Source organism: Lampris incognitus, chromosome 1 (genome assembly GCF_029633865.1).
Source record: "Lampris incognitus isolate fLamInc1 chromosome 1, fLamInc1.hap2, whole genome shotgun sequence".
Lineage (NCBI taxonomy): Eukaryota > Metazoa > Chordata > Actinopteri > Lampriformes > Lampridae > Lampris > Lampris incognitus.
Genome location: NC_079211.1, coordinates 50,836,619 through 50,908,707, shown reverse-complemented (window position 1 = coordinate 50,908,707; position 72,089 = coordinate 50,836,619). Strand labels below are relative to the sequence as shown.

Below are 72,089 nucleotides of genomic sequence, written 5' to 3'. Positions count from 1 at the left end.
AACAAATACCAAGATGTCTTGATTCACTTCCCTGAGAAACACCTTCCTGCTGCAGTCGGCTTACCTGCTGCCCACCGCACGGACCGGAAATGGGACACAACTCACTTGTGAGTTGAAAAACGATGTTTTTTACTGATTGACTTGATCCAAAATAAGTTTCTGTTGCACTTAACTGAACCGAATCTAAATCTATTTCTTGAGTTTGCAGTTTCGTCATTCTGACCACATAGCTTTCCGTTTTCTAGAAAATGCAGCAAATGGGCTATTTAATCCCCCTCGAGCTGCCAAATCATCTCAGGGAGGAGAACTGAACAAGACAAGAGAGGGCCAACTTTCTGTTGTCCACGAGCCCTTTCTCTCTCTCTCTCTGTTTTGGAGAGGAGGAAATGTAGTATTGAGCTGCACGGTGAGGGATGCAGTTTGTATTTTGAGAGGGCAACCCATCACCACACATCCTACTGTATCCACCACCAGTCAGGTTCATCACCAGACCAGTTCATACTGGTGCCTGAGACTCGGAAACCAAGCTACACTGGACTACTGTAGAAACCTAGCCAGTATCCACAGCCAGTATCCACAGCCAGTATTCACAGCCAAAATACAAACTAAGGGGGCATCAGGCTAGCGTAGCTGTGTATTCCGTTGCCTACCAACACGGTGTTGTCAATGGTGATGGCCAGGTCTCGGTGTGGGCAATCTTTCCCCGGGAGGAACATCAGCTCTGTCTTGTCCAGACTGAGGTTCAGGTGGTGTGTCGCCATCCACTCCAAGATGTCAGTCAAGCATGCAGCAATGCGCGTCTCTACTTGTGTGTCAAAGGGAGGAAAGGACAAGATCAGCTGCGGGTCACTGGCATAACAATGGTAAGAGAAGTCATGCGAGCAAATAACAGAACTCAGGGATGTTGTGTACAGGGAGAGAAGGAGAGGACCCAGAAACGAGCCCTGTGGTACGCCTGTAGTCAGCCTGTAGTCAGTCTCTGACACAGATCCCCTCAATGTCACCTGGTAGAAGTGACCCGTCAGGTAGGTTGCAAACATTGAGAGTGCAGAGCCTGTAACACTCAGCCCCTCGAGGGTAGAGAGGAGGAACTGGTGGTTCACTGTGTCGAACGCAGCTGACAGGTCAAGGAGTATCAGGAGAGAGGAGAGAGAGTTTGCTCTCGCAGAATGCAGCGATTCTGTCACTGCAAGGAGGGCCGTCTCTGTCGAGTGACCCACCCTGAACCCAGACTGGTTGGGGTCCAGGAGGTTGTTCTGGTGGAGGTATAAAGAAAGTTGGTTAAAGACAGCACGTTAGAAAGTTTTGGATAGAAAGGGTAGAAGGGAAACTGGTCTGTAGTTTTTGACATCAGAGGGGTTAAGTGATGGTTTCTTGAGAAGGGGGGTGACTGTAGCAGTCTTGAAGGCAGATGGAAAGCATCGTCACCGGAGGGAGGTGTTGATGAGGTGGGTTAGATAGGGAAGGAGTTCAGCTGCTATAGACTGAAGAAGAGGGGAGGGGACCGGGTCAAGGGAGCATGTGGTGGGGCGACTGGATGTGATGAGGTTTAGAACCTCGTCGGGGGAGAGGGGAGCGAGGTGGGATAGGGTGGGACATGGAGAGGTGAAGGACGATGCAGAGGGTGGGATAGTGCAAGCAGCACTAACCGGGTAAAGGGCTTCCTTTGTCCCCACTGCCACCCAGTTGTTAAATAGTAGCTAGTATGCATCTGTTGTCTGCAGTTTGCTTGTGTCCTTGGTCTGTATATTTCATATTTTAACTACTTTGGTTCTCCTTGTCCACTATGTCCAGTTGTCAATTCCGCCTTGGTGTTTGTATGTTTTGTCTTTCTGTGAGAGTTTTTATACTGGCTGCAAACGGATTTCCCCTGCTAGGGACAATAAAGATACGTTGGCTTTGACCTCCTCATGTCAGCGGGGATTGCATTAAACTTGTAGTACCTGAGTATGAGCAAATGGCGCGAAAGATGGCAGACCACAGGAACCACCTGGGAGTCTACCTCAGGTGCAGACAAAGCAGGGTTACGCCTAAGAGCCTGCAAATGAAATATCCGGCCAAGGGCCACCGAGCTGACAAGATCCTGCAGAAGGCACAGAGCCAGCAAACGGGTTGCAAGTTTTAAACTCTCCACCCGTTTGCTGGTAGGTGCAGGTGAATGTGTGTCGACAGTTCTGAGCATGTCGTTGACATTTATCCATAGTAAATCTTGCAGGCATCGCGAAAAATATGCCATTGACAATAGCACATGCCAACAAACAGGAAACTGGTATGACCGATGCAGTAGAGACCGGAAGTCAGTGGACTACAGTTATGCACAGAGTCGATAGTATCCGGCCAATTACCCCACTCTTCCGACCCGTCCCAATCTCTTCTCCAAGCCCCTCTGCTGATCCGGGGAGGGTTGCAGACTACCACATACTTCCTCCGATCCTGCATCTTTTCACCCGACAGTGAGGAGGACGTAGCGCGTGGGAGGATCACGCTATTAACCCCAGTCCCCACCCCCCCTCCCCGAACAGGCGCCCCCAGTCCCCACTGACCAGAGGAGGCGCTAGTGCACCGACTAGGACACAAAGCTTCTTAAAAGTCAGTTATTGAGACTTTGTGTAAGATCACCAAGTGCTCATGGTAGCTTAATTGTTTTGACTCAAACATATTTATCAAAAACTGCCCCTGCAAAATATATCATTCATTGATCAATTTATTCATCCCAATCATCCATCCTTCCGAATGAATAGATAAACATGGATATAAATAAATGATTAGACGTATCAATATACGGATGTGCCAATCCATTAATAAACATGCATTTTTGAATTCGTATTTGCCTGTTTATTTCACTATTTTTTAAATTAACACCAGTGGCGGCTGGCCAGTACAGGGTGCTGGGGCGCCGCCCCCTTCACATACCAAGAGATGAAAATCTACTTAAACATGTTAAATATGATTTAGTCGTATAATGCAAATAATGATGAAATAAAAGTGTTTTCAGTCTGTGAGTGCCTGTCAGCAGCCATTAAATATTGGTTCAAATGGTATTTGGTTGGTTCCTGTCTGAATACATATACTTCCTGGGTGAGGGGCGCCGGCCAAACGATACCTTAGGTAAGCCACTCTGTCACGTTTAGCCACTCTTGCAGGCATTTCATATACACCCTTTTACAGTTGGTAAACTGTGATCACGTGATTTTGCTGCCAAAATGTGCGCGCATTCTATGCGAGACGTAGGTCATAACATGGCCTATTGGACTTTATTATTTGTAACCCCCCTGTGATGGCCTGGCGGCCTGTCCAGGGTGTCTCCCCGCCTGCCGCCCAATGACTGCTGGGATAGGCTCCAGCATCCCCGCGACCCTGAGAGCAGGATAAGCGGATTGGATGATGGATGGATGGATGAAGTGGTTTGAAATACATGTTTATTGATGACTACATTCTGTCCCGATGATGCCTCTTAAAGTGCATCTTGGTAACAGCAATGCGCCGTATCTGCGCCAGCCAATCACAAAGGGGGAAATTATCCATCGTTTGTGATTGGCCGAGCAGTCGCCTCGAGACGAACTGTTGCATGTTTTTTTTAAATAAATCTTTATTTCAAACTGTTAACATGCATAATAACAAAAGCAGACATATGAATAATGGATATAATACAACTATGAGCAGTGTCAAACACAAAGAAATAAAATACACATCTAGGACAGAGGAGGAGGAAAACCCGCGAGTTATGCGTTTGGTTTCTGCGCGCCGCCGCACATTCAGAGGGTAAATTGGCGCAGTTTATTTTCGTGGCGTTAACGTGGACCGACTCCGCTAATCTGACTCCCAGCAGGTCGCTGCGCTGTTACCAATCCTCCAGACAGGTGTAAGAAGCCTCTCCACACGCCTTGCCCGACCCATTTGGTGCTCCCAACAAAGACCCCCTATACATATGTGTGTGTGTGTGTGTGTGTGAGAGAGAGAGAGAGAGAGAGGTGTGTGTCTGTGTGTGTGTGTGTGAGAGAGGTGTGTGTGTGTGTGAGAGAGGTGTGTGTGTGTGTGTGTGTGTGTGTGAGAGAGAGAGGTGTGTGTGTGTGTGTGAGACGGTAAATTAACTTAAAAACATTAAAGCCATGGCAAGCATCCCTTGCTTTGACAGCTGTTGGTTGGCACATATTGCTCCATGTGCTTCACAACGCAAAGGAAGGAGGTGTTCCGTTTGGAAAGTCACGTGTGTGAACTGGCAGAAACCCGTCTTTCTTGTTCACTACATTTTGTCCCAATGGCGCCTTCATACCCCACACGCTCGTAACAGCCCCGGCCCGTATCCGCGCCAGCCAATCACAAGCGGCCGAGCCGTCGTCTCGAGACGAAGCGTGGCAAGTCGGCGGCTTGTTGCCGGGAGTGGCGCGCGGGAGAGATGTCTGCCGGAAGCGCAGCGCCGCTCTTGGCGGCGTTATGCGTTTGGTTTCTGCGCGCCGCCGCACATTCAGAGGGCAAGTTGGCGCAGTTTATTTTCGTGGCGTTAACGTGGACCGACTCCGCTAATCAGACTCCCAGCAGGTCGCTGCGCTGTTACCAATCCTCTAGACAGGTGTAAGAAGCCTCTCCACAACGCCTTGCCCGACCCATTTGGTGCTCCCAACAAAGACCCCCTATTCCGTTTCGTGGTAACGGCAACCTGCCCACCGAACCCCCCTCTAGTCTCACCTTTCTAGCTGCTGAACGCTAGATTTCCATACGTTTAATCCGCAGATATGCAAATCTCTCGTTTAAAGGCTTGTTTGCTCGTTACGATAAAAACACACACACACCTTTTGGATCAGCGCGGAAGCCATGGCAACCCACTCCCTTCCTAAGGGCTGGTCGTTTGTGTCGCCTCAGCTAAAATAACCCGTTTCCTTCTGCCAGCGTCCTGTAAGCTGCTGAAGCCCCAGTAAAACCATGACGTCACCCCGTCCTGAACCCACGTGTGCGGTCATCGGAATCTGTGTTTCGTGTTTGCTGATAGAAAACGTGACTGTTTCTGTTGCCCTTTGGGTTATAAAACAGCGAGCAAGGGGCAAAGCTGTGCTGCCATGTCCGCTCAGGAACCGGAAAGACCCGTTCCACCTGTCCTGGTCTGGCTGCGCTCATCCCCATATCACTTTTCACCGACTTCATTCAAACGGTGCTTTTCTATTGCACAACCCCTCTTACGTCACATCCGCTGAAACCACCTCTACCCCAAGTGACTGATTAATCTTAAGCGTTAACCTCCGCTTCCAAATTCTTTCAATATGAAGGCAATGCATGCAGGATCTGTATCTTCAGCACACGGCGTTTAAACTGTATGCCGCTGGTCTCTACACCGCTTAGGTTTTTTAATGAGCATTATCAAAGAAGTGCACGGACTATATTTTGCGGAAGAATTTTTCTACACGACCCCCCCACACACACACACACATACACACACCCACCCACTGTTGTTGTTAGCCTAAAGGCGTGTTACACGACCCCGACCCCTAACCCGCTCACTCCGCATGCCTATACCTAACCAGGCGAGTGTGGCCATGTAGTACATTTGTCCAGACTCCAGTGCAGCCTTAATTAGTTTCAAAAACACATCTTCAAACTGTCGACAAGATGTTTTGTGTGAAATATTAGTTATTGTACAGGATTGCTAGGTTGGGAATAGATGTCCAGTGTTTGTGGATACCGGCTCATGTAGGTATTAGGGGAAATGAAACAGCGGCTCAACTGGCCAAAACCAGCTTAACAGCAAGTCATGCAGAACTGTCAGTATCAATCAGTAAAGCGGAAACAACATCATTTATTAGACACAAAATCAAGGCCCAATGGCAGAACTCATGGGACAACAATGTACCGGGTCCAACAGGAAGTAGGAGTAGAAAGGACTTGGGGAAGAGCAGGAGAGAACAGAACATCATCAGCAGGTTAAGATTAGGGCATACTAAACTCTTCATTGCAACTCATCAGGAAACATCAAACTGGGAACTGTGATGTCTGCCACCAAGCAGACAGTGGAACGTGTATTTTTTATTTGCCCAACATATCAATCAATCAATCAATCAATCAATCAATCAATCAATCAAGTTGCATTTTATATAGCACTTTTCTAGCTGCAACAGCCACACAAAGCACTTTACATTTCTGGTCAAATCTGAATTTCATATGCAATAGAGAGACTCATACTGAAAGCTATGTTGGAACAAAAAGGAATTGTGCGCATGGTCCTGAAATCAGTATTCGCGGGGAACGCTAGAAATTATGTCCTTGGGTGTATCTCCACCTTTCTCAGGGGTGCTGGACTGGTGGAGAGGCTATAAGGACTCTTTAATGCAACAGTAGGTGGAGATAATGCTCCATCTGGTTAAGATTCGCCATTAATACAGAAGAAGAAGATGAAGATGATGATCATCGTGCTGCGGCTGCAGCTGGGTATACTTGGTCCGTGGATCCGTTGTAAAAACACGGAAGCTCCGGCAGTACAGACTCGTGTCTTAGTCTGGGTTCTTGTTCGGTTGGAATTTAGAAAGTAGGCACTAGAAGGAGGAAGGAGCAGTCTATTGACAATTATCTGACTTGTTTAAGGGGGGATCCATGAACTAATAGAGAATGGAAAGGTAACGGACATAAGTATTTGCCGGACATGCGGGGGGGGGGTACAGAGATGCTGCAAATTATATTGGCTCTCTGAGAACATGAACAAACAAACAAAAAAGAAAATAATGACCAACACTGAAAAAAGAAGGTGGAAAAAAGAACAAAAGAGTGCCAATGTAACGACACATTTCTCTTGGAAATTCTTCAAGATATCTGAGGGTTGTCTTTTGAAAGAACAAGCTATATTTCCTTCTCGAACTTATCGTCCCCTTGCATTTTTTTAAATCACAGATTAAAATCACCAATTGATTTTGTCAGCAGAACCGGATATGACTTCTTCACTGGATATGATATGACAAGATATGACAACAAAAAAACCACAAAAACACATATCCAACATATCCAAACAATTTTTTTTTTACTATCCAAGAGAGCGAACGACAGCCAGCATGACTGTCGGAACTGCCGGTCTGCATGGGCTAGCAGTTAGCTTAGCCTGCCCCGCTTCCGCGTCTTGTCAGACCGCCCTTGGTGCTTCCTCTTCAGGCGCAGCTCCGGGCAGGGCCGTGGTCCTTGGGCCCACCGGACGCAGCAGACCAGGCTCCCCTAGCCAATCCAACGCCAGCTCTCCAAGCCAGACACCCTCGACACACCTCCTTGCACTCCACAAAACGACGCCAAAAACAGTCAACACCAGGCAAGGCCACCACCAAACCGCCCTCTGTGTTATCGGAACTGCCCATTTGCATGGGCTAGCACTGGTTTATCCTGCCCCGCTTCCGCGTCCTGTCAGACCGCCCTCGATGCTTCCTCTTTGGGCGATGCTCCGGGCAGGGCCGTTGTCCCTGGGCCCACAGGACCCAGCAGACCAAGCTCTCCGAGCTGATCCAGCGCCAGCTCCCCCTGCCATCAAACGAAAACAACTTAGACACAGAGGTGGACAAACACATTGCATTTACGCAGGTGCAGGAAATGACAAATTAAACGTTCCTGATTCCTGATTTCCTCTATTTTGCTTCCCCATTGAAATATAGCGACGGCTGGCATGGCGGGATCACGTGATGCACTCGCTTCCTGTTGGGGCAGAGGTGCTGGCCAGTGTTACGTAACGTCCAACCCTGTGGGACAGGAGTGTTTCATATTATGCCTTCAAACACCCACTGGGAAACAACTGCAAGGCAATGTAGTCTGGGTTTATCTCTGATGAAACAGCATTTGCATGGAGCAAAGTGCGCAGGGATTACAACCCTTCAAACTGAAGTCCTTATCAACCGTCGGACTGATAAGGGTTACTACAGTCAAACATTTATCAACTATCCATCCATCCATTATCCAAACCGCTTATCCTGCTCTCAGGGTCGCGGGGATGCTGGTGCCTATCCCAGCAGTCATTGGCCGGCAGGTGGGCAGACACCCTGGACGGGCCGCCAGTCCTTATCAACTGCTAGACTAATAAATATTTGAATGTGCAAAAACAAGGCGAAAATTATGGAAGTGAGTTGATTGTGCTGCAGTGACTCAACTGCACTGGTAAAATAAATCTAAATTCGGACTGAAATTGAAACACAAATATTTCTTCAATCACCTGTTTCTTCCAGATACATGTTCTACTATCGCTCTCCACTGGGGGGAAAGGTGTTAAAGGTAGAATTCAGTCTTTTCTTTCCCCCTTGTTCAGCGTATTTGTTCTGGTACTCTAAATGTCCTCAGACACATTCATTACTTTGCACACAGCCTATAAAATCATCGACGTATGAAACACCGCAGGTCATCGTCATGACCCGCTGCAGATCCCAGGTCACGCTGTGTGTTTTTCATATTTCCCAGTGTTTCCGGTTTTATTTTCCTATTCATGTTTGTCTCTCGTTTTAGACGTCTCTTCCTGTCAAGTTTCCGCCCTGTGTGATTACCGGTCCCGCCCTCATGTGTTCCACCTGTGTGTCATTGTCTCCCCCATGTGTTGTGTTTAAGCCATGTGTTGTCTCCCTCATGTTGCCAGTTCGTCTTTACTCCCGTGGGAGCGTTCCAGCTGTAGTTTCTTGTCTTCCCAGTGACGGTTTTCACCACTGCCTGTTTTTCGTTACTTTGCCGTTTTGTTTTTGTTTTGTGACCCCCCCCTTTTTTTCTCCCCAGTTGTAATTGGCCAATTACCCCACCCTTCCGACCCTTCCGAGCTGTCTCGGTCGCTGATCCACCCCCTCTGTTGATCCGGGGAGGGCTGCAGACTACCACATGCCTCCTCCGATACATGTGGAGTCGCCAGCCACTTCTTTTCACCTGACAGCGAGGAGTTTCACCAGGAGGATGTAGCACATGGCAGGATCACACTATTCCCCCCAGTTCCCCCTCCCACCTGAACAGGGGCCCCGACTGACCAGAGGAGGCGCTAGTGCAGTGACCAGAACACATACCCACATCCGGCTTCCCACCCGCAGACACGGTCAGTTGTGTCTGTAGGGACACCCGACCAAGCCGGAGGTAACACGGGGATTCGAACCGGCGATCCCTGTGTTGGTAGGCACTGGAATAGACCACCACGCTACCCGGACGCCCTGTTACTCTGCCTTTTGCCTGCATTTTTTGATACCTCTGCCTGATCTGATTGATTCCCGTGTACCGACCCTTTTGCCTGATTAAACCTTTTTGGAACTTTTACTGCCTGTGTCAGTCTGCTTTGTGTGTCCATCGTCATTGTCAGCCTGATACTCATGAACATCAATAAGGACTAGACCACTCCCACAGCCTTTAAAACTTGTAGCCGAACATTTTATTATGCCATATTCAAAGTTTTTAGATATGAAAATGAATACTGATTTCGATTCAGCTTTAAATTACTACAAACATCTTCGGAGAATAACTTCCGGTTTGGCCATTTGCATTATTCCATTAACTCAGTCTTAATGTGTTAACACCACCTGTGGTCCACACAAAGCAAGGAAGTCTGAGAGGTCAGTATTTAAGCGTAAAGGGGAAGGAGATTGGGGTCCATGCCTTCCTTGGAGTACCTTTTGCCGAGCCACCTGTAGGTCCCCTGAGACTGGCCCCACCCAGACCCTCTGAGGGATGGGAAGGTGTGAGGGATGCTACCCAGCAACCACATATGTAAGGCGTTTATGCACTACTACTACTACTACTTTCAGCTGCTCTCGTTAGGGGTCGCCACAGCAGATCATCCGTTTCCATTTCTTCCTGTCCCCTGTCCTCTGCGTCTTCCTATGTCACACCAGCCACTTGCATGTCCTCCCTCACCACATCCATAAACCTCCTCTTTGGCCTTCCTCTTTTTCTCTTCCCTGGCAGCTCCATATTCAGCGTCCTTCTCCCAATATACCCAGAATCTCTCCTCCACACATGTCCAAACCATCTCAATCTTGTCTCTCTTGCTTTGTCTCCAAACCGTCCGACCTGAGCTGTCCCTCTAATGCACTCATTCCTAATCCTGTCCTTCTTCGTCACTCTCAATGAAAATCTTAACATATTCAAGCTAAGATCTTAAATAAGGCGTTAATGCACTGCAGGTGTTTACTTGGTCCTCTCCTATGCCTTACATTAACCATTATACATGATCTTTTCCTTTACAGGTGCACTCAGTATAAACAGCTACTTGTGGATCTGATGGATGCATTTGGCCTAACTGTTGCTATGCCTGACATTTCAGAAGACTGCCTTTATCTCAACATTTACAAACCTGCAAAAGCTTCCAAAGATGCCAAACTCCCAGTAAGAGTCCCATGTCATGTAGGGATTTTGATGATTTATTGAGTTTCAGACTCTTCTCAAGATTATTGTTAATGATTAGCTATATGTAATGACCACGGATGACTAGACTTGCTAGCCCTTGGCTAACGCGTCGGACCCTTTAGTCGACTAGTTAACGTAGTCGCCCATGGTGTGGGAGACACGGGTTCGCGTCCCGGCTGCCCCCCGATTTCGCTACATATACACTTATTCATTTCTTTGATACCTGGAAAGGGTGCCTATTTCCTATAGGAATGTTAGTGGCTACATTTTACCACTAAGGGCCAGCACTCACGGCACAGAAGCAGAGCAGCGAGTTGAATGACTTGAGTCAAGCGCCACAAGCATCAGCAGATTCCCATCCAGTATGAAAGGCACCATGTTTACCACTGCTCTGTAAAATCAGCAAACCTCTTTTTTTCCGCCATAGGAAATATGTAGGCGCATAGGAAGGAGCAGGTCAACGCCCTGGAATAAACACCGTTCTTCGAATTTGCACCCAAGCAGAGATAAACCACCTCGAGTCTCGATGCTGCCGGTGGGGGCGTTTTCATATTGAAATGAATCTGGGTGTTCTTTAGGGTTGGGCATCGTTTGGATTTTAACGATTCTGATTCCGACTCTTAACGATTCTCCATTCCGGTTCTTTGAGAGACGGGGTCAAAACAGGTCAAATGCTTCTTTCACAGAAGGAAATGTATTTTAAAACAACTTCATACAAGCCATTCTGTTTTAAGAACGGATCATTCCTGTGAATGTCTCGTTCTTATATTTACATTTACAACAACTGTCTTCATACATGAAGATGAAGAAATAAAGACATAGTCACAACCTGGTCCGGACTACCAGGTATTGAACTCCTTAATTCAGAAACAGTTCTTGTTCAGAAAACTGAGCATATCTGCTGTGAAGTCTGTCTGACATCTAACTAATAAGAAGAACACACACACCCCAAAGTCTGAGCTCTCGGGAGCCTTTAATGAGCCGCTTGACCACCATATATATATAACACGCCAACAGACTTTCTGTTGACGTCACGGACCACAAATCCCGCGACAACTGCACTTACGCGCACGCGGTACCGTCACAGCAGGAGAGTCCATACATTACACCTGCCTTCTCGCGCTGGATACGCGATCGCTCAGCAACGAAAACACACGTCAGTATTTGCATACAGTTCATAGCAAGTCGCTCGTGTATAAGTTGTTTGCTGTTGCGAACAAGACGAACGTTATTAATTATTATTATTAATTAATTATAATCATTATTAATGTTCACCTACGCAGTCGCGACGAGGTGCTGCTCTCTGTCTGCTCAGGGTTGCTGAAGAGGACGCCGAGACTGGAGATGGAGACCGGCGCAACGTGTCCAACCCGGTACACTGGTTCCTCTGTACACCGTGTGGCGGAGGTGTTCGGCCATATTTGTTGTGCAGCCACAGGCGCGTTGCCCCGTGGCGACCCTTCATTTCTCAAGGGAAAATGAAGCCACGCTTTCGACCGACGCTCGCTGTGGTCCACGATGGCGCGCGGTTAACTTGCGGAAGCGGAAACTACGGAAGCTGCGTGCCGCCGCCACGGAACCGGAAAGTAACTTTAGCGCGAGTCAGATGTAGGTAGGAACTGATAGGCTGAATCGACGTTTGAAATTGTTCGCAGGTCCTTTGGAATCAGAATTTTGAAAGCGGTTCTCGATGCCCAACCCTGCTGCTCTTATTGACGCCCGTCAGCCTGGCACTGGCCCTACATTGAAGTCACTATGTCACAATGGATGGCAGGTTAGGAGGATGACAGAACCACAATTATTATTATTTTTAATTCTTAATCAGACCAGGGCCTTGTCAGGTTAGTCAAGTCCGCTTTGCTGGTTTTAGGGCAAGTCATCTTATTAAGAATGATCATTCATTTTTCTTTTTAAATGTGCTTCATGGAAAATCGTTCTTTTGAAGGTCAATGGTTTGGATTCATGGTGGGGGACTAACAAGTGGTGCAGCATCACTGTATGATGGCTCTGCCTTGGCTGCTTACCAGGATGCCGTCGTGGTTCTGCTCCAGTACCGTTTAGGACCACTTGGGTTTCTCAGGTTGATAGGCTCGAGTCATTACATGCAGTTGTAAATGATATTTAATGATGTTTCAGTAGTTTTGAAACAGACCCCAGTTTATTGGTGTCTATTTGCTACACTGTTGGCTTGTTTTAAGACTGTTGTGTTTTCTATCCAGTACTGGAGATGAGCACATACCGGGGAACCTTGGCCTGCTGGACCAGGTGGAAGCCCTGCGGTGGGTCCAGAAGCACAGTCACAACTTCGGAGGAGACCAAGATTCCGTCACCATATTCGGGGAGTCTGCAGGAGGAACGAGCGTATCCATCCTGGTGAGAATCAGTCCACACACAAACTGTGTTTGAATACTCACAGGCAAGTTACAAAAACACATTTTGGCAATAGTTTACAATAATGTGAAGTTACTACACAGAATCTTTTATTTATTTTTGCTTGAATTACCAGCTCCTCTCACCGTTGTCTGTTGGTCTATTTCACAAAGCAATTGCTGAGAGTGGCACTGCTGCAATGGACTTACTCTACACAAAGGATCCTCTGCCTATGGCTCAGGTTATTATCAACAACTTAGTTTTGTATAGCAACTGTCAAGGAACCCATTAGTGATTCATTTTTTGGTGTAAAAATTTAAAATTTGTGTGTGTGTGTGTGTGTGTGTCTGTATGTGTATATATATATATATATATATATATATATATATATGAAATCCAGTGATGTTATGTTGATGCACAGAGGCAGTTGCACTTAGTTAGCCTGCGAACAGCAAGGTGGCGCAGTGATTAGCGCGGTTGCCTCACAGCGAGAAGGTCCTGGGTTCGTGCCCCAGAGTACTCCAACCTTGGAGGTCGTCCTCTGTGTGGAGTTTGCATGTTCTCCCCATGTCTGCGTGGGTTTCCTCCAGGTGCTCTGGTTTCCTCCCACAGTCCAAAGACATGTAGGTCAGGTGAATCGGCCGTACTAAATTGTCCCTAGATGTGTGTGATGGACTGGTGGCCTGTCCAGAGTGTCTCCCCGCCTGCCGCCCAGTGACTCCTGGGATAAGCTCCAGTATCCCCACGACCCTGAGAGCAGGATAAGCGGTTGGGATAATGGATGAATGGTCGGATAATCCAGTGATTCAAGTAAATAAATTTAATGGACAGTACAAGCCTGTTTCAGGCCATAAGCAATCATCAGCTGATTGACAGCCAAGTTGGAAGCTGATGAGTGCGCGACGCAGGAAACAGACTTGTACTGCTATGAGTGAAAGTTTTTTTTTCGCTACATCTACCTTAATATATTACAAATGGGACGCAAACCCGTATCTCCTGCACCACGGGCGACAACGTTTAACCAGTCGACTAAAGGGTCTGGGTCGTAGCTTAGTAGATAACTCCTTTCGTCTGGCATTTTATGAGTCGTTCACATGGCAGTTGCAGTTGGGGGTGTCCGGTTTTGATGGTGTTATTGATTTGTTGATGATTCTTGTGTTGTGGGACGATATTATGTGTTGAATGTTAGGCATGCAGCTGTAACTAATTTTGATGGTGTTCTTATTGAATATCTTCCTCAGTTGATGGTCCGGGGTAAAGAAAAGTTTAAAAAAACTGCTTACCAATATTTGTGGCCACGGTGTCACTGTAGGGCGGGTTGTACCAGGTGACGTTTCGTGTTCTGCTACGTTTGTTGGTTTGCTGGCAGTCAGTGTCTAATGGTGGGTTGTACTTGGGCTTAAAATTGTAGCCGCTCTTTTGTAATGCATCTTCGTATGGGGGTGCAGCTTCACTGAAATGGACTCACTAGATGACAATTTTGAGAGTCTTCTATTAATGCTCTCTGGGATGGTCTTCAAAATGGAGGGTGGGTGGTTGCTTTCTCTGTGGACATACTGCAGCGTGTTGTTGGGCTTCATGTATGGCTTGTACGTGCCGTTCCTAAGGTCCATTGAGATGTCCAGAAGTCCATTTGTTTTTTGTTTGCTTCAATTGTGATTTTTAGCCCATTGTTTGAGGATATTTTGCGAATCCGCCGACCTTCTCAATACATCATATGTGGGTCTAACAGAGGGAACATTCAAAAAGGGGTTTAATGCACATGTGCAGTTTAGAAACAACCGTTTAAAGAATGTCACATTTAAGCCCTTATATTTGGTCATTGGCAGACAGAAACAATAATTATTCAACCATCAGGAAAATCCTCTCAAAGAACAAAACATACTCAACCAGTAGTAAAATGTGCAATCTATGTCTAACTGACACATATTTTATCCTCTGCAAACCAGAAATGTCCAAATTGAATAACAGGAATGAATTGGCCAGCAGGTGCAGACATAAATATAAGCACCTATTTTGTAATTATAAATAAATCATGCCAATAAACAAATACCAACCCCCCCCCCCCAAAAAAAAATTAAGACGGTTAGCGATCACGTTTTTGAATTTTTGAACGTCACACCTCTCCCTTCCCCATCGGACGTTGTGCATGTGATGTGCACGATGAGGCAGTAAACGGTATGCTCTTTCCCGTGTAGCTTTATTGACAGCTGATGATTGCTTATGGCATGAAACAGGCTTGTACTTGACTCACTGGATTTTATATATATATATATATATATATATATATATATATATATATATATATATATATATATATATATATATATGCACGTGTTACAAAAATTGTATACAATATGTGGTCCATTACATTTGAACAAATTTCTATCGTTTCTTCTTTAAACTGTTGATTATTCTCAAATATCTATTCTCAGATGGCAGCCAATAAGTCTGGCTGTGGTATCACAAGCACAAAAGAGATTGCTGACTGCATGAGACAGTTGGATAATGATGCTGTGCTGACTCTAGTGCAGGTGAGATGTGCACAAACAGCCAGGCTGTGCTCGTAAACTGACAAGACTGGTTGAAAACATTTCGTCCGTGATGAGATTCCATTGAAATATCAACTTTCGTGGCTTTATTTTCAGGAATATTTTTGTTGTGCTGCACGTTGCTATCAGGATTTGTCAGTAAAGATTTTTGCCCAACTCTTTCTTCATGAAAGGTTTCCATGCATGACAGATTGTGTATTTCTTTGTCCCCCCTGTAAGGACCCAACGCTGAGATTTCAGGTTAGTGCTGATGGACAGCTGCTGAAAAAACCCGTGGATGAGCTCCTCAAAAACCATGAGATTCTCAACATTCCTTTCATAACAGGGGTTAATAACGACGAAGGGGGTTGGTTACTCCCTAGTGTAAGTATGAAAGTGAAATTCTGTCACTCTCACTGTGGTTTGTCTTAAATTTACCAAAACAAAAACCTGAACAAAACGGATAATTCGGTGTCCTTTTTCCTTAGTTCTTTGCTCCTCCAAACTGGACAGAAGGAATGGACCGGAACGATGCGATGACAAGTCTAGCCATATTTTTCCCTGACGTAAGAAAAACACTCTCACACGTTTCATGGATTTATGATACTTTAGTTAGTCTGTGGGGCATGGTGGTGGCACGGTGCCGCAGTGGTTAGCGCGGTCGCGTCACAGCAAGAAGGTCCTGGGTTCAAGCCCCTGGGTAGTCCAACCTTGAGGGTCATCCCGGGTCATTTCCTCCGCGCGCTCTGGTTTCCTCCCACCGTCCAAAGACATGTAGGTCAGGTGAATCGGCATTACTAAATTGTTCCTAGGTGTGTGTGTGTGGGCCCTGTGTGATGGCCTGGTGGCCTGTACAGGGGATCTCCCCGCCTGCTGCCCAATGACTGCTGGGATAGGCTCCAGCATCCCCACGACCCTGAGAGCAGGATAAGTGATTCGGATAATGGATAGATGGATGGATGGTTACTCTGTTTCGTAGAGATTTGATATCTTCTTTCTATCCTTCAGCCTAAAGATGAAGATGTCAAAGAGGTGGTTGCAGATGTATATCTGGGAACCTCTGGAGATCGTGTGGAGGTTAGAAATGGGTTCACTGAGCTGATTGGAGACATAATGTTCACCATTCCAGCCATTAGAATTGCAAATATCCACAGAGGTAATCTTAGAGGAAAACTTTCAAGTGCTTTAACAAGATTATAGTCACATCTTTGCACCCATATACGTACATAAATTGAGACCCGTTACATGCATTTGTCTGACTAGACGCAGGTGCCGCTATGTTTCTATATGAGTACCAACACTCGGTGAAATTCCTGCAGGAGAAAAGGCCGAGCTTTGTTAAGTCTGACCATGGAGATGAACTCCTTGCAGTATTAGGATTCTGCTTCACCACTAACCATGTCAAAATCACAGGTAAGTAAGTAACTTTGATAATAACTTTGATAACAATGGAGGAGTGTGTGATTTTCAGCTGCTTGTATCCAATCTCACCCTTTCAGTCTCTACCCAAAGCTCATGAGCATAGTTGAGGGTTGGAACGAAGATTGACTGGTAAACTGAGAGCTTTGCCTTCCGGTTCAGCTCCCTCTTCACCACAATGGTCTGGCTGAAATTATTTTCCTCCGTAGGATGTCCGGGCTCAGTCTTAGGGTGAGGAGCTTGTTCATCCAGAGGGAGCTCGGAGTAGAGCTGCTGCTCCTTCGCATCGAAAGGAGCCAGCTGCAGTGGTTCGGGCATCTGATTAGGATGCCTCCTGGGCGCCTTCCTTTGGAGGTTTTCCGGGCATGTCCAACGGGGAGAAGACCCCAGGGTAGAACCAGAAATCGCTGGAGGAACTGCATGTCCAATCTGGCCTGGGAACGCCTTGGGATCCCCCAGGAGGAGCTGGAGGGCGTTGCTGGGGAGAGGGGCATCTAGAGTGCCCTACTTAGCTTGCTGCCACTGTGACCTAACCCCGGAGAAGCTGCTGAAGATGAATGAATGAGTGTGTGATTTAAGCACTCCTCCAATCAAAACCTGACCTCAATTTATCACCATTTTAGGTTTGTGCACAGAAGAGGAGGAACACCATAGCAGAATCGTGATGAGCTATTGGGGCAACTTCGCTCGCACAGGGTAGGAATTTACCCTCATTACAGTCGCTTTAGAAGAGAGATGAATTAATAGGTGAATAACAGTGTGCCCGTAGGTCTCCTAACGGGGCTGGCTTGGTCCACTGGCCACAGTATGGAGCAGAAGAAGACTACCTGTCCATTGGGTTGAAGCAAGTCCCTGGTCAACACCTGAAGAAGGATCGTTTCATCTTCCTGACTCAAACCATCCCCGAAATGATTCGTCAGCGTCAACAGAAGAAGAAGCACAATGAGCTATAAGTGACTCCTCACTCGAAAGCATTTCCATTTTGAATACTTCACAATTAACCCACCAGTTAAGCCATAATGTCAAATGGAGACTTGCAGCCAATCAGAAAACGTTGTGAGATATAATACTGTTTACAAGTTCCTGTTGCTTTCACCGTACACTTGCACATTTTTAAATCCACAAAAATCATTCACAATCAATACAACAAATATGATACATACAACAACAAGAAAAGCTTATGCAATGCAGCCAGTGTGTGTGGTTCATCTACTAACGGGGAGCGTGGGCTGGGTTAAGACCATCATTAAATGTTAATCTGTGTATGTGTGTGTAAGGGAGAGAGAGTAACCCGAAACCACGTACCATGTGGGGACCTTTTATGGGTCCCCATGAGGGAAACGGTCTATTTTAGTGTTAGGACTTGGGTTTAGGGTTATGATTTGGGTTTAGGGTTAGGTCTTGAGTTTAGGGTTAGGACTTGGGTTGCACGGGTGGGTAATCTTATCCAGAAAGGGCCATTGAAGGTTTTTGTTCCAACCAACCAATTACACACCTGTGTCTCTTAAGTTCCTCAGCAAAGACCATACTAATTGATTAGTGGGATCAGGTGTGTAACTGCTTGGTTGGAACAAAAACCTGCACCCACACCAGCCCTTTCTGGATAAGATTGCTCACCCATGGTTTAGGGTTATGATTAGGGTAAGGGTTAAGGTTAGGCATGTAGTTATGATGGTTAAGTTTAAGGACTAGGGAATGATTGTAGTCAGTGAGGTTCCCCTCAAGTATTGACTAATCCGGCGAAGTACCGGAAGTTAACAAGTCGCCATTACTGCGGTGGCCCTTCCCTACAATACGCACGCATTTGAATGCAAGCTGTGCTAAGAAGTGTACAATTTTCTACTTTTATCTTTTTAACATTATTCAACGTTACATTAGACAACGGTGTCTAGGAAGTCGGGAAGAAGCTGTGCAGTTATCGGCTGCTCCAACAGTAGTGGCAAACTTCAAGTTTGGAAAAAGACTGAATGCGAAATACACAAGCCTCTCATGAAGATTGCCCCTGTCTGAGACCATACAGTTCACATAGATTCCCTGGCCGTGCAGAAGACCAAGACATTCGTCAGAAGTGGATTAAGAATACTAACAGAAAGGACTTTGTTCAATTAAAAACAGCACAGTCGTTTTTGGTTAACAGTTGACCATCTATCTTCATCTCACAATGACTAACTTTGCCATCCTTTGTCTGCAGCATTAATTCAACATTATGATGGTTGTTAATGGTCTGTGAGTATTGGACAGGTCCTTTTAGAATGATGTGTTCATTATCTGGCAGAGTGTGCAATATTTGGCCAACCCATCCAGAGCTCAGGTAATTTTGACCCTCTATTAGAGACCTGTAGCTGGTATTTTTTTGCTCATCACAAGCCAGGCGATTAATGATATAATCTTGAATACCTACAAAAAACACATTCATATTTTTGAAACGTTTTACTAATATAACTGGTCTGGGATTAAATGCAATCCTTGAACGTTTACTAGCTATCTAGTACAGTCACGTTAGCATACACAAATGTTAGTTACTTCATCACTTGAAATGCGGCGGATGGTTAAGTGGTAATTTTTTTCTCTCTATCTGGCTATTGACATAACCGATGTCTAACTAGTATGTACAATTTGAATAACGTTAAGATCGGCATCCATAAGGTACCTTCATCAGTAACTGGGGGCCACTGTCTGGCGTCGTCAATCCAACTACCCATGCTGCTGTCACTGCTGTCACTTAGCAGGCAGTAGCAAACACTGCTACTTGCCACCGCAGTAATGGCGGCATCGCTAGATGGCGGAACACACAAGTTGGTCGGCGGACGAGTCTATAGGGTGCCATGGACACAAGACAGCCTTACACACACAAACAAAAGGAAATTGGGTAGTCAGTTATGTGCCCTTTTGAACATTTGTGTCTCCAAGCAATAAATGAATTTTAACTTTCCGTCATTTCTTGATAGAAGTGGGTTTGTTTTTTTAGAGTTGGATAAGTGCTTATAATAAACAATCCTGCTTTTACAAAATCAAGCTAGAGAAACTTGTCAGAAATAAAACACTGGCATGATTGAATAAATGTTCCTTACAAAATCTAAAAGAATGGTTACGATATTTTTATTTTTGTAAAATATCCAAATAATAAAGGGAACCTTTTTGTCCCCAACATCAAATGTCATTAAGTCATGTCACATGTGACAAGTTAGTTTACAAAGAGAACTGAAGGTCACTACAAGGAGGAGGCAAGGTGAATAATTCACTCTGTTAAATTGTTTTCTTTTTTTTGTTTTTAACTTTTTCCCCGTCCCGTCCGCGATATTATGAACCCTACATAGGCCTCGCCAAAATCCCGTTTCTGGCTTTGTCACGTGTGCGCCACCGTAGCAACGCGAAAATATGTTGTTATGGGGTTAGCGCTCATCAAGGAAACGCTGTACACCCACAATTTAACCTGTCTAAGTTATCCACAATCAACATTAATATAATACCAATAACGTATCCAAGGAGCAGAGGCAGACCTTGTAACCTAAAATTGTTAGGTTAGTCAACTTAAGGCTATTCTTTCCCTCACAATCATAATTTCAACCCCATGGTTCACTTTTTAGACGATTCATAAGTTATGTAACTTAATATTTTGATTATTTTTAATCAAAACCAAAAATAATCTAGTCTATTTATTAGATATATGTTCATTTTCAGACAACTAACGTTACTTACCTCCGTTCTGTTGTTGACAGCCAGCAGTCCAAAATTACAAAAGCAGCCAGCTGTCCAAAATTGCGAAAAATACAAAATTACAAAATTGAAGGTAGCTAACGTTAGCTTTGCTTCGCACCGAGTTGATAGTTGATTGTTTCCTTAGCAACGCAGCGGAAATCCGGCGTCCGTTCGCGAGATTTGGGACAGGGTACGGGATTTTGGCGAGGGCTATGTAGGGTTCATAATATCGCGTCCCGTCCCGGTCGCCGCTCCACCCCCTCTGCCGATCCGGGGAGGGCTGCAGACTACCACATGCGTCCTCCGATACATGTGGAGTCGCCAGCCGCTTCTTTTCACCTGACAGAGAGGAGTTTCACCAGGGGGACGCAGCGCGTGGGAGGATCACGCTATTCCCCCCAGTACCCGCCCCCCCCGAACAGGCGCCCTGACCGACCACAGGAGGCGTTAGTGCAGCGACCAGGACACATATCCACATCCGGTTTCCCACTGTAGTCCACCGACTTCCGGATAATACTGCAGCGGTCATACCGGTTTGGTCATGCTATTGCTATGTACAAGCTATAAGGACTGTTAGTCAACTAGGTTAGCAAGTCAGTTACACGAAATTGTTGTGTTAGCCAGAAAAAGTCATTTGTGAGGCTCTCCATTCTCCAAAAATTAGCAACCCCCTTCCCTACTTTGCAACGCATTAGCTCTGCGGACTATGCTAGCTAGCTAACATGCTTGCTAGCTAGCTGGCATTATTAGCGATCTAATTCCACTCTCATTAACTATTTGGACCAAACGTTTAGGCCATACTTTCACAAACAAATGAGTAACATGGCAGAAACGTGTGTATTGTAGCCAAAACGCTCTCAAACAGAACTGCACATGCTACTATGTGCGTAAGATAAAGCCTGATGGATATGTCTTCAACTTACCAGAGAAAAGGTGGACGTCGCAATGAGCGCAGCGCCGTTGTGCGCGTGGGACATTGAGATTGGCGCGCGAAGGTGCAGTTCCAATAACAACGTGTCCTTCCTTCGTTGTTCCCTTGGTCGCTCGATCCCTTCCTAAAGATACTGCTTATTATTATTATTATTAAAGTGCACGTTTTGTGTTGCCGTTCTAGAATGCAGTAGATGCGCGCGCACAAGTCTGTACGGTACCTTTTAACTACTATGTAAAATGTGGGCTACCTGCAATTCAACCTGTGTTGCCACATACATGGCTGCTATGTGAAGTTCGCCGAGGCAAATTAAATAAATAAACAGTTTACGACATGAAGTAAGAATTCACATTATATCAATAATACACAGACCGCCCGGCACGTCCCCACTATTCGCCAAATAACGTCATTCACGTACTGACGGCTGCCGTTAACCACCGTTTCTCCGTAGCGTTACTCGGTTGGACCAAATAAACGTATGTTTTGCTCTATTTTATTTTATTTCCTCCAAATAAAACATGTTTGTTTCCACCGGAAAACTATAGCCGGACAACGTAAACCGGGAACCAGGAAGTCGACGCCCGTTATATTGATACGTTCTTTTCGTATATAGTCACGAAATGTATTTGATTAAATTCGTATGTATTTAACGAAAACGGGTGAGACTCGGTTGGACTCCGACACTCCACAAACCCTCACCTCCCAGAGGAGGTGGTGGCTGTTCAGAAGGGTGGTGTTTTGGGGCAGAGTGAATTAGACCTGCCCCCAGTAACTGAGTTTCATTCCAATAAGGAACCAGTAAAATGTTCAATTCCTCACCTTTATAACAAATGACCTTTCATGAAAACCGGTTCAGAATGAAGCGTGTTAAAGTGGACTCTGAAGACCGTCTCCCTCCTGAGACACTAAGGAAGGAGAAAAGGACTTGTAGCGACTGGCTGGACAGAGGGACCGAGCTGGGAAGGAGGTGCAGCAGGTAAGGGCGATCAAGGATGGAGATGGAAATGTGCTGACAAGCGAGGAGAGTGTGTTGAGGAGGTGGAAGGAGTACTTTGAGGGGCTGATGAATGAAGACAATGTGTACTTAGTGTGTAATAATACACAATTTTTATACAAAATACAAACAGCTGAGTGGGTGAGCAGCTGTAATGTGCAGTCAGTGGGGTTCAGTATTTACTGCACATAAACACTCATTTCATAATCCTATTGTGTTATAAGACGTCACATGTGATGAAAACAGCTCAACACCACCTGGCAGTGAACCACCGCCTCCAACACCATCAACAAGCACTGGAACCAGAAGGTAAACACACTTCACACAACACAGGCCACCTGTGATGGTGCAGCCCAGTTACACATATGCTGCTTTGCTTTTTGTGCTGCACATGACTGCACCTCCACCCCATGCTGCTCCTTTCTCACTTAACAGTCCTGCTACACACGTCTCCTCCACCACACTGTCCAGCTGTTTGTGGACATTGTCTTGTGTGGTGTTTTCACTCTGTGGTGATGGAGAAACACTAATTCATCCAACTGTGTACATGTACACAGCTGCTGATGACAATAAAGTGGAGTTTGAACAGACCACAGAGCTGCAGATGAGTCCAAATAGACTTTCACACAACAAAGCTCCACCTTGCTGCTGCACCACATGAACACTGCATTTTAATAGTGTGTCTGTTCCACAGGGAACAGGAAGTACATGGAGAGATGGGACGACAAGTTCCTCCAGCACAGCCAGAAGATGAACGAGTCACTCTTAAACACAATGGAGCGCACAACCAATGCTGCACTGAGCCTCATGGACCCACTAGGACCTGCAACAGCAACACAGCAGCAGGGACTTCACACAGGTTCAGCCAACATGTGTGTGTGTGTGTGTGTTCATGGTGGTTCAGGTGTTCTGCATTGATAAATTATACACAAATATAAAAAATACAAGTTCTTTCATATATTTAATTCAATACAATAACAATTGAATATTTTTGTACAACTTTTATAAACAAGTAAATGTTTTGTCTGAAAATACTGAACTGGATACACAATACAAAATGTAACATGTCTTTTGTACGTCAGTCCAGTGTTGCAGCATGACTGGTCTTGGGTAGTGAAGTGGTCCATTAATGCAGCTGGGGCATCATCTCCTTGCTGCCATGCTCTGGTGAAGTGTGTACTGGGGGCTGCAGGTTTACCAGCATGTCTGGGAGGTCTTCACAAAAACCACCACCACCCTCTTCACAAGTGTTGTGCAACACACAGCATGTCAGCACCATTCTCTTTATCGTGTCCACTCTGCAGTCATTTCTTGTTAACACACACCTCCATCTTCCTTTAAGCCTCCCAAAGGTGGTCTCCACTAGTGAGCGTGCGCTACTTATTCTGTAGTTGTGTCTGTGCTGCTCTGGGGTCAGTCTTCCTGGGTCTGCAAATGGTTTCATCAGCCACTTCTGCAGGGGACAAGCTGGTCTCCAATCAGAAAGTGTCCGATATCATGTCCAGCAATGTTCACTTTGTCTTGACTTAACATGTGTCCAACACTCAACCTTTCCCACAAATGTGGCTGTGTGAGTCCTCGGGCATCATGAACACCACCTGGACAGCCCACACACCCACCCCAGAACAGCCCTTTACCACCCACAACTGCCTGCAGCATGATGGAGGGACATCCTTTTCAGCTGAAATAGTCTCTAGCATGTTCTTCTGCTGCTGCTATTGGACTGTGACTTCCATCTACAGCCCCCCACACTGTGGCACCCCCAGCCAAAGTTACAACAACTTGCCATGTCCACAAACACCCTCTCACTGGAAAGTGGGATGTGTACAGAAGTGGGATGTGTAGGGCTAGCCGGCGGCAGTAGCTGAAAGCAGAGAGTAGCAAGCAGAAGCAGCATGCAGCATGCAGCATGCACTAACTACAAGCACTACTACCCCAGTACTACTGCACTGACGCATCACACATGCTCTGTGCAACACCCGCGCGCGCGCACGCACGCACACACACACACACACACACACACACACACACACACACACACACACACACAGGACAGGGTAAGGTGTGATTGGAACTGAATTGTACAGCCTGGATGGTTTCAACAGTTTGGACATTGGAGTGATTTATGTGTGTGTCTTTGCTGTTGGATGATGGCTTATGTGTACTGTAAAGTTTAATGTAGGTTTTTTCTGTTTGTTTGTTTTGTTTTTGCTTTTCTCTGTCTTGTTTTTAAATGTATGTATTAAATGTCTTGTTATGTGGACCCCAATAAGACTAGCGGTGCTTTAGGGCACAGCTAATGGGGATCCTGATAAATAAACATAAACACCCGACACTTCATCCGGCCCACATACTGCGTGGAATGATGGCACTTGGGCGGTCCGCTCCTGTTTGCCAGATCTGGGCCAGAACCGAGCCATAGCAATGCCGCATGTGCCACATATTTGCCAAAGGTGGTCCATATTTGTTTTGTGATATTTGGGCCATATTCACCATTTACCACACGGGCCACATCCAGATCACACGTTGCCCAGAGCACCGCATCTTTGCCAGAAAAGGCCCACATTTGATTTGGCATATTTGGGCCATATTTGCTATTATACATGTGGGCCACTTCAGGCTCACATCCATGTTGTCAGGGCCAGGAGGCCATCAGTGCCACATCACTGCCTGAAGTGGCCCACATCCGGATGTTATCTGGCTTATGAATGCTGGTCATGGTCGCTACACGCAGGCAACCTTCAAATGTGAGATGTAATGACTTTAAAAGTGACTTTAAAAGTAACTTTATAAAAAGCAAGCCAAGCAAAGGTGTTCTGTCCGCCATGATTTTCTTATTCACCCTGCAGAAATTACCCCAACTTCTGCAACGTCACGTTCAGTTCGGTTCTCAAACCTGTTGAAATGCGGGCCGGTTCCCCAAGGGCACCAAGGCAGAACTGGCTCCGCACCGGCACCAGCCTAGTGGAAAAGAGGTGTTGATGACCTCTATTTTAACCACCTGCCATGTTGTTCAGTGTACAGAGAACAGTACAGCCCCACCCCAAGTCAGTTTACACAGGTGTATGTTGGGGCTGTCCACACTGGAAGGGAGGGTGTCGTTGAATGCCGCCATGTCAGTGCTCCAAACTTCAGTTCATTTCATCTTTAACTATTTCCTCTTAGAAAGTCTGCCTGGCTTCAGGATGGGGTCTGGAGAAACCTACAGTGGTCGTCCTGTCCTCTACCGCCAGCGCCTTGCTGGAGTCCACAGTCAGATTCACCTCCTCTCCAAAATGACCAGGCTGACAAGAGGCTCAAGACCACTGTCTTTACTGAAGCCAGGTGGAGTAGGGTACAACTGGCAAATACACATGCAATGCACACAATGAAATGAACACACAACACGATGAAGCGAAAAAAAACAAACAACTTGATTGGCAGAACAGAAAATATGGTCCTTCTAATACACTACAGTCCGTATATAACTTCTGCAAAATACACAAGTATTGTCATTTTAGTTGAGACACGTTTATAAAAGTGACTTGGAGGATATATGTCATCCGTGATAGTGAAATATGTTTCTTTGTTTGGGAATTATAGACGCGACAGATAAGCTGTTCTAACTTTAGCAATACATTCTATCAGTTACAGATGTTATCCATTCAGCTAGGAATCAAACTTGCTAGCCAAAATGCAAGTCAGCTCTTTCTTTACAAAACGTTCATGCTAAATAAACACTGAGTCCATACACACGCCGAATACTCTTCGTTAACACAAATAAACTTTGTACTTTACATTACACACCAGAAATGCCTTCAAACACCAGCTTAAAGTGGAGGAATTTGTAAAACACGGAGAAGAGCAGCGCGCTCTCCAGCGATAAACAATAGGGGGCGCCTACTGATGACGTCATTAAACAAGGACAGATTCGCGAACATTTTTCTGTGAGTTACTATTCGCCAGGAGATGGCGCCAAAGAATAAACTTCCACAAAAGAGCACAGTCAACTGGCAATGAATGATTAATCTCGAACACGTTAACAAGCAGGATATGACGTACAGATAATCCATTGCCAATAATCTGAAGTGATCAACAAATCCACCCATCAAACTCAGCGAACAGATCTCCATATACACCAGATTATTTGTTACATGTTCGAAAAGCAGTGGGAGGAAGTATACTTATTTTTTCCTGCCCCTACTCACCTACTCTTGCGTTAATTCAGCTGCTACACATTAGAAAAAGGAAACGATAATTGTATATATAAAGATGATGTTTATGGATGTGGTGAGGGAAGACACGCAGATGGCTAGTGTGACAGAGGAGGAAAACGCAGAAGACAGGAAGAAATGGAAACGGATGATCCGCTGTGGCGACCCCTAACGGGAGCAGATGAAAGTAGTACATATACATATTATATATATATATATATATATATATATATATATATATATATATATATATATATATATATATAAATAATCAGTATAGATGTAGGAAAAAAATTAATATATGGCAGTACACGCTTGTTTCATGCGTCGCACACTCATTAGCAGCTGATGATTATGGCATGAAACAGGCTTGTACCGTCTCATAAAGAATTTACTTGACTTACTGGATTATTTTGCTCGTTATTTGTTGAGCACTTTACCTAATATATATATATATATATATATATATATGTGTGTGTGTGTGTGTGTGTGTGTGTGTGTGTGTGTATATATATATATACACACACACACACACACAAAAGTATATTTTCATAGGTGTACACAAGACAAACCACATCATTGAAGCAGCCATTTGCTTTATTTACAGACACATTTGAAAGAAAAAAGAAAACAAACAACTGATAGTATCAGACCTGTGAACTGACATCTTCAACAACGTTACAGTTAAGCTGAAGTTGAGAAAACAGTCTAATGGCACATCACATCCAAAATGGTCCTGCATCAAACAAGTGGTGCGTCTCATTTGACTGCATCCACGTAACCAGCAGGTGTCGCCCACGTGCACTGTGCACGAGGCTTCCAGTAGTGAACCATTTCCAATACGCTGGTTCAAAAAGGTTGAAAGCTTCAGAAAGCCTCGTTTCACCATCACTACACACACACACTCACTCACTCACTCACTCACACACACACACACACACACACACACACACACACACACACACACACACACACACACACACACACACACACACACACAACACAACACCACAACACCACACTTGGATTCGCGCTGACTGCAGTCTGACACTTCCTGTTATGAGCCAATCAAATCTCTGGGCTTTAATGACAAAAGCTAATGTATGACAGGAGAAGTAGGAGCAGGACGGAGCATCTACATCTAACACAGAAGCAGAGGACCAGTGTTGCTACCAAAGCTGAAGGCATAACATCTCTAACTTCATCTGGATGTTAATTCACCAGCTCAGCATTTTACCACACAACATTATCCAGAGACTAGCAGATGAAGAAACTACTGTGGACTCCTGTGTGTGTTACTGCTCAATGACTATGATGACAATTTCATTTATGTAGCAATTTTATTACAAGTAAGCTCAATGTGCTTTACATTAGAAGACAACATATCAAAAATAGGCATAAAGCTTACATAAATATAAGGAACATAAACAATGTAAATATAAGAATATAAGCATGAGTAAAATGCAGAAACTGAATCAATGAAGCATACACCCAACACACATTAAACACAACTATTACAACCCCAAAACACACATATCTTTGGTCACACTGTCTGTATTTGTGTGTGTATGCGTGTGTGTGCGTGTGTGTGTGTGTGTGTGTGTGTGTGACATCCTGTACAGAGTGATCTATCATGTCAGCAGGTGTGTTTGGGCAGGAGTGTGTGTTCCTCCAGGACACAGGAGGCGTCTCTACCTCCTCTATCTAACACATACACACTGAGGAGCCACATAATTCAAACGCAAACCCAACATGGAGAGGTTCAGTGAATGTGGAGGTGAAGGTGTGGAGGTGTGTCAGTGTGTCAGAGGAGACTCTGTAGAAGGACAGAGTTCCAGCAGACCAGTCCAGATACACTCCTACTCTGTCAGAGGAGGAGGGGGAGATACATATCTCTGTTACTCTATTATTATAACAGACAGTGTATTCATCACAACAGCAGAAGAGACTCCAGGACTTTTTATTGCATCCAAGCAGACAGTCATCACCTCCTCCTCTCCTTCTGATTCCTCTGTAAGTCACTCCTATATAAACCACTCCTTCCCACTTTACTTCCATGTAACAGCGGCCAGTCAGACTCTCTCTACATAGAACCTGTCTCCAGGAGTAAAACCTGTCTGGATGATCAGGATATGACTGCTCCTCTTCCACCCGTGTCACCTTTCTGTTGTCCTCAGCCAGAAGGAGGTCTCTGTGTGTTGTGTTTGGGTCCAGTGTGAGTTCACAGGCATCTGATGGAGACAACAAGACACAATACAGCAGCGGTTGTTGATCTAATGTTCCTCTTCTGTTTGGTTTGTGTTGATTTAGTTACAGGTTGGACCTCATCTATCAATATGTTCATAAATATGTAAGTTCCCTCGTATCATGTTATAAATTATACTGCCACTGTATTTATCACATGTTCTGAGGTATGAAGTTTCCACCGTACTCTTGTGTGTATTATGATGAATACCAATCATTCATAAACTGGAAGCACGTCCACATGACCTTATTTATCATTATCTAACATAACTGCTCCTTGTTCAGTCTACCTCTGAGATAATGGACTGTACTAATATAGTCTGAATATTAGTCTTAATATCAATCTTAATATTGGTCTTAATATTAGTCTTAATATTGGTCTTAATAGTGGTTTTAATATTAGTCTTAATAGTGGTCTTAATAGTGGTCTTAATATTAGTCTTAACAGTGATCTTAATATTAGTCTTAATAGTGGTCTTAATATTGGTCTTAATATTAGTCTTAACAGTGATCTTAATATCGGTCTTAATAGTGGTCTTAATATTGGTGTTAATAGTGGTCTTAATATTAGTCTTAACAGTGATCTTAATATTAGTCTTAACAGCGGTCTTAATATTAGTCTTAACAGTTGTCTTAATATTGGTCTTAACAGCGCATTCTTAGTGCCGGTCTCAAGCCCAGATAAATGGGGAGGGTTGTGTCAGGAAGGGCATCCGGCATAAAATCTTTGCCAAATCAAATCTGCGGATCATAAATAAGATTTCCATACTGGATCGGTCAAGGCCCAGTTTACTAACGACCGCCACCGGTACTGTTAACCAGCGGGGTGCCGGTGAAAACTATGCTACTATTAGGCGAAGGAGAAGGAGAGGGGGAAGACATATCCAGAGGCAGCGAGAGAGGAGGAAGAGTAGGAGTGTGGAGGTGAGAGTCGGAACTTTGAATGTTGGCACTATGACTAGTAAAGGGAGAGAGCTGGCTGATATGATGGAGAGAAGGAAGGTAGGTATACTGTGTGTGCAAGAGACCAAGTGGAAGGGGAGTAAGGCCAGGAGTATCAGAGGTGGGTTCAAACTCTTCTACCATGGTACGAATGGGAGGAGAAATGGGGTAGGGGTAATTCTGAAGGAAGAGCATGTTAAGAGTGTGCTGGAGGTGAAGAGAGTGTCAGACAGAGTGATGAGTATGAAGCTGGAAATCGAAGGTGTATTGCTGAATGTTATCAGTGCTTATGCCCCACAAGTTGGGTGTGAGATGGAAGAGAAAGAAGAATTCTGGAGTGAGTTGGATGACGTTGTGGAGAGGGTACCCAAGGAGGAGAGAGTGGTGATTGGAGTGGACTTCAGTGGACATGTTGGTGAAGGGAACAGAGGTGATGAGGAGGTGATGGGTAGGTATGGTGTCAAGGAGAGAAATTTGGAAGGACAGATGGTGGTGGATTTTGCGAAAAGGATGGAAATGGCTGTGGTGAATACATATTTCAAGAAGAGGGATGAACACAGGGTGACGTACAAGAGTGAAGGAAAGTGCACACAGGTGGACTATATGTAGAAGGCACGATCTAAAAGGGATTGGAGACTGCAAGGTGGTGACGGGAGAACGTAGCTAGGCAGCATTGGATGGTGGTCTGTAGGATGACTTTGGAGACCAAGAAGAGGAAGCGAGTGAAGGCAGAGCCAAAGATCAAATGGTGGAAGTTAAAGAAGGAAGACTGTTGTGTGGAGTTCAGGCAGGACTTAAGACAGGCACTGGGTGGTAGTGAAGAGTTGCTGGATGGCTGGGCAACCACTGCAGAAATAGTGAGGGAGACAGCTAGGAAGGTACTTGGTGTGTCATCAGGACAGAGAAAGGAAGACAAGGAGACTTGGTGGCGGAATGAGGAACTACAGCAAATTATACAGAGGAAGAGGTTGGCAAAGAAGAAGTGGGATAGTCACAGAGATGAAGAAAGTAGACAGGAGTACAAGGAGACACCGTGTAAAAAGAAGAGAGGCAAAGGCAAAGGAAAAGGCGTATGGTGAGTTGTATGGCAGGTTAGATGCTAAGGAAGGAGAAAAGGGCTTGTACCGATTGGCTAGACAGAGGGACCGAGCTGGGAAGGATGTGCAGCAAGTTAGGGCGATCAAGGATAGAGATAGAAATGTGCTGACAAGCGAGGAGAGTGTGCTGAGAAGGTGGAAGTAGTACTTTAAGGGGCTGATGAATGAAGAAAATGAGAGAGAGAAGGTTGGATGATGTAGGGAAAGTGAATCAGGAAGTGCAGTGCATTAGCAAGGAGGAAGTGAGGGCAGCTATGAAGAGGATGAAGAGTGGAAAGGCAGTTGGTCCTGATGACATACCTGTGGAGGCATGGTGATGTTTAGCAGAGATGGCCATGGGGTTTTTAAATAGATTGTTTAACACAATCTTGGAAAGTGAGAGGATGCCTGAGGAGTGGAGAAAAAGCATACTGGTACCGATCTTCAAGAACAAGGACGATGTGCAGAACTGTAGCAACTACAGAGGTATAAAGTTGATCAGCCACAGCATGAAGATTTGGGAAAGAGTAATAGAAGCTAGGTTAAGAGGAGAGGTGACAATTAGCGAGCAGCAGTATGGTTTCATGTCATGAAAGAGCACCACAGATGTGATGTTTGCTTTGAGAATGTTGATGAGAAGTATAGAGAAGGCCAGAAGGATTTACATTGTGTCTTTGTAGATTTAGAGAAAGCTTATGACAGGGTGCCGAGAGAGGAGGTGTGGTATTGTATGAGGAAGTCGGGAGTTGCAGAGAAGTATGTAGGAGTGGTGCAAGATATGTATGAGCGAAGTGTGACACTGGTGAGGTGTGCGGTTGGAATGACAGATGGGTTCAAGGTGGAGTTGGGATTACATCAAGGATCGGCTCTTAGCCCTTTCTTGTTTGTAATGGTGATGGACAGGTTGACGGACAAGATCAGACAGGAGTCTCCATGGACGATGATGTTCGCGGATGACATTGTGATCTGTAGCGAGAGTAGGGTGCATGTTGAGGAGAGCCTGGAGAGAAGAGGAATGAAAGTCAGTAGGAGCAAGACAGAATACCTATGCATGAATGAGAGGGAGGAAAGTGGAATGGTCAGGATGCAAGGAGTAGAGGTGACGAAGGCATATGAGTTTAAATACTAGGGGTCAATCGTCCAAAGTAACGGGGAGTGCAGGAGAGAGGTGAAGAAGAGAGTGCAGGCAGGGTGGAGTGGGTGGAGAAGAGTGTCAGGAGTGATTTGCGACAGAAGGGTACCAGCAAGAGTTAAAGGGAAGGTTTACAAGATGGTTGTGAGACCAGCTATGTTATATGGTTTGGAGACAGTGGCACTGATGAAAAGACAGGAGGCGGAGCTGGAGGTGGCAGAGTTGAAGATGATAAGATTTGCACTGGGAGTGACGAAGAAGGACAGGATTAGGAACGAGTATATTAGAGGGACCACTCTAGTTGGATAGTTTGGAGACAAAGCAAGAGAGGCAAAATTGAGATGGTTTGGACATGTGTGGAGAGATGCTGGGTATATTGGGAGAAGGATGCTGAATATGGAGCTGCCAGGGAAGAGGGAAAGAGGAAGACCAAAGGGGAGGTTTATGGATGTGGTGAGTGAAGACATGCAGGTGGCTGGTGTGACAGAGGAAGATGCAGAAGACAGGAAGAAATGGAAACGGATGATCCACTGTGGTGATCCCCTAACGGGAGCGGCCAAAAGTAGTAGTAGTAGTAGTACCCTTAATATTGGTCTTAATAGTGGTCTTACTATTGGTTTTAATAGTGGTCTTAATATTAGTCTTAATAGTGGTCTTAATAGTAGTCTTGATACAGCAGGGCTCTGGTGAATCAGAATCGACTCAAAAGTCACTCGTCATTTTCAGGGGAAAGAAAATCAAAAAATCCATCCTGTCCCTGAAAAGAAACACTCTTGTCAAATCCTCTATAACACAAGGTCAGCCCATTTAACATGTGGACTTAACACTATTGTGTTCCTTTAAATCTTCTTCTTCAGTAATTAAATGAATATTACACAGGGGAACAATCACAGGAAGTCTTTCGAGTAGTCTATTAATCATTCTAAACATTTTATCTCACTTCAATATTGTTTGCAAACAGGGTTTTCTCAAGTCTTTTGTTCATCTTTCTTCATATTTCCATATTAGAGGACAAAGTCTGTTCAAATAAGACTATTTAATGAATAAAAGTGAAAGTTTCTGCATAAAAGTAGAAGTGTGGAGTGGACACACATCTTACGTTTGGTCTCAGGTTTTCATACATTTCTGTCAGATGTGTGAAAAAGTTGATAAATCCACTTTTCATGTAGAAACCTCAGTATGAAGGAACCACACACACATTAGTGTTGAAGTTCCTTGATAAATGAGACCTAATGACTGTTAATTTCTCAGCAGTGTGATGAAGACACATCATGTCAACCATCTTCTTCATCCCAGTAGGATGTGAATGAATGGATGTCACACACTGCTGTGTGGACGAACTTTCCATCTAAACAGCTGAATGTGATCTGCTTTGTTCTCATGAAGAAACTAAACACACACTTACACTTCCTCACACCTGGTGTCAACCTGCACACTCCAGCATGGTCCAGCCTGGGGGTGGAGGAGAGACACAGTCACACCAGCACATCCTCCATCTAATAAACCTCCATCCAGTATCAGTCCTGTCCACTGTTACAGAAGAACCAGTCTGATCCAGCATCAGAGTAGGAGGAGAAAATCCTTGTAGAAGACATGATGAGTGAGTGTCATCCAGCCTGTCCATACCTGAGAGTGTCCAGTCTCCAGTGTGGATCCTCCAATCCAGCAGAGAGCAGCTTCCCTCCTGAGTCTCCTGGCTGGTTGTAGCTCAGGTCAAGCTTTCTCAGATAGGAGGGGTTGGAGCTCAGAGCTGAGAGCAGAGAAGAAACACCTTCCTCTGTGACTAGACAGCCCGACAGCCTGAACACACACACACACACACACACACACACACACACACACACACACACACACACACACACACACACACACACACACACACACACACACACACAGATTACTTTCTTTCAGCTGTTGATGTGTAAGAGTGTCTCATGAAACATGTTCAACATAATCAGGTTCCTGAATAAGTTTCAGCTTCACTAAACCAAACAATAATAATGGATTATATTTTTAGGGTTTTATCTGGACACCCAAAGCACTTCACAGAGAAGGGGGGAAACTCACTTCAACCACCACCAATGTGTAGCACCACCTGGATGATGCACGGCAGCCATTTTGCACCAGAACGCTCACCACACATGAGCTTGAGGTGGAGAGGGAGGAACCATTGAGCCAATCATACTGAGGGATGATTAGGTGGCCAGATGGAGAGAGCCAGGCTGGGAAATTTGCCAGAACACCAGGGGACCCCCTACTCTTTGCTGTAAGTGCCATGGGCTCTTTAATGACCACAGTGAGTCAGGACCTCGGTTTTAACATCTCATCATAAGGACAACATCTACTACTGCGCTGTGTCCCCATCACTGCATTGGCTTTTTTTTCTTTTTCTTTTAGGCCCAGAGAGAAGACTGCCCCCTACTGGCCCACCAACACCAAATCCAGCAGCAACTCAAGTTTTCCCAGATAGTCCGACATCCAAGTACTAGCCAAGCCCACACCTGCTTAGCTTGTGTCACTGGGCAGAGCCAGGGTACATGTTGGTATGGCTGCCAGCAAACCAACCCAATTCTGAGTTAACTGGTATCACGACGGTGGTCAATAACGTTCTCTGTCAGCTCAGGTCACATGATCAGACTAGGGTACATGTTGGTATGCAAACTTTTCGTTGTTATTCTTTAGTTCTTGTTTTATTTTATTTTTTTGGCAAAATGTCTGTACATTTATTTCCCAATATACTGATTCTGAATTTTCCCTTTCCTATAAAAGTATTTCATTTGGCTTTTTTACTTACACTTCTACCAAAGCAAATCAACACTATCTCATCAGTTTGATTTTATTACTTGCAAAATCACATATTCACAGATATAATTTTTCTAATCATAAACCATCTTTTTTAATTTTCATCTCATCTCATCATCAGCCACTTCCCCGGGGTCGGGTTGTGGTGGCAGCAAGCTAAGTAAGGCACTCCAGAGGTCCCTCTCCCCAGCAACGCCCTCCTGCTCCTCCTGGGGGATCCCAAGGTGTTCCCAGTCCAGATTGGACACAGTCCCTCCAGCGAGTTCTGGGTCTACCCCGGGGACTCCTCCCAGTTGGACGTGCCCGGAAAACCTCCAAAGGAAGGTGCCCAGGAGGCATCCTAATCAGAAGCCCAAACCAGCTCAACTGGCTCCTTTCGATGTGAAGGAGCAGCAGCTCTACTCTGAGCTCCCTCTGAATGTCCGAGCTCCTCACCCTATCTCTAAGGTTGAGCCCAGACACCCTACGGAGGAAACTTATTTCAGCCGCTTGTATTCGTGATCTCACCCTTTCGGTCACTACCCAAAGCTCATGACCATAGGTGAAGGTTGGAACAAAGATTGACTGGTAAATTGAGCGCTTTGCCTTTCAGCTCAGCTCCCTCTTCACCACAAAGGTCTGGTACAACGTCCGCATTACTGCTGATGCTGCACCAACTCACCTGTCAATCTCCCACTCCATCCTCCCCTCACTCATGAACAAGACCCCGAGATACTTGAACTCCTTCACTTGAGGCAACAACTTGTCCCCCAACCCGGAGGGAACAATCCACCATTTTCCGGTAGAGATCCATGGCCTCAGACTTAGAGGTGCTGACACTCATCCCGGCCATTTCACACTTAGCTACAAACCGCCTCAGTGTGCACCGGAGGACATGTTCTGATGAAGCCAACAAAACCACATCATCTGCGAAGAGCAGAGATGCAATTCTGAGATTCGCAATATGGATACAAACAATACATTACATCGTTCCTATTATTCTAAAAATAGGAAAGCTATTAAAACCATAAATTTATGTACCCTATATAAAATTTTTGTGAACTGATTTATGCTTTCTGTTAGTGTTCTGATCCCCTGCCATTGTCTGTTCATGTATTTACAATATGTTTACAAGCTGTTTCTTAATCATTAAATAAAAAAAGATGTTGCAACGGAAGAGGAAGGGGAAAAAACATTTCCTGCAATCTTTTACCACCACAGTGAGTCAGGACCTCATTTATCGTTTCATACAAAGAATATCAACTATGGTACTTACAAAAATATTGTACTTACAAAAACTTCAACAACTATTGGAACAACTACAACTGGTTTGTAAATTAGGATGTATTGACTGCGATTGGGTGCAGTGGTTAGCGCGGCCGCCTCACAGCAATAAGTTTCTAGGCTCAAACCCTGGGATTGTCCAACCTTGGGGATCATCCCAGGTCGTCCTCTGTGTGGAGTGTGCATGATCTCTCCATGTCTGTGTGAGTTTCCTCCGGTATTAATGTGTTGGCCCTGTGGTGGACTGGTGGCCTGTCCAGGGTGTCTCCCCACTTGTCGCCTGACGACTGCTGAGATAGGCTCCAGCAGCTTGTGACCCGAATTCGGATAAGTGGCTTAGATAATGGCCATTAAAGTGGATGTAAATGAGGGTTGAATTGACCAATTCAATCCTCATTTACATCCTGTTTTGAAGAGGTTTAGGAATACTGACCTGAGAGTTTCCAGTCTACATTGTGGACTCCCCAGTCCAGCAGAGAGCAGCTTCACTCCTGAATCCTGCAGATCATTGTTACTCAGGTCCAGCTCCCTCAGACTAGTGGAGTTGGAGCTGAGAACCGAGGACAATACTTCACAGCTTCTCTCTGACAGATTACAGGAACTCAACCTGAATGGGGACACACACACAAATATAGTATAATTCTATCACATTGTAATGGCGTTAATACTTTTGATTTTACTACCTGTTTTCATCATTATAACAGTTTGGAAAATAAAACTTTATTATAATACTCATCTAAACACGGAAATAACAAAATATTACTACTACAGGGGTACTATTACTGCTGCTACTTTTACAACTAGTCCTCCTATAACTGCGATGGCTGCTTGTTATAACAGAAAGTATACTAGTACGATTACTGTGACTACTAATATTATTGCAAATACTAGACAAGTACTGCTGCTACTACTACTATAACTGCTTTTACTACTGCTCCTAATTCCACTATTACCTGCTTCTTTTATGATTACTGTTACTTACAACGATTACAACTACTGTTTTAATAGTTGTAATTATTCTATCATTTTAATGTCTTTAATACTTTTAATTTTAGAACCTGTAACCCCTAAAACAGTTTCAATAATCAGTGTAATAAAATTTTTTTTTATCACCAATGAAAAAGTATAATCCATATACTTACAGAGCTGTATTGGAGGCTTTGACCACAGGCAGCAGCCTCAGAAGACCCTCCTCTGAAGAAGAGTATTTCTTCAGGTCAAACACGTCCAGCTCCTTTTCTGAAGACAGTAAGATGAAGACCAGAGCTGACCACTGAGCAGGAGAGAGTCGGTATGTGGAGAGTCTTCCTGATGTCAGGTACTGTTGGATGTCCTCCACTAGAGAATGCTCATTCAGTTCATTCAGACAGTGGAACAGATTGATGCTTCTCTCAGGAGAGAGATCCTCCCTGATCTTCTTCTGGATGTACCAGACTGTTTGCTGATTGGTCTGTGATTTACTTCCCGTCTTTTCCAGCAGGCCTCGTAGGAGATTCTGATTGGGTTCCAGTGACAGGCCCAGGAGGAAACGCAGGAACAAGTCCAGATGTCCGTTTGGACTCTCTAAGGCCTTGTCCACTGCTGTCTGGTAGAGGTCTGGTTTTTCACATTTGTCTCCAAGTGGTTTAGACCTGCAGGAGGTTGACTGTGTTTCTGACAGCAGATTGACTCCAGTGTCGATAAATGAGAGAAAGACATAAAGAGCAGCCAGAAACTCCTGAATGCTCAGATGGACAAAGCAGAAGACCTTGTCCTGGTACAGTCCACACTCCTCTTTAAAGATCTGTGTGAACACTCCTGAGTACACTGAGGCTGCTCTGATATCAATGCCACACTCTGTCAGGTCTGCTTCATAGAAGATCAGGTTGCCTTTCTCCATCTGTTCAAAGGCCAGTTTTCCCAGAGACATAATCATCTCCCTGCTCTCTGTCTTCCAGGGTGGCTCTGTTTCAGATCTCCCATGATACTTCACATTCCCCTGGATGGACTGAACCACCAGGAAGTGGATGTACATATTGGTCAGGGTCTTGGGCATCTCTCCTCCTCTCTCATCTGTTCTCAACACATGATCCAGAACTGTAGCAGTGATCCAACAGAAGACTGGGATGTGACACATGATGTGGAGGCTTCGTGATGTCTTGATGTGTGAAATTATTCTTCTGGCCTGCTTCTCATCTCTGAATCTCTTCCTGAAGTACTCCTCCTTCTGTGGATCAGTGAACCCTCTGACCTCCGTCACCATGTCAACCCACTCAGGAGGGATCTGATTGGCTGCAGCAGGCCGTGTAGTTATCCAGAGGCGAGCAGAGGGAAGCAGTTCCCCCTTGATGAGGTTTGTCAGCAGCACGTCCACTGAGGTGGACTTTGTGACATCAGTCCAGATCTCATTGTTCTGGAAGTCCAGAGGAAGTCGACACTCATCCAGACCATCAAAGATGAACACAACTTGGAACTGGTCAAAGCTGCAGATTCCTGCTTCTTTGGTTTCAATAAAGAAGTGATGAAGAAGTCCCACCAAGCTGAACTCTTTATCTTTCAGCACATTCAGCTCTCTGAACGTGAATGGAAATGTGAAGTGTATATTGTGGTTGGTTTTGTCTTCAGCCCAGTCCAGAGTGAACTTCTGTGTTAAGACTGTTTTCCCGATGCCAGCCACCCCCTTTGTCATCAATGTTCTGATTGGTTTATCTTGTCCAGGTAAGGGTTTAACGATGTCTTCACATTTGATCAGTGTTTCTGGTCTCGCTGGTTTCCTGGATGCTGTTTCAATCTGTCTGACCTCATGTTCATTACTGACCTCTCCACTCCCTCCCTCTGTGATGTAGAGCTCTGTGTAGATCTGATTCAGAAGTGTTGACTCTCCTGGTTTAGCAACGCCCTCAAACAAACACTGAAACTTCTCCTTCAGAGCTGCTTTGAGATTACTCCGGCACAAGGTAACAGGGGTTTCTGAATAAACAAACCAGGGAATCAGTGAGTGGATGTTACTGTAAATGTGAGAAACAGAAACTTTAGCACATTCCATAGTATTTATTCAGCTCATCACTGGTGGATGGACAAGCAGGTTTTATTTAAAACAAACAATGAAGGCATGTATATAATTTATATAAAGGGTTGATTTATCCAAGTATATTTCCACAAACAACCCTCTTCATTTCTACTGTAATAATATTTTGATGGTTGCTGTCACATCTCTTGTTGTAACCATGTATTAGTTAGGAGATCTTTACTGGGATTATGGGGACAGTGATCATGTCTTAAAGAGGTTCTCTCTGGTATTATTGTTCTGATGTGAACCAATGTCATCAGCATTTTACACCCACATTAACCAGTAAATAGTTTAACCAGATCATCCATTAGATTTCTTTTCATTTACCATCCAAATGAAAACTGCCTGAACCTCCTGTGATAAATCTACATTTTCAGCAGGGTTTGAAAATAGTTCCACCTCCCATTTTACCTCTATTGACATGGTGTTGAGGCTTTTGAATAGAGTCTCTTACTGCTCTCCAGAGAGTCAGCCAGTTCCTCCTGCTTCATACTCCTCAGGAAGTGCAGTGTGATCTTCAGAAGTGCCTCTCTGGCGCTCCTCCTCTGCTCCTCCTCTTCCTCCCTCTTTCTCTCTAAGCACTCTGGGTAATCTGGACTCAGAACCTCCTGGAACCTCTTCAGTTCCTCCTTCACAAAAGTGAAAATCTTCTCCTCAAGGAGCTGGAAATGAATCAGTATATGAATTAAACTTTCATGTTAAACTCATGGAACAATAACATTTTTGATTGTCACTTTTTTACAGTATTTTCATAATAGGGAAGTTTATTGTATATGTACATATACATATATATTTATACATGTTTTGGATAATTTTTTTTGTAATGCACTGGTGGCGCACTTGTATTTTCATGTAAAACTTAATAAACAAATTTTAAAAAAGAACTCATGGAACAAAACATCAAGCCCATCTGTCAGTGATTAAAACCCACTGATGTAAACAGTGGAGCATGAAGACCATTATGACCAGAATGGTTGTTTTTCATTTCATTTGTAGGTGAAGTAAAAGGTGTTGATGTACATTTACACACCATAAATATGGAGTCCAGGTCTGTTTCATGCTCCTGGACAGACTGACCACTGACAACCTCTGACTTCTCCTGGTGGTCTCTGTGGAGAACACATGATATGTTAGGTCTCTAGATATCAACACACACACACACACACACACACACACACACACACACACACACACACACACACACACACACACACACACACACACACACACACACACACAGGAGGTTGAGGTGTTGTGTCCTGATGGATGCAGGTAGAAACACAAGGTGAACACCACTGTAAATACTGATGTGATTATTAGATGAGATGTTTTGAGAGAAGAAACTAAACCAACAGAAGGTTCAGACCAATTCTATGTGTCATGACTTGTTACCTCTGTCTGTTCAGTAGAGTCTGATAACAACCAAACCATCTGTTCATATCAGCTGTTTAATTCTGACCTCTGTTCAGTATAGTGGTGTCCATCTTTGAATCTAAGAGGTATCCCTATAGACCGGTCACTCTTGATGGACACACAGCTGGGTACAGGGGAGTCTGGTCTCTCCTGATGGATCCTGCTAAAAACAGAGGAAGACTATTCAACAAGTCTTGTTTTGAAGATGTATTAAGTAGGTATGGGTCAGAATAGTCGACTACTGTGTCAACTTTTTTATCTTTAGATGTAAGGTTTTTTATCTTGTGTCAATCACTCAAACTTTATTTGAATAACACCTTTCATACAGGTTAGTGCAGTTCAAAGTGCTTCACAGATGACTGACAAGCCAATAAGAGATTTGAGACAGTTTGAGAATAATGACAATAAAATAGATTTGAATAAAAACTAAAGTAGATAAAATAGTTTGAACAAGAAAGACAAAACAAAACAAAAATAAAATTGATAAGATCAATAAAAATATATTATGATAAAATAAAAACATAAATACAATCAAATAAATGAATTAGATAAAGTAAATAAGTAGATTGTAGATCTTTTATAATGATGTTCCTTATGGATCTGACTAGTTTTTCTTAATCTCTTAAAGTAATTAAATAGATGAGCCAGATATATGTAGATTAGTCCTACGTCAATTTAGCAAATCACTGTTTTGAGAGGGAATCGCTGGTTGTTAGTAAGCGACGTGTTACTTGTAGTGACACATTATGGTCCAAATGAAATTATGGTTCAAATAAAACAGACTAAAGATATAACAATTTGTATACATGCATCTCTTTATTGCGAATGTGTGTAGGTCTAAATAACAATCATAGGTCTTCACTGAAGCATTAATAGGGCTTCCTTGAGTCCCACTATTTGACTATTCTTTTTTTTTTTAACTTTTTTTATTGGAAATCAGTGTTATACACATGTTATACACAAAGAACAGATCAGTGTTTCACAACATTCCCCCCCCCTTTTTTTTTTTGGTGTGTTAGAACAGAAAACTACAGTAACACCTTGTTCCAACCCCCCACCCATCCCAAATTCTTAAAGAGAACAGGAAAGAAAAAAAATAATGCACATACAGAACTGAATAAGTAAATAAGACACACACACACACACACACACACACACACACACACACACAAAGTTGATAAAATGAAATAAAATAAAGTAGGGAGGTCAGTGCAATTAAAAAGGATGCTCGGGATGCTGACCCCAAGGAATGGATTCATTAATAATCAGTTGGGGTCCAGAGAGGTAAGAGAATTTACATATGAGATAATGGGCTGCCATTTTTTGTAGAACTTAGCAGTTGAGCCTCTTAAAGAATACTTCAACTTCTCTAATGGGAGAAATGACATTAAATCCTTTAACCAGGAGGTAGCGGAAGGTGGATTTGGACCTTTCCACTGTAACAGAATGCGTCTACGGGCAATGAGTGAGGCAAAGGCAACAACATCAGAATTTTCCTTGGTAAGACTGGTTGGCATAGGGGGTACCCCAAAGTTGGCTATCAAGGGGCAGGGATCCAGTGTAATTTTGAGGGCTTCTCCTATCATCTTAAAGAAAAGGGACCAGAACTCAGCTAATTTTGGACAGGAGAAAAACACATGACTATGATCCACTGGTGATGAGCCACATCTATCGCAGGTATTCATCTCTCATACCTGGAAACAGCCTACAAAGCTTAGCTTTTGTAAAATGAACCCTATGCAAGACCTTAAGCTGAATTAATCTTAAACGGGAACATGTGGATGTAGAGTTGATTCTGGCTAGTGCCCTGCCCCCCCATCTGTCACATCACGTTCTAGCTCCTGTTCCCAACTACCCCTAACCCCTGCTAGAGAAGTCAAATCCGGGGATGATATAAGGTCATATAAAATTGAGATCCTGCCACGTGCCCTGGGGAGAGAAAGTACCTTAGAGATAAGAGAGCCTACTGGAAGCTGAGGGAAAGATGTGAAATGTGTGCGAGCATAATTACGAGCTTGAAGATACCGGAACAAGTGAGATTGAGGTAAATTGTACTTTAAACAGAGATCATTAAAAGTGTTGAATGTGTTCGGGCTTAGGCGAAGGCGCGGACCCAAGGAGTCAGTGCAGTGGTGCTAAAACGGGTTTATTCGTCTTAGCCAAAAGGTCGGCAACAGAAAGAGGCAGGAGGCGGTGACTGAAGGCAGGCTGGCGCCTTCCTGGGATCTGGGCTGAAGCAACGAGGTCCTGGATCTGGAAATGGCAAGGGGGAGAGTTTGGTCAAGAAACAAACAAACAAACGGTGAGAAACGCTTTCTCGGGAAACTTCTTCTGGATAGGGTACGCAGGCACTACCGATGAGACGGAATTATCTGGCAAAGTGGTGAAGACTGAACCAGGCTTTTATGGAGGAGAGGTGGGTAACTGCAAATGGGGATCAGGTGTGCCTTGCTGCACTCAGCCGAGAAGTAGGTCAGCTACGCCTCCATGTCGCAGCCCATCCTGCAGGTACTCAGAGAGAGGAGGGGGAAACACTCAGACCATAACAGAATGAGCCCTTTAAATATAAATCTGAGAAATGTGCCAGGCTTCTCTCTCCACAGATTGAAAGCTGTATCTAAATTAGAGGGAGGAAACAAGTGGGCATTACAAACGGGGCTGCATGGAATGGGGGCAGAACGTTTGAAATGTTGCCTAAATTGTTTCCAAATGTTCAAAGTAGAGAGTACAATTGGATTTCTAATGTATTTATGACAGCGAGGAGCCAGAGGGGCACAGACCAAAGCCCTCAGAGATGAAGGACGGGAGGAGTTATCCTCCATTATGCACCAATCAAGGTTGGGAGAGTTACACCAAGCATGAATTTTGAAGGTTGGCCACCCAATAATAAAATAAAAGGTTAGGCAACGCAAGGCCCCCGTCCCATTTAGCCCTCTGCAACACCGGTCTACGAGCCCTCGGACTCCTGCCAGTCCAAATAAACTGTGAAATTGTTTTGTCTAACATTCAAATAAATGATTTTGGCAAAAATATTGGAAGGGACTGGAAAAGAAACAAGAGTCTGGGCAGGATGTTCATTTTAATAGAGTTGATTCTGCCCATCAGAGAGAGAGGGAGTGAATCCCAGTGCTTCAAATCAGATTTAATTTCCAAAACCAACTTCATGAAGTTATGTTTATGGAGAGAGGGGAGGGAGGGAGCAATGTTGACACCAAGATAATGGAAACTGATGTGGGCGAGTTGGAATGGTAGGGTACCTGGGGAGATTTGCTTTGCCCCCTCATTAATAGGGAAACACTCACTTTTGCTAAAGTTGAACTTGTAGCCCGAAAACAATCCAAAGGTCGTCAAGATTTGTAAAATATCCTCTATACAGTTGGCCGGTTCTGTGACATAGAGCAAAGGTCATCAGCATAGAGAGAAATGCGATGTTCCTGTCCAGCCGTGCAAATACCAGTGAAGAGTGGGGAGGATTTGAGAGCAATGGAGAGAGGTTCTATAGCTACTGCAAAGAGCAGGGGAGAGATTGGGCAACCTTGACGGGTACCTCTTGTTAGAGGGAAGTAGTCAGACCTTTGTGAGTTAGTCGTCACGTAAGCAGTAGGGGCAGAGTATAAAAGTCGTATCCAAGAAATAAATTTAGACCCAAAACCAAATTTCTCCAGAACAGAAAACAAGTAAGCCCACTCAACCCGATCAAAGGCCTTCTCCGCATCCAATGACATAACCATTTCAGCAGATTGAGAAGCACCAGGAGAAAGCACAATATTTAAAAGTCTTCTAACGTTAGAAGAAATATGCCGACCTCTAACGAACTCTGTTTTATCTTCAGAAACTATGTCTGTCAAGCAAGGATCCAACCGGCATGCCAAGACCTTGGCTAGAAGCTTTACATCCGAATTTAATAAACCTATTGGTCTCCAGCTGCCACATTCTTCAGGGTTCTTGTCTTCCTTAAGAATAAGCTAAATTGAAGCTCGGTTTACGGTAGGGGGGAGGGATCCTCTTTCCATCGAATCATTAAACATGTCTAATAATAAAGGGGCAATAAGGTGGGAAAACTTCTTGTAAAAGTCAACTGGAAATCCGTCTGGACCTGGTGCTTTGTTATTTTGCATTAATCCAAGACAAGTGACTATTTCCTCTAGCTGTATAGGATTGCCCAGATCCCTCTTATTATTGGCATCTATAGTAGGGATATCTAATCTAGCTAAAAAAAATCATCCATTATAGTCTCGTTTAAAGGGGGTTCTGATTTATAGAGATTGGAGTAAAAAGAAGTGAAGACAGAGTTTATTTCAGCTGGATCGGAAGTTAGGGAATGGGAGGAGTCATAGACTTGAGATATGAAGCAGGAGGCTGACTGACGTTTAAATTGGAGAGCTAAAAGGCGGCTAGCCTTGTTGCCATATTCATAATATGTCCCTTTAGTACGTCTCAAGAGGTATTCTGCTTTGCTCGTAGAGAGCAAATCGAATTCAGACTGTAGTTTAACCCTTTTGATTTACAGGTCTGGACTGGGAGAATTGGAATACTCTCTATCTATGCTGAGAATTGCATCAATTAGCTCCTAATGTTTTTTTTTATTTTTTCTGGCTAGATGTATGCTGTTCGAGATAATTCCCCCCTCTGTTACTGCTTTTAAAGTTTCCCATAATAAAGAGGGTGAAGTTGACTCAGTCTTGTTAATCTCAAGGAAGGCACTGATTCTTTTTGAGATAAAATCACAGAACTCCTCACCCACTAGTAGTCCTGTATCGAATCTCCATTGGTGTTGGGCACAAGTGCTAAATCCAAAATAAGCGGAGCGTGATCAGAAATAATAATAGCAGAGTACTCAGTAGATTTCACAGCAGAGAGAAGAGCCCTGTCAACACAAAAATAGTCAATACGAGAATAATCTTGGTGTACCTTCGAGAAATATGAGAATTCCTTTGTGACCGGGTGAAAAAAACGCCAGGGATCTATGCAGCCCAACTGACTCATGAGGGATGACAGTGTCTTTGACATGGCGGAGGGTGTGAGTGTTCTAGGGTGTGAGCGGTCAAGTTTAGGGTCTATCACTAAATTCATGTCCCCCCCTAAAATAAGATGGTGGGTATCCAAATTTGGAATACTGGAAAAAAGGGAGGTCATAAAATGTGGGTTGTCCCAGTTAGGGGCATAAACGCTGGCCAACACCACTGAAGTCTGATGTAATGTACCACTTACTATGATATAACGCCCTCCGGGGTCAGAAACAATCTGAGTGGGGGAGAACTGGACACGTTTGTTAATCAAAATAGCAGCGCCCCTGGATTTGCTGTTAAGAGCTGAATAGAATATTTGCCCAGTCCAGGGATTACACATTCTGTTATGATCACTTACACGCAGATGAGTCTCTTGAAGGAAAGTGATGTCAGTGTTAAGCTCCTTAAGGTGTGAAAACACTCTGGATCACTTAACTGGCCCCCCAATCCACAGACATTCCAACTCACCAGCCTAATAGAAGACCTGTCTGTTCCTCTCCAAGGTGTATTTGGATTAACCATTGATCACATCTAAAGCATTTAAGATAGAAGCAGAAATTAGCTGACCATCCCAGAAGCATCCAAGGGACATTAACATAGGATAAAAACATGAAAAACCTCCCAGTGCATTGCAATAATCAATATTCTCCCCCAAAAACAAAAGCATAAAGACTTCCACAGTGAATTAATTTGAAATCAATTAACAAATCATTCCTAAACTCACCATAACAGAACAAGACGAGTTGCAGGATAGGATAGTATACAACCGATTTGCTATGCAGTGGATTTCGCCTCTTGACAGTCCAGAATATACGCCATATGAATACTTTTAACGGTTAAATAGAGACATTGTAACAGGAATTGAAGAGCAGACAGAGATGGCAGGCCAGCCGAACTGATAATGTTTTGGGAAAGAGAGACGAGAGAAAAAAATAAAATCAAAACAGAGAAGAGAAAACAGGAAAAAAAATCAATGAAGAGACAAAAAACAGTGCAAGTTGTTAGTGTAGCCGGGTGGTAAATATGTTAAATATGTTAAATGATTTCCACTTAAATTTAGTATAGTTTAACTGTTAATATATGTAATTGTTACACTGTCAAGCCATGTAAAATGTCATTTGATGTATTTAAATTGTGAAGCAGATTGTGAGTGTATTTTTATAGTTTTGGTTGTCATTGCATGTTTTGACCAGTAAGTGGCAGTGTTGCGGACTTTTATTGTAACTCCGTGCAAGTCATCCAAGTGCATCTTGGGTACTCTTTCTGCAAGTTATCCAAGTGCATCTTGGGTATTCTTTCTTTTTTTCTTGTATGGAGCGCCTGAAGATTGCGGTGTGACGAGGCTCTGACTCCGTAGTAAGTAAGGGTAAATATCTTGTGAAATATACCTGTAACATTATTCCAAACAATATTGTATGTCGGTAATTTGACAAGATGGTTTGATTTAGACGCTACTGGAGTTGATGTTCGGTGATTTTGGGCGCGAGCCGTCGACCACTGTTCGCCATTGCAGGCATGACAAGGTAATGTTGGCGTGCATAAAGCCACACCATGCCATTGTATTTGGGATGTAAAGGTTTTATATGCATTTTAATTCTGTTTAAAGGTAACTGACAGAGTGAGAAGTTGCGCGATCTTCAGGAAGTTCCACATGTCTTTGTTAAACCCTATTTAACATACATAGTCCACTGCCGTATTTTGCACCGTATGTTGTATGTTGTATTTATTTTCCTTTTAAAATCTTTTCTGTTAAACTTGCCACATCTGTGAACATTTATGAGCTGTTTGCTCAAAAGACACAGGAATATATGCACTCAGTAAAACGATCTGTATCCGAAGGTTCAAACAATAAAATTAAAGCTACAAGAACCCCGGAAGTAATTGTGTCCTGTGTGGTATCTAATTCCACGGGCTACATTAGTATGAAACAGTTCAGGGGCTACCTCTGTATCAGACTAAATATATACTCTAGCTAAATTGCACGTAGTAAAAGTAGCGGAACACTTAAAAATAACAGCAATTAACAACTGGAACTTTTTGAAGAAAAATCGAGAAATTAACAAAAAATAAATAAAATTAATTAAATTAAATTAGCCCACCAGGGGTGCTACAGTTCACACAAAGAAAGCGATGGATTTCAGTATCCCGCATAGCCACATACACATGCCTTACATAGACAATTTCCTATGAAACAGTGCAGAAATGCAACAACGCAGAAAACAGTTAATGCCGTGGATGGCCCGTACAGGCTAGATGGAAGTAGAAGTAGGTTTAACCCTTGTAAGCAGCACAAAGGCTGCGCAATTTAAGCAAAGCCTCAGGTCAAGAACGTCATTAATATAAAACAACAGAGAAGACGATAAAGCAAGGACAATAAAACACTATCATATATAATATGTAATTCAAACAGTGCATGACTTAAACTACTGCTCATATTCAACTAAGAGGCAAAATAGAACTAACCTCCTCAGCCTGTTTAGACATTATATTCATGTCTTACCAGCAAGGAGAGATAAAATAAAGACCCATATAACTCAAGTAAATCCGTGGCCATGATGCTTACTTAGCTTCAGTCGTACACGAGTTATGTATGCATTTTTGGTAGAACTGCTCAGCTTGCTCGGGAGAGTCAAAGAAATGATTCACGCCATTGAAGGTGACGCGCAGCCGGGTAGGGTATAGCATGCAGAAATGTAGGCCTTTCCGAGAGAGCGAGAATTTCACCTCGTTTAAAGCGGTTCGCCTCCTCGCCACTGTAGCGCTGAACTCCTCATAAAACTTGATTTTGTGGCCTCGATAGACAATATTGCGGTGTTCCTTTGCCCACTGAGGCACTCTCTCCTTTTCGGTGTGTCGACGAAAGCGCACTATCACAGGGCGAGACCCTTGGCGAGGCTTTGGTCCGATGCTGCGATGAGCCGGGTCAAGATCAGGGCCAGATTCTGGCAGCGTGCCCCAACGATTTCCTTGAATAAATCTGCCAGGAATTTTCTCGAATCCTTGCCTTCAATACCCTCGGGTAGACCCGAGGGTTCTGATGCTTTGAACGACAAATCAGATTCTCCATAGTTGCTTGAAGTGTAGTTTGCTCTTCTGTCATTGAAGCCACCTTAAACCGCAGCTGCACGGCTTCTTGCTCCAGGCTCGTAATGTTGTCCGAGTGAGTCGAGAGGGTAGTTTCCGTCTCCGATATAGTAGAGGTGTGTTTGCCCACGGTTCTGGTAATGGATTCAAGAACTGAATGAAACTGGGCGAGAGCCTCGTTCATCTTGGCTGTGAGTTCAGCAGTCATGCTTTTCCTGGATTTTTCCAGCTCGATGATCAGCGTCTCCAGCGTGAGAGGGGGCCCAGTCGCCTTCTTGCTAATGTTAGCCCCATCTTAGGAGAACAAAGAAATCCGCTGTGCCTGACTTTTTCCGCTCACTCAGGTTGATGTGGTCATTTTGATGCAAATTAGCTGAATAAATCAAACCATTGCACTAAAGGTAGACTTTAAATATAGCCATAATTAACAAAAATCGCTGAAATTGTACGAGAGGCGAACGCCACACCTCTTTCCGCTACATCGTCCAACCGGAAGTCTCCACTATTTTACTATTCAACCAGACAACCACCTGACTAGTCGATTTGGAAAAAACTGACTTTACTATCTTTATATTTTGTGCCTGTTATAGGAGGACTTCACATGTTGTGTAAATATAAGAATGTAAATAGAAAAATGTTTATTTTGTTGCACTGTCACAATTTGAACACTAGATGGCAGTGTTCACAATGTGCTGGCTGAGGTGATAGGCAGCGGTTTCAAGGTCACAAGTTAAAGTATAAATGGGATAGGCTTCAGTATCACTACGACCCTGAGAGCAGGATAAGTGGTTTGGATAATGGATGGATGGACGGATGTAAATGCTAGTGGGTATCAGGAGAACACAGTTCTTACTATAAAGAAGACAATTTAATACTGGAACAAAGACAGATTTCATTTTGAAATATTTCGGATCACCTTGCCCTCATCAATTCACCACCTCGGCACAATAAAAAGTTTCAATAACCAGCATGCTGTGATAAATGGGAACACACACCCAAAGAGGACATCTTACTTGGACATTGTTATTGGACACGTGAAAAGAACAGTATTATCCCTCCAATGCAAGAGGGTAATAAGAACTTTGGTTTTAACTAATAGTCACTATAGATGTGACCATAGACCTCACCTCTGTTCAGTAGAGTGGTGTCTATCTTTGAATGTAATAGGTATTTCCATAGAGTGGTCACTCTTGATGGACACACAGCTGGGTACAGGGGAGTCTGGTCTCTCCTGCTGGACTGGGCTTCAACACAACACAAACAGACCTTTGATTGTGACTGATGATGTCATAATGGCATCACTGCTGAGCTCTGAGATGGAGACCAGTCATGGTCAGTTAGAGACCCTCATCTTACCTCTTAGCTTTTGTCTGGCTGTCATGTTCCCCAGACAAAGTGGTATTAGAGGTAGGACCTCCCTCCTCTCTCTCCTCAGACACATTCATAGCAGAGTGTAGACCTTCACAGAAACACACACAACATGCTGTGTTAGCTGGACACATTCGTTACCATAAGATTTTCATTAGAGGATCAGTTATTTGTAGGCTTGTCATCATTAATATTAGTAACATGTCACATACACACTGAGTGTATAAAATACTAGAACCACCTGCATCTAACAGACTGACCAGAAACATCCAGAAAGAAGGATTTGGAGGCTTGTGGACCGTCGAGACCTGGACTGTTTAACAGGTGGTTGTGTTAAAGGGAGTGGGTCTCAGTGTTGGAAGGCGGTAGTGTTTTTTTTACACTCAGTAGATGAACAGTAGATAAAATGTACTTCAGTCAAACTTATCTGGGCTGTCAGAGCAGTTGTGAGACTTTCTGATAAACTCACCAACAGAATGAGGAGAGACAACACACTATAGCCTGTTGGCTGCTGTTGGTTCTGTCTGGGTACCACTGAGAGGAAAACACATAAAACATTCTCATGAAATGTTCATCTCAACACCAAAGTCAGACAGAAATGCTGGAAATCATGATGTAATGAACGCCAATGAATATTCAGATCTGAAAGCAACAAATAAACATTTGGAAAGATTTTACCATCGTCATCTGGTACAACTCCACTATACAGTTATACAGTACAAAGTAATAGGAGGGAGACGAGTCATCATACATTTAATATGTGTCCTGGTAGGATTGTTACCTGGTGAACTCAGGTCCACATCAAGTCAAACAGACCTTCTGTCTTCATTAGTAGAGGACACACAGAGAGAAGATGCTTCTTATTCTCTTTGGTGGGTCCTGGATATCTGTGGACATTTGATCACATCCTCATAACTTCAGTATCAAAGTCTAGAAATGTCAGAATGACATCAGACCAGTCTAACCAATCTAACCAGTGGTCAGGTCTAGTCTGTGTCAGACAAACCACACGTCAGGTGGTTTAGTTTATCTGTGTCCACTAGATAGAGGATAAGAATCACATCTTGGACGGTGGACTGAAGAAAAGCCTCAAAACTCAGAAATGAAAGTGAGGTGGAGAAACTTTTATCAATTTAAAATTCAGTAGCTGTGGTAGAAAGTCAGTGGTTATGAAAATCTGTCTACAATGACACAAAATCACAGCCACAGTACAGAATATAATAAATAATAATAAAGTCTATTACTGAGGGGAAACCAGAGCAACAGTAAACTCTCATGTTTCTGTGTTGACAGATCTTGTTTGATAAATGGTTTGCTGTTGTTTCACACATTGTTTTGTCTGATATATGAACATAGTCAACATGTCTATGGAGCCTTAAAACCGTTCAAAGTGCTCCTTCGTGGTTTAGAGGTCTACAATGTTCTTCATCAACAGGCCTCGTCTCTGTTCCGTCTTTTCTTGATGACAAATCTCTTGAATCGGTTTCAGTCAAATCTGCCATTAAACAAACGGCTTCTGTTAACGTGGTCACATAGACACTGCTGTGTTAACAGTTGTTCATTCTGACGAGGTGTTGAACAGAAACATCAGATATTAAGAGTCGTCTCAAACAGCAGAGTGAGTGTGGAAAAGTCCAGTCACACTTACATTATTCTTATTGTCCGCTAGATGAAGCAGGAAGACGTCAACAGCAACAGAGAGCCACTAAAACCAAGTCATGGAAGAATATTCCACTATGAGACTGTTGTGTTGCTGTGGATTACAACCCACTTTTACTGCTCCTGCTGTTACACATTTCTACCCTGAGGTCAAAAAGTGAAAGTACAAATAATAAAGAGACGAGGAGAGAGACAGACAGACAGACAGAGGGGGGGAGGGGGAAGGTTTCAAACATCCATTCTGTAACATGGTCAGAATGATTTATTCTCTGTTCACACATTCAGCTTCTATCTGTCAGATTTACAGACGGTGTTTATTCACACATGACATGACAGTGTCTCTGTCTGTCTTCACATCGTAAACGTCGCCCCCTAGAGGCAGAAAGCAGACTCTGTTATAGAGCAAGCGTACACCCAGACCCACCCTGCTATCACAGAAGATGTGTAAAGACAGCACGCGCCGCCGCTGCTTCGTGACTTTAATCAGATCAGATCAGACAAACAGTCCTGAGACTCTGGTCCGTCCACCAGACGGAGCCCTGCTCCACCGACACCGAGCAAACCCCACCCGTCTCTCACACACGAGCGCCCACCATCAAACACACCTTGGTGCAGCCGGTCCAAAAACCTGACCCCTCACCCTGCTCTCACTACAAGACAACTACACATGCAGCAGATGTGTCCAATGCAACAACACTGTCAACTGCCAACACTTAACACAACCCTGCACTGGTCCCACATTCAAGTACATACAGTCCATCAGCTGCACTCATGTGGTGTGCGGTGACCTGCCCTTGTGTGGAATTATACGCTGGCCGCACAAAACGATGCTTCAAAATGAGGATATCCCAGCTTAAAACCGTCACACACACAGGCAACCTTGACCGCACAATGGCACAACACACATTCAAACCTTTCTTATAAACCAGCCTGCCGACATGTGTACTGTTCTGTATTACGCCGATCTGAATCTGTATGTACAGTGCATCTGGAAAGTATTCACACCCTTTCACTTTCCCCACATTTTGTTATGTTACAGCCTTATTCCAAAATGGATTAAATTCCTTTTTTCCCTCATCAATCTACACACAATACCCCATAATGACAAAGTGAAAAAGGTTTTGTAGAAATTTTTGCAAATTTATTAAAAATAAAAAACTGAAATATTGCATGTACATAAGTATTCACACCCTTTACTCAGTACTTGGTTGAGGCACCCTTGGCAGCGATTACAGCCTCAAGTCTTCTTGGGTATGAAGCTACAAGCTTGGCACACCTATATTTGGGGTACTTCTCCCATTCTTCTCTGCAGATCCTCTCGAGCTCTGTAAGGTTTGATGGGGAGCGTCGCTGCACAGCTATTTTCAGGTCTTTCCAGAGATGTTCAATGCGGTTCAAGTCTGGGCTCTGCCTGGGCCACTCAAGGACATTCACAGACTTGTCCCGAAGCCATTCCTTCGTTGTCTTGGCTGTGTGCTTAGGGTCGTTGTCGTGTTGAAAGGTAAACCTTGGCGCCAGTCTGAGGTCCTGAGCGCTCTGGAGCAGGTTTTCATCAAGGATCTCTCTGTACTTTGCTCCATTCATCTTTCCCTTGATCCTGACTAGTCTCCCAGTTTCTGCCGCTGAAAAACATCCCCACAGCATGATGCTGCCACCACCATGCTTCACTGTAGGGATGGTATTAGCAAGGTGATGAGAGGTGCCTGGTTTCCTCCAGACGTGACGTTTGGCATTCAGGCCAAGGAGTTCAATCTTGGTTTCATCAAACCAGAGAATCTTGTTTCTCATGGTCTGAGAGTCCTTTAAGTGCTTTCTGGCAAACTCCAAGCGGGCTGTCATGTGCCTTTTATTGAGCAGAGGCTTCCGTCTGGCCACTCTACCATAAAGGCCTGATTGGTGGAGTGCTGCAGAGATGGTTGTCCTTCTGGAAGGTTCTCCCATCTCCACAGAGGAACGCTGGAGCTCTGTCAGAGTGACCATCGGGTTCTTGGTCACCTCCCTGACCAAGGCCCTTCTCCCACAATTGCTCAGTTTGCCTGGGCGGCCAGCTCTAGGAAGAGTCCTGGTAGATCCAAACTTCTTCCATTTACGAATGATGGAGACCACTGTGCTCTTCAGGACCTTCAAAGCTGTAGAAATTTTTTGTACCCTTCCCCAGATCTGTGCCTTGATACAATCCTGTCTCGGAGGTCCACAGACAATTCCTTTGACTTCATGGCTTGGTTTCTGCCCTGACATGCACTATCAACAGTGGGGCCTTATATAGACAGGTGTGTGCCTTTCCAAATCATGTCCAATCAATTGAATTTACTACAGGTGGACTCCAATCAAGATGTAGAAACATCTCAAGGATGATCAGTGGAAACAGGATGAATCTGAGCTCAATTTTGAGTGTCATAGCAAAGGGTGTGAATACTTATGTACATGCAATATTTCAGTTTTTTATTTTTAATAAATTTGCAAACATTTCTACAAAACCTTTTTCACTTTGTCATTATGGGGTATTGTGTGTAGATTGATGAGGGAAAAAAGGAATTTAATCCATTTTGGAATAAGGCTGTAACATAACAAAATGTGGGGAAAGTGAAAGGGTGTGAATACTTTCCGGATGCACTGTATGTGGACATGCCCGTGTGTAACAGCTCTACCACTGACTGAATAGAAAGGTGGCTTGACTTTCTGATGGGCCATCTGTTGTGTTTTGCTGTGTCTGTTGTCAGCTTAATATCTGCTGTATTTGTGGCCCCTCATGCGACATCTTGTCCATAAGCTGCTTATCTTAGAAGATTATACTGTGTGATGGATCCATTTCCGTTATGATTACTGACTATAATGACATGTCTGCTGGTGCCCTATGTGATGCTTTTAATTTGGCACTCTGCCCTTTTGTACCTCCTCCACCCAGATGGTGGGGGGCGCTCCAATTCAGAGGAAGCACCCCTGCTACCTGTCGTCTCATCTGAAGAAACCGAGGGTGTGTTTCTGCTGACAAAACGAGTCGTCTCGACTAAACCAACCCCGAGACTCTGATGTACTGTAACTTCCACTTCACATGTATGACTGTGAAACACTCCTCTGTCCAGTGCTGCTCCGCCTTTTAAACCAATGAAAACCAGTTTGGTCTGCTCCTGGACAATAACATGGTATTTGGTAAAAGACAGATCCACCAAATGTTTTTGATTTGAATGTTAAAACTCTTCAACACACTCTGAAGATGTAAAATGTTTGTAGGAAACTCTTTTTATTCCTCATATGACATTACCATGTAAAATCCTGACTGTCCTGCACAGCTGTTAACCGGAGTCATGAATACTGATGATGAAGGTTATGATGAGATTTAATGATCATGGATCAGTCAGTCCAAAAGCAACTCACACACCATCAAATACCGACGCAGAGAAAAGTACTTTCACTACATAAAAAGAGCAGGGTGCAGAGTGCTCCCCAGTGCAACACGTTCTTGCTCTCAGACCATCCTCAGAGCAAACGCTCAGGAAAAAGACACACCTGTCAATAGTCTAAGCCTAACTGGAGGACGAACCACGCAAACGCTGTCCCTCAACCAAACTAGGCAAACACTTTCCTCCACAACTTTGTTGAAGAGACATGCTCCAAATAATAAACACAGCATGTCCATCCATCCATCCATCCATTATCCAAGCCACTTATCTCAATCGGGGTCGCGGGATGACTGCTGGGATAGGCTCCAGCATCCCGCAACCCCAACTGGGATAACACAGCATGTGTGAAACCTAATTAATATATAATAATAATAGTAATCATCATCATCATCATAGGGAGGAAACATACAGTCAACGTGAAAGCAGAGACCATGCACACAAGTCAAATGTTCGGCCGAGTAAAAAATTCACTCATAGCAAGAATCAGTGTCCATCATAGGTGTCAGCAGGCCTTTAAATTACATTATAGGGAACATGACAAGGATGACCCCCAGAGTTGGACTACCCTAGGGCTCAAACCCAGAACCTTCTTGCTGTAAGGCGACCGTGTTAACCACTGCCTCACCGTGCTGCCCAAATGGACTCAGAGTCTTCAAATAGAAAATCCACCGTGCTTCACCTTCCAGGAGACTCTGGCTAGTGCAGTTACTTCTACGGGTGGGAAAAACTCTATCAATCCCAATAAATTTCAAATCAGAAGTCAAATATTTGGCTTCCTTGAAATGTTGCGCTACCGGAGATGTGGAGTCTTGTCTGTGGCTCGCGCTGTTATGTTCATTAATGTGAACCCAGAACACAGGCGAGTTATGAGACAATGGGCCCCTGGACACGGACATGTGAAGAAAGTACCAGCAACTGTGGTTTAGTACAACTAGAGCATTTTTTGTGAGGAGCAGAATTATACATGGATCCACCGTCTCTGTCCACTAGTTTACAGAAGGTATCAATGGCTGCATTATTTACAGGTGCTGTGAAGGTACTCTCCACTTTGAACACAGGCTCACGTGTCAGGTCTACATCACCACCCCGTTCTGTCCTTATGAACAAAGTACTGCAATTTGATAGTCTGAAAAAACTTGAAAAGTTCAACCTTACTTTGTAAGGGGTTAGCAGAAGGGGTTGGGATGAGGGAAAGTCCTTTGTTGAGAAGACTGGTCTCTTCACCACTGAAATCCACGTCTGCGAGGTTAACCAGGAGATCACTCCCTACTTTTTGTGGCTCAAGACTCCTTGATTGATTGTGGATTCCTATTAAATGATAAACCAAGGCTTAATTATTAACCATTACCAACCTGTAGTTTGATCCTTATTTTATACATGATGACACATGCTTATTGCAACAGTAACACTAAGACATAAAACAATAAATCAAAGGTCATGTTCCTCAGAGATGTTCCAGGTCAACAGATTGCTTTAAAAGACATGTATTGGGCTGAACCAGTCAATGCATGTACCAGAGGACACATCCACTGGGGGAAAAATGAATCAGTTGTGGCCTTCAATCTATGACATGAATACAAAATGATCCTCAAGATGCAGTCTAAGTTCAGCCAATCAGGTGAGACGTTTATCTCACAGGAGGTCACATGACAAGAGACCTTTTTCCTGGAATCTATGTCATCAATGGTTTACATGGTCTGTTGTGATACCTTGGTACAAGTCGTCATGATACCTTTAAATCTTTCTATGGCTGTAAAAAAGCACATTTTCTTTGAATATACGTTGTTGTTTAAGCAGCGCTTCTATGTTTGTGATGTGTAATTGTTATTCAGCTGGAGTACACAACCTTAAATCAATAACAGAGTTTAGAAGAGACTCTTTCGTACATTTTATTCCATGTTTAGTGTATAATCCTGTGTGATACAGAGTCAAGTCCAAACTCGTATTGCTGGGACTGTAAAGAGAGCGCTGTGACCAGTGACAGAGGAAAAAAGACTTCTCTGTAGTGAAAGCAGTCTGTAAAACGTCTCTCCTGACCTCCATTATAATCCTCTGCTCTCTTGTACAAAGAACTTGAATGAGGTGGAGGTCAGCTATTGGTTGCTCCTGAAGAGTATATAAGGCAGAATCGCCACCAGGGCGTTCTCTTGGTACTCCGCTCTACTCGGGATAGCTAGGTTGTTACAGCGTAATAATAAATATATTACGTTACTGTCATAAGTCTGAACAGTATTAGTGTTTCATACACCACAGTTTGGCGACGAGGATGGGATGTTTAAGTTGGAAGTCACAGAGTTCGCATGTCAAGCAGCTCCAGCGAGGCAGAAGTAAACGACGAACAACCAGAGAGACGTTCGGTGAGTGGAAGGACCGTCGAACAGAAGATGGCATTCGCTAAGCCAGAAGATTTCCACTTCGAGGAAAGTGAGGAAAGCTTTGATAGTTATCGCCAGCGGTTAGAGCAGTACTTCGCAGCAGATGGATTGGACACTCGAGAGGAGAAAACCAAAGCGGTATTTCTTACGGTGGTAGGAAAAAGGGCACATAGCTTGCTGATGGATTTGTGTGCACCAGATAAGCCATGGGGTAAAACATATGAAGTACTGGTGGGAATGCTAGAAAAGCACTACATCCCGAAAACCAACTTTATTGCCGAGAGATGCAAGTTTCACGGAAGAAACCAAAAGGAAAACGAAACAGTAAGTGAGTACATTGCAAGTTTGAGAAAGTTAGCAGCCACATGCAAATTTGGAGCATTTTTAGATGAAGCACTGCGTGATAGGTTGGTCTGTGGAGTTAAGAGCAGTGAGCTAAGAGATCGGTTACTCAATGCTGCTCACACAAAAGACTTAACATTACAGCTCGCAGTTGAAATGGCGCTTTCTTTTGAGGTAACAAAAGGCAACAGTGCGCAACAGTTTGCACAGAAAGGCTATAAAGCTAATGTGGTGGAAAAGAAGGCTACCCTAAAGCATAGAGAGGCTACGGTAAAGTCTACAGCCAATGGAAAGCCCTGCTATCGCTGCAATGGAAAAGGCCACAGACCGGGTGAATGCAGGTTCAAGGACGCAGAGTGTCACCAGTGCAAGAAAAAGGGACACACCCCAAAGCATGCCGTTCCCCTAAAGAAGGAAGCTATGGCAAGGCATCGAAAGGGACCAGGCATTTGGAATGTTGCCACGCTCTCAAGCACAGGACATGTACAAATTCCAGCGCTATCAAGCAGCAGGGAAGACTTGGTTGCAACGCTCCCCAGCACGTGGACCAGAGCAAGGCTCACAGTCTTCGGGCAGATGGAGATCCTATCCAGCCTCAGCTCTGCAGTGCCAGAGACGACTGCTGTGTGCCGACAAAGTGCATGGTGGATGCTGTACAGAACACTGACACTGGTCAGACATTGGACAGTGGAGGGGCCGAACTTTTTGCAATGAACACGGGTAAAGGTGACATTGTGAAACCCTACTATGTGTATGTCAGTGTAAATGGTACAAGGGTGAAAATGGAGGTAGACACTGGCGCAGCCGTGTCAGTGATATCTGAAACTCTACTTAAACGCAGGTTCAAAGATGTGAAACTTAGTCCTGCAAATTGTGTGCTGAAAACCTACAGTGAGGAATCATTGCCGTTGATAGGAAAATTCGCAGCAAAGGTGAAATGCAAGAAACGCTCAGAAAAGCTAGAACTACTAGTCGTGAAAGGAAGAGGTCCTGTATTAATGGGCAGAGACTGGATAAGTCAATTAAAGCTAGACTGGTCAAGAGTCAACAGAGTGACTCCTGATACAGTGGATGATGTGTGTGCCAGACATGCATCAGTGTTCAAACCTGAGCTAGGCAAGTTAAAAGGTATTGAAGCCAGACTACATGTAGTTCCAGATGCAGTGCCCAAGTTCTGTAAGCCTAGAAACATGCCTTATGCATTAAGAGAAGCCGTAGAGAGAGAACTGGCAAAATTGGAAGCTGAAGGTGTCATCTCATCCATTAATTACAGTGAGTGGGCAGCTCCAATAGTTTGTGTGCCTAAAAAGGATGATCGTGTGAGAATATGTGGAGACTACAAGGTCATCATCAATCCATGGTTGAATGTAGAACAGTATCCACTACCCAAAACCCAAGATTTATTTGCTAAACTAGCAGGAGGTCAGCAGTTTACCAAATTAGACTTGTCGCAGGCTTATCAGCAAGTTCTGTTAGAGGACAATTCAAGACAATACCTAACTATCAACACACACAGAGGGTTGTATCACTACAATAGGTTACCCTACGGTGTTGCTAGCGCCCCTGCTATTTTTCAAAAGATTATGGATCAGGTTCTTCAGGGCATGGAAGGGGTCATCTGTTATTTAGATGACATCTTAATTACTGGAAAAGATACAGAAAGGCACCTGACTGACTTGGAAGAGGTGCTTAGTAGACTTGAAACATACAATCTCAGGGTTAAAAGAGAGAAGTGTGCATTCATGCAGAACAGTGTTACATACTTAGGGCATGTCATTGATGCCAGGGGCATACATCCAATGAAGGAAAAGACAGATGCTATTCAGAGGGCTCCAGTTCCGAAAAATGTAACTGAACTCAGGTCATTCTTAGCTCTGTTAAACTACTATGGGAAGTTTATCCCTAAACTATCTACTCTGATTCATCCAATGACAGCATTGCTGTATAAAGATGCAACCTGGGAATGGTCAGAGAAATGTCAAAGTGCATTTGATAGTGCAAAGAAGTCTCTTCAGTCAGATAAATTGTTAGTACATTTTGATGCAGAGTTACATATCATACTAGCATGTGATGCTTCTCCTTATGGAGTTGGTGCTGTAATCAGCCACAAAATGAAAGATGGAAGTGAGAGACCTATCGCATTTGCATCCAGAATGTTAACTAAAACAGAACAGAATTACTCTCAACTGGAAAAAGAGGCACTGGGTCTTGTTTTTGGAGTTATGAAATTCCATGAGTATCTTTATGGAAGGAAATTCTTGTTATTGACAGACCACAAGCCACTGTTGAAAATTCTGGGGCCTAAAACAGGTGTGCCAACACTGGCCGCCGCTAGATTACAAAGGTGGGCTCTAATTTTGGCAGCGTATACATATGAAATCCAGTACAAGAAGTCAGAGCAGCATAGCAATGCTGATGCTTTATCAAGATTACCTGTGAAGCCTGATGTAGATGTGGTGTCAAACCCAATTTACAGTGTCTTACCTGGCAGACTTACCTCTTACTGCTAGAGAAATAGCCAAAGAAACAGACAGAGATCCTGCGTTAAGAGTGGTTAAACAGTTGGTGTTAACTGGATGGCCTAAACATGTACAGGATGAGTCACTGAAGCCTTATTTTCAGAGAAAATTAGAGCTTAGCATTGAGGATGATTGTTTATTATGGGGTTACCGTGTGGTAGTGCCTGATAAACTAAGAGACAGGCTATTGTCGGAATTACATGAGCACCACTGGGGAATAGTTAAAATGAAGTCCCTCGCCAGAAGTTTATTCTGGTGGCCTACATTAGATGACAGTATTGAACGTGAAGTGAATCAGTGTACTATTTGTCAGCAGCAGCGTAGTATGCCTGCTACGGCACCGAGACATACATGGAAATGGTCTTCCGAGTCCATGGGAAAGAGTACATCTTGATTTTGCTGAGGACCACAAGCAGATGTTTTTAGTAGTGATGGATGCCTATGCTAGATGGCCAGAGATAGTTCCCATGACCACTACTACTTCATCTAAGACAATTGAAGCAATGAGAAAATTATTTGCAGCTTATGGGTTGCCTAAAGAGGTTGTAACTGATAACGGACCTCAGTTCGTATCGCAAGAGTTTGAGTCATTTTTGACTAAAAATGGAGTAAAACACATCAAGTCACCTGCATACCATCCTGCAAGTAATGGTTTAGCTGAAAGATTGGTCCAAAATCTTAAGAAATCCCTTGCAAAGAATAGAGCCATTGGTGGTGTGACGCTTGAGCACTGTGTAGCAAATTTTCTGATTGGGTACAGAAACACACCCCATACTAAGACAGGAAAGACCCCAGCTGAGCTATTTCTGAGAAGACAGGTGCGAACCAGGTTGTGTCTTATCAAACCAAAGTTCTCTCAGAGAATGCAGACCGAGTCTGAACCAAATCTTCCCTGTGTTAGGTCTTTTAAGGTTGGTCAACACGTGTTGGTAAAAAATTACAGGGGAGGGGAGAAATGGTTGAATGGAGTTATAAGTGAAGTGTTGGGTCCTGTCACATACAGTGTTGAAGTAAATGGAACTTGTGTGAAAAGACATGTGAACCAGATGTTGGGTGTCAAGGGAAATCCAGATCAGACTCAAATGGACTCTTGTGATGGAGCTTCTGGGGAGATTGATGATTTCAATGCAGACACTGATGTGTCAGAACATCCTGAACCACAGGTTGTGGAAGAACGACCTGTAGAACCACCACCGCCAGTTGTGGAAAGGAACACTCGACCTGTGAGAGACAGACGTCCTCCTGATAGACTGAACTTGTGACTGACATGCAGATTGGTTATTGAAAAAAAAAAGAAAAAAGAAAAGAAATCTGTAATGTAATGTATGGTTACTGTTGAAGAAATACTGTACATGGTTATGAGCTTAAGAGCAAAAAGGATATGTTAGAACCCTAGAAAAAAAATGAAGTTTGAATTTACAGGGGAGGAGCTGTGGTGTTCCCAACACAGAATATTAACCAGTGTGGGTTGGTTGGTTTTGAATGTGCACAGATCAATGTGATTGGTGCTGAATGAGGTGGAGGTCAGCTATTGGTTGTTCCTGAAGCGTATATAAGGCAGAATCGCCACCAGGGCGTTCTCTTGGTACTCCGCTCTACTCGGGATAGCTAGGTTGTTACAGCGTAATAATAAATATACTACGTTACTGTCATAAGTCTGCCGTGTGCACTTTCCAGTTATCTACTTAAACAGTTTAGAACAGTATTAGTGTTTCATACATGACATTGGCCTCGTTCGAGGACTCGGCTGCATGTTCAATGGCCAGATTCAAGTTGTGAGGGCAACAGGGCACAAAGAAAGCCCGCTTGTTAACCTGCTTCACCCTTGCTTGTACTCCCCTGTGCACAGCCCTCATGTTGGCCCCGTTATGGAAACATTGTCCCCTGCAATCATCAATGTTAATGCCATATTTAGCCAGCCTTCCCAGCAGTGTGTCTGCAAGTGCTTCGCCCGTTGTGCTTTTCACAGCAATGAATTCAAAAAAGCTCTCATGCACCTCTACCTTCTGGTCTGTTGTAACATATCGCAAAACGAGAGAGAGCTGTTCTTTGTGCGACACATCTGGTGTGCAGTCCATCATGATGCTGTAATATCCTCCTGTTTTGACCTTCTGCACGATGTTTTCCAACACTGCCTCAGCTAGGAGTCCAATGAACTCATGTTGAATGTTTTTGCTGAGGTAGTGGGTAGTCTTGGAATGATTGACATGTCGTGCTAATGGCGCATCATATTAATTGCCGTTGTTTTCTTGGTAAAGGCGATCGACACTTCCTCTAAATGCAAGGTTTTGTAATGCAAGAAACATGATGCAATCCAACATTCTGCTAAGCACTTCATGCCACCGTTGTCTCTCACTGAGAAGCTCTGCTTGCTGGTGGCTGTCAGTCGTTGTACCAGCAGCCAGAGCGAATTCCAGAGTTTCCCACTTTGAAAAGTTCTCAAGAGGAGATCGATAATTCTCGTGTTCAGTCAGTCTCGTTGATAACTTGACCCAGTTTGAAAAACCAGTAGTGAAGATCCCTTTGTCAGTTCCAAACAACTTACAACAGAAACAGAAGACGGCATTGGCAGACTTTGAGTAGACTGTAGAGCCGAAGGAACGGAGAAGACCGTAGGTTCACACTTTAGCCGTGTAGGCAACTTTCTTTAATCCACGGTAAATCAGAGAGACAACAAAACCACAGCTCGACTGAGCGGAGGTGGCAAGAATAACCAGAAAACTGGCTGGACAACCATAACTTAACCCTGCGTTAACCTGCCAGGGCAACCATGACTTAACCCTTAGTTCCTGGGTTGAATTCTGTCCCCAATACGTGTCCACCACATGAGCCCCCCCAGAATTCGCCCTAGTAATCGAAGTCAGGCAGGCGCGGGGGGACGACAGGCCGTCCGCGGCGGCTCCGGATAACAGGGGCCGGAGTGTCTCTGGGAGGCATTGACGCGGGCCTGTGGAGGTCGGCCTGAGGAGCAGAAGAGGCAGCTCGGGCCTCCACGGGGGGAGGAGGCGGAGCCGGGGGACAACCGCGACGAGGAGGTTGGGCTAACTCCAACGGCTGCGTCAAGTCCAGGTGTGCGGGTTTAACTCGGTCCACTGAAACATGCTCGGCCGTGCCCCCAAAATCCACCACCAGGTGCTTAGTTCCCCGTTCCAGGACGCGGAAGGGGCCGTCATAAGGGGGTTGCAGAGGGGGGCGGTGTGCGTCGTGATGGATGAACACGTAGTCCGCTGACTGCAGACCTGGGGGCACCTGGGACACCGGAGCGCCGTGTTGGGCGGTAGGGACGGGTGTGAAAGCTCTGACCCCGTCCAGCAAGGAGGCTCGTTGGTCCACAGCTGACCAGGGACGCGTTGCATTGGGCATGAAATCGCCTGGGACTCGCAGCGGCGTGCCGTACACCAGCTCCGCAGAGGAGGCTTGTAGGTCTTCCTTCGGGGCGGTCCGCAGGCCCAGCATGACCCATGGGAGCTTGTCGACCCAGTTGCAGTCCTTGAGAGTAGCCCGAAGCGCAGCCTTCATGGACCGGTGGAAGCGCTCACATAGGCCGTTCGCCTGAGGGTGGTAGGCGGTAGTGCGATGAAGCTTGACGCCCAGAGCCTCACCCACAGCATTCCATAGCTCTGAGGTAAACTGTGGCCCGCGGTCAGATGAAAGGTCGGAAGGCGTACCGAAACGTGAGACCCACGACCCAATAAAAGCCCGGGCCACATCAGCAGACGTCGTGGATGCCAGGGGAACAGCTTCAGGCCAGCGCGTTGTCCTGTCCACCACAGTGAAGAGGTAGGTGAACCCATGGGAGGGGGGTTGGGACCAACCAGGTCGACGTGGACATGGTCAAATCGTCTCTCCGGCACTGCGAAGTGTTCCAGGGGCGCCTTAATGTGGCGGTGTATCTTAGCCCGCTGACAGGCAACACACGAGTCGGCCCACGCTTTCACGTCTCTCTTAAGTCCCTCCCACACAAACTTAGCAGAGGTCAGGCGCACGGATGGCTTACCGCCTGGATGAGAGAGGCCGTGCACAGCTTCAAATACGGGGCGTCTCCAGCTGTGCGGGACGATGGGCCTGGGCTGTCCTGTGGAGACGTCACACAGGAGGGTGACACCTGTGTCGCTGAAAGGAACGTCCTGCAGGCGGAGCCCCGTGTCGGAGGCCCGGAGACGGAGGATGCTCGGGTCCGTGGCCTGGTCAGCAGCCATCTGTGCATAGTCAAGGCCTAGGTGGACCGCTCCAATCACTGCCCTAGAGAGGCAGTCAGCTACCTGGTTAGACTTACCAGCGACGTGCTGGATGTCGGTAGTGAATTCCGAAATGTAGGAGAGTTGTCGCTGCTGGCGAGCGGACCATGGCTCGGCCGTCTTGGACATGGCAAACGTGAGGGGCTTGTGGTCCACGTACGCAGTAAACTCGCGGCCCTCTAGCAGGAAACGGAAATGCCGGACGGCGAGCCAGAGACCGAGGAGTTCCCTGTCAAAAGTACTATACTTGCGCTCTCGGGGTGTAAGCTGGCGACTGAAAAAGGCCAAAGGCTGCCAAGCCCCCCCCACCCACTGTTCGTGAACCGCACCAACAGCATAGTCCGATGCATCCGTGGTTATGGAAATAGGCGCTGTAGGTGAAGGATGCGCTAGCAGGGTAGCCTGGGAGAGCGCAGCTTTAGTCTCGGTGAACGCACGGTCCCGCTCTGCTGTCCAGTCGACCGCCTGGTTGGGGGACATGCCTTTCAGCGCCTCGTACAGTGGCCGGATGATAAAGGCGGCTCGGGGAATGAAGCGGTGGTAGAATGTCACCATCCCGATGAACTCCCTGAGCGCACGAGCTGTTTGGGGGCGCGGAAAGGCCGCCACCGCTTCCACCTTTGAGGGCAGGGGGACTGCCCCGTCCCCAGTGATGCGGTGCCCGAGGAAATCAATGGCTGTCAGCCCGAACCGGCACTTCGCCGGGTTGACGATCAGCCCATGCTGGCTGAGGCGTGTGAAGAGGGCATGAAGATGGGACAGGTGTTCTTCCTCGGAGGCGCTGGCGATGAGTATGTTGTCCAAATAGACGAAGATGAAAGGAAGGCCACGGAGCACTGAATCCATCAGCCGCTGAAAGGACCGGGCTGCGTTTTTCAGTCCAAATGGCATTCGTAGGAATTCAAATAGGCCGAATGGGGTTGTCACCGCTGTCTTGGGGATGTCTGAGGGGTGCACGGGAACTTGATGATAACCACGGACCAGGTCGACTTTTGAGAAGACGCATTTGCCAGACAGGTTTGCAGAAAAGTCCTGGATATGCGGGACAGGATAGCGGTCGGGCGTGGTGGCGTCATTTAGTCGGCGGTAGTCCCCGCATGGGCGCCAACCTCTCCATCAGGCTTAGCGACGATGTGGAGTGGGGACGCCCACGGGCTGTCAGAGCGGCGGATGATCCCCATGCGTTCCAGGTGCTCGAACTCAGACTTGGCAATGGCAAGTTTGGCGGGGTCGAGACGCCTGGCTCTGGCGTAGACCGGGGGCCCCTTCGTAGCAATGTGATGCTCCACCCCATGCTTAGCGGTGGGTGCAGAGAAGGTAGGCTGGGTGAGGTCAGGGAACTCAGCGAGGAGGCGGTTGAACTTGTCTGCCTCTGAGAGAGAGTTGGCTAGACCTGCATAGGCCGCTTCCCTCCGCGTACATGCGAAGGAGGAGAAGGTTAAGGCATCGACCAGACGGCTGTTCTGAATGTCCACTAGCAAACCGTAAGCGCACAAAAAATCAGCTCCGAGGAGAGGAAGCGTTACATTGGCCATGACGAACTCCCACGTGAAACGTTGTCCACCAAAACACAGTTCTACAGACCGCACGCCGTAGGTGTGGATAGGGCTGCCGTCAGCCGTCGCCAACTGGGGGCCCCGCTCCCCGCCCATGATGTCGACGTCAGTAGCAGGGAGCACGCTTCTCTGTGCGCCCGTGTCACAAAGAAATCGCCGACCGGAGATGGTGTCGAGGATGAAGAGTAGCCTGCTCGTATCGCCAACACTCATGGCCACTACTGAGTGTTGGCCCTCTCGTTTCCCGTCGGCCTGTAGTTGCAGGGGGAACGGCACCGTTTAGCTTTCGCACCAAATCGAGCGTGGTACATACAGAGTCCAGAGGGCTTGTAGCGGTCTGATGCTGTGGCGCCACCGTCGGGCCACGCCCGCGATGTCGGCGGGGGGCCAGTGAAGGTAGGAGCCAGCACCCCGGCATGGGAAGAACGTTGTGTAGCGACGAAGAATCGGTCAGCCTCCTTTGCCAGCTCACGGGGATCAGTGATGGTGGAGTTAGCGAGCGCAGTCTGGACGTGGGGCGGCATGTTGCGCAGAAACAGCTCCATAAACAGGAAACATGGCTTTTCTTGACCCAGTAGGTTTAACATCCTGCTCATTAGCTCCGATGGTTTGCCATCTCCCAAGCCCTGAATTGCGAAGAGGCGACGTGCTCTCTCCGTTGTTGACAGTTCAAAAGTTTCAAGGAGGAGATGTTTAAGTGCGGCGTATTTCCCATCGGCCGGTGGGTTGGTTATGAAACCGCTTATCCTGGAAGCCGTAGCGCCCCCCAGCGCTGGCACTACGTAGTAGTACCTGGTCTCGTCTGCTGTTATGTCTCTGAGCGCGAACTGTGCCTCAGCCTGCGCGAACCATGTAGCCGCGGAAGACTCCCAAAACTCCGGCAGTTTAATTGCAACGGCGTTCGTAGCCATAATGTGTGTGGTTTCAGAAAACTTATCCGAAAACCGACGTCGTGGTCACCAGTGTAGAGCCGAAGGAACGGAGAAGACCGTAGGTTCACACTTTAGCCGTGTAGGCAACTTTCTTTAATCCACGGTGAATCAGAGAGACCACCAAACCACAGCTCGACAGAGCGGAGGTGGCAAGAATAACCAGAAAACTGGCTGGACAACCATAACTTAACCCTGCGTTAACCTGCCAGGGCAACCATGACTTAACCCTTAGTTCCTGGGTTGAATTCTGTCCCCAATACGTGTCCACCACAAGACTAACCATGGCCGAGGTGCTTTTAGGGCAGCGACTGTCCTGGTGTAATTAGCTGGTGTGAAACGACGGCCGTCCGTTTTACGGAAATCAAAATCGGTCACCTGCAGTGGTTTATTTCTGACTATGTCCGTTCTGACGTCATCATCCTGCATTCTGTCTGGCCACTGTGCAGGATCAAATAAGTCCAACTCACGCTCCCCATCACTTCCGTGACTTCCCTCTTCCTCCACAGATTCTCGGTGGTCGTTTGCATTCTCGATAGCGGTGGAGGTTCTAGCACGAGCGCCGCGGTCGCTGTCCGCTCCGGTATCCTCTGCTGCTGAGTCAGCACATGTGGTGGATGTGCTAGCTTCATTGCTATCCACAGTATCCTCCAAGTGTTCTGCTGCCCGAACGTTAAGCCAAGCACCGTATACCTTCTCTGCGTTTTCTGCCTCTTTTTTGTATTTTCTACCTTACGTTTCTGTCATTTTCTTTTCTTATGTAGCCCGTGGAATTAGATACCACACAGGACACAATTACTTCCGGGGTTCTTGTAGCTTTAATTTTATTGTTTGAACCTTCGAATGCAGATCGTTTTACTGAGTGCATAAATTCCTGTGTCTTTCGAGCAAACAGCTCATAAATGTTCACAGATGTGGCAAGTTTAACAGAAAAGATTTTAAAAGGAAAATAAATACAACATACAACATACGGTGCAAAATACGGCAGTGGACTATGTATGTTAAACAGGGTTTAACAAAGACATGTGGAACTTCCTGAAGATGGCGCAACTTCTCACTCTGTCAGTTACCTTTAAACAGAATTAAAATGCATATAAAACCTTTACATCCCAAATACAATGGCATGGTGTGGCTTTATGCACGCCAACATTACCTTGTCATGCCTGCATTGGCGAACAGTGGTCGACGGCTCGCGCCCAAAATCACCGAACATCAACTCCAGTAGCGTCTAAATCAAACCATCTTGTCAAATTACCGACATACAATATTGTTTGGAATAATGTTACAGGTATATTTCACAAGATATTTACCCTTACTTACTGCGGAGTCAGAGCACCGTCACACCGCAATCTTCAGGCGCTCCACACAAGAAAAAAAGAAAGAATACCCAAGATGCACTTGGATAACTTGCAGAAAGAGTACCCAAGATGCACTTGGATGACTTGCACGGAGTTACAATAAAAGTCCGCAACACTGCCACTTATTGGTCAAAACATGCAATGACAACCAAAACTATAAAAATACACTCACAATCTGCTTCACAATTTAAATACTACATAAAATGACATTTTACATGGCTTGACAGTGTAAAAATTACATATATTAACAGTTAAACTATGCTAAATTTAAGTGGAAAATCATTTAACATATTTAACAGATTTACCACCCGGCTACACTTACAACCAGATTTGTTTCCAGACATTTTTTTGGTTAGTAGAACCGAGTTTCACGTCTCCACCATAGGCTATACTGACTCATGGGGGAGGGGAGGACGACACAACTTTTGATACATTGTTGAAAATAAATCGTTATCAGCCAATAGGGAAACTGCCAGCACATCTGCCTGTATTGTGTTGGCCTGTTGTGAAAAGTGTACTGTTTAGTCCAGTGTGTCCGAATCTGAGTCTTGAAATTATTGTCTCATCTCTCCTGTTCCTTCCTGCACACCTCATTTCCCCCTCTTTCCTCTGAACTGTGTAAAACCACCGTCCTTTCCTCTCTTCCTCCATTGCTTTTGCCACCTGTCCTTCAATCTGTGCTTAATGATGCTCTTTATTTCTGCCTTGCTTAAAGTAACTACCAAACCAATGTGGTTATGTTCTGTAGCCTTCTTTGCAGCCTTATCTGCTATTTCATCTCCCTCAATGCCAATGTGTGCCGGTCCCCATAAAAATGGCACTGTAAGACCCATCATTTGAGTTCTATAACAATAAGTCAGAAGACACAAGACACATAGAAGATGAGGTTTGACATGAAGTGTCTTCATCTATCAGTCAGCGGCTGTAGAAGGAACAAGATATTTACTTTAAGATTAAAACGCTCATTAATCTCATGTTGTCCCTTCGTCTGTTTATGAAAGAACGTAAGATGACAGGAGCTAGACTGATATTACTAATGTCTATCAGCTCTAAATGAAGTTAAAAATGAGGAAAACCCGCTTCAGTAAATCAACTCAGTACATGGAGAGGCTGAGGGGAAGTCCTGCTGTAGTTTTGAGATAGCTCTGTTTTCAGATTAAAGGTAAAATAAGTCATCATGGGGGATGTTTCTTTATTCCCTCTTTCTCACTGATGGACTCTGAGTTGGACTTCTTTGTCTATCCATGTCATGGTTTTCACAAGATGTGTACTTCCAATACTTTTCCTTGGCATGAATTTGAATTTCTTTGCATTCAGTAGCGAGGAAGACGTTTGGTGTTTGGAAGTGAAAACTTGAACGAAGGCAAAATAAGAAAGAAATTGGTTCATTCATTCATTGCTGAGTGTTAGTGACTGAAACATGTTAACATGGAAATGACCCCAGATTTCATCTTTAACCAAGCTGGCTTTGTGCTCAACAATTTAACTCACATTTATGAGGGTTGTGCAGTCTTATGCAACCAATGTATATTTTTCTTTTCACTGGTTGTTAAAAATGTTTTTATTCTCTCTCCAGATAATACATCCAAAGCTTCTTCTTCTTCTTCTTCCTCCCTGTTTCTCAGGGGTCACCACAGCGGATTTTACAGTTTCCATCACCCTGTGAGGGCACAGCACCAATGGCGGCCATTGTTAATCCAGACCCTGACCGATCCAGTATGGAGCCTCGACCAGTCTGGTATGGTTTTGTCAGTCCGCATACTGATTTGGCAGAAGTTTACGTGGGATGCCCTTCCTGACACAACCACCATCCCTATGGACGGGGGCACAGGTGAAGCACCGGATGCATCCCAGTATTCATGGACTTGCCTGTCGCCACATGCTACATCCAAGTAAAAGTGGGGAAAACCACAGAAATATTTTCCACAAGTCCAAGACAAGATGCTCTACCCTCAAGTGACCTATACAGATATTTACAAATTAGACACTATATTAGAGAAAATACAGACCGGGATGTTATTAAAAGAGAACCAGTAAATATAGAAACCCACTTCACACAGCTGTTTGAACACCCTGTATTAACAAGAAAACAAATATCCCATATATACAAAAAGCTGGTGTGGGACACATGTGATACCACCATACATATCACAGGGCAATGGGAACTGCAGGTGAAACAACAGTGGACGATGACGACTGGGAAGACATATGCTCAAGCTGTCATGAGGGGACTGGGAGCCAGTTATGGAAAGAGTTTGACTGAAAGGTTAAAATGAGGTTCTTTAGGACCCCACTGACCGCCTGTGTCTTTAAAAACAATCCTACCAACAAATGCTGCAGAGACTGGTGAGGTCGGAGAACATACTGTCATATTCTGGGACTGCCCGAAAATACAGACATTCTGGAGCAACGTCAAAGAAGAGATGGAGAACATCCTGGAAACAGACATTCCCCTAGACCCGCCATTGTTTCTGCTGGAAATGTCACAGAAGCACTTGTTTACCACAGACCAGTGCTGTAGACTGCATATTTTGTTGATGGGTGCAAATAATAATAATAATAATAATAATAATAATGATAATAATAATAATAATTACGATACACTGGATGAAGCCTAACCCCCCACAATGACTCAATGGCTGCAAAAAGTCAAACATGTCTACATGATGGAACGCACAACTGCCCAGCTACAACGTTCACTGCCTGTTTTTATCAGGAGATGGACACCAGGTATTAGCTACCTTGGCTAGGAAACCTGGACTAGACTGGACTGGACTGGACTAGACTGTACTGGGCTGGACAGTTTTGATATATAATCTGTGTAGGCATATGTATGTGTGTGTTCTACCCATGTCTGGTGTTATGTCATATATACGTGCATGTACGTCAAATGAAGCCCAGTCTCAAGGTGATTATGTTCTGCATTGTTAACTTACATGACTGGAAATAAAGTTAAAAAAAAAACCCACAGAGTTTTCAGATTTTCTTCAGAAGGCTCAGAATAGAAACTGTGTAAGTTGCTATACATTAGATTTCCTGATCCTCTGGTTTCACTACCAGGAATACACAACACACACTTGTGACGGTGGCGATTACACATCCTCTATATTTGACCCGCGTGAACAAATTCTCTCTGATCCCAATTTTAACAGAAAAACCGCAAAATAAGCAGCAACAAACATCACAGTCTATCAGATTTCAGTATTCCAGAAAGATCCTGTCCATGTGGCGTTCACAGGGTGGACACTTCCCTGACTGCACTTGATAGGGGACTTCCCAGCTCGCTCTCTTATGAGGCAGATGAGGTGCTGTAACCAGCAGCCTCCATGTTGAACCTCAGGCTTCTAACAGAAGACACAAGTCCAAGTCTTACCAACGTACCATCCAATGTGTCATCAGCAGCTCTCATAACAACAACAGATAACACATCTCTTCCTGTTGTACCTTGGATTACCAAGCATCGATCCTCAGAGGAGAAACTGATGTTTTGCTTTGACCACCACGAGGAAGCCATTAATTCGATATGTTTTTCTGGGGACGGCCAACTGACAGGTCAGCAGCTTTACCACTGTGAGAAGACAAACCCTCAGCATCTGATGAGCCAAGTGGGTTTAAACAGAGGATAAAATGATCTTAAACACAGTGTGCTAGGGTCTGGTTTACCCCCGCTCACCACTATTAATATACTGGTGATAGAAAACAGCCAGACTTTCACAATCGGAGGTTCCACCCTTTTCTTCAGCAGCAACAGCAGACAGCGGTAAAGGACAAACCTGAGGGGACCAACCACGACTCAACATGGCGGTTCTCCTCATCCTCCTGATGTCTCTTTGAGGAGAGGCCCTCCGAGTCTGGCTCTATTACGACTCT

At 44.8% G+C, this 72,089-nt stretch overlaps 2 protein-coding genes and 1 long non-coding RNA gene across 3 annotated transcripts; 2 read left to right on the top strand and 1 right to left on the bottom strand.

Annotated features, from left to right (window-relative positions):
- Positions 1–1,969: 1,969 nt before the first annotated feature.
- On the top strand, positions 1,970–18,238 carry LOC130110646 (fatty acyl-CoA hydrolase precursor, medium chain-like). Its single transcript, XM_056277813.1, has 13 exons — positions 1,970–2,007; positions 9,478–9,684; positions 10,164–10,304; positions 12,272–12,403; positions 12,543–12,696; positions 12,830–12,934; positions 15,129–15,227; positions 15,465–15,608; positions 15,713–15,790; positions 16,233–16,380; positions 16,488–16,637; positions 17,267–17,339; positions 17,413–18,238. The coding sequence occupies exons 1-13, from the start codon at positions 1,970–1,972 to the stop codon at positions 17,594–17,596; spliced, it is 1,653 nt and encodes a 550-aa protein (XP_056133788.1). The 3' UTR covers positions 17,597–18,238.
- Positions 18,239–22,229: 3,991 nt separating this feature from the next.
- LOC130106813 (uncharacterized) lies at positions 22,230–23,006 on the top strand. The gene is made up of 3 exons (XR_008809770.1): positions 22,230–22,249; positions 22,492–22,576; positions 22,962–23,006. It is a non-coding gene; the product is annotated as an uncharacterized LOC130106813 (long non-coding RNA).
- A 4,795-nt stretch (positions 23,007–27,801) lies between these two features.
- On the bottom strand, positions 27,802–49,928 carry LOC130106702 (NLR family CARD domain-containing protein 3-like). Its single transcript, XM_056272921.1, has 10 exons — positions 49,831–49,928; positions 49,602–49,718; positions 40,428–40,544; positions 39,999–40,077; positions 39,411–39,630; positions 37,062–38,892; positions 36,353–36,526; positions 33,481–33,654; positions 33,260–33,306; positions 27,802–28,691 (listed from the first exon to the last, which is right to left on the bottom strand). The coding sequence occupies exons 1-10, from the start codon at positions 49,917–49,919 to the stop codon at positions 28,165–28,167; spliced, it is 3,375 nt and encodes a 1,124-aa protein (XP_056128896.1). The 5' UTR covers positions 49,920–49,928; the 3' UTR covers positions 27,802–28,164.
- Positions 49,929–72,089: the final 22,161 nt, after the last annotated feature.

Coding starts and splice junctions, on each gene's coding strand:
- LOC130106702 (XM_056272921.1), bottom strand. CDS start 49,919: ATGAATGTGTCTGAGGAGAGAGAGGAGGGAGGTCCTACCTCTAATACC. Junction 40,078..40,427: donor CACCACTATACTGAACAGAG/GTCAGAATTAAA, acceptor TGTTCTCCACAG/AGACCACCAGGAGAAGTCAG. Junction 33,655..36,352: donor TGTAGACTGGAAACTCTCAG/GTCAGTATTCCT, acceptor GTGTGTGTTCAG/GCTGTCGGGCTGTCTAGTCA.
- LOC130110646 (XM_056277813.1), top strand. CDS start 1,970: ATGGCAGACCACAGGAACCACCTGGGAGTCTACCTCAG. Junction 10,305..12,271: donor AAAGATGCCAAACTCCCAGT/AAGAGTCCCATG, acceptor CTTTTGAAGGTC/AATGGTTTGGATTCATGGTG. Junction 16,638..17,266: donor TAACCATGTCAAAATCACAG/GTAAGTAAGTAA, acceptor TCACCATTTTAG/GTTTGTGCACAGAAGAGGAG.